Source organism: Crinia signifera, chromosome 9 (genome assembly GCF_055691185.1).
Source record: "Crinia signifera chromosome 9, ASM5569118v1, whole genome shotgun sequence".
Classification (NCBI taxonomy): domain Eukaryota; kingdom Metazoa; phylum Chordata; class Amphibia; order Anura; family Myobatrachidae; genus Crinia; species Crinia signifera.
This window is the reverse complement of record NC_139225.1, coordinates 111,531,284-111,603,372: the sequence shown is the minus strand read 5'-3', so window position 1 is coordinate 111,603,372 and position 72,089 is coordinate 111,531,284. Positions and strand designations below refer to the sequence as shown.

At 45.6% G+C, this 72,089-nt stretch overlaps 2 protein-coding genes across 4 annotated transcripts; one reads left to right on the top strand and one right to left on the bottom strand.

Annotated features, from left to right (window-relative positions):
- Nucleotides 1-16,202: 16,202 nt before the first annotated feature.
- Nucleotides 16,203-35,520, bottom strand: CCDC160 (coiled-coil domain containing 160). 3 transcript variants are annotated; one of them, XM_083159529.1, is made up of 2 exons: nucleotides 35,254-35,520; nucleotides 16,203-18,779 (listed from the first exon to the last, which is right to left on the bottom strand). In XM_083159529.1, the coding sequence occupies exon 2, from the start codon at nucleotides 18,764-18,766 to the stop codon at nucleotides 17,942-17,944; it is 825 nt and encodes a 274-aa protein (XP_083015655.1). In that variant the 5' UTR covers nucleotides 18,767-18,779; nucleotides 35,254-35,520; the 3' UTR covers nucleotides 16,203-17,941. The 3 variants fall into 3 exon arrangements, with proteins under 3 accessions (XP_083015655.1, XP_083015654.1, XP_083015653.1); XM_083159528.1 differs by lacking the exon at nucleotides 35,254-35,520 and adding an exon at nucleotides 29,060-29,267; XM_083159527.1 differs by lacking the exon at nucleotides 35,254-35,520 and adding an exon at nucleotides 23,597-23,885.
- Nucleotides 29,247-46,157, top strand: PHF6 (PHD finger protein 6). Its single transcript, XM_083159526.1, has 10 exons — nucleotides 29,247-29,399; nucleotides 32,623-32,796; nucleotides 34,277-34,378; nucleotides 35,305-35,438; nucleotides 37,711-37,754; nucleotides 38,946-39,115; nucleotides 39,237-39,380; nucleotides 39,496-39,600; nucleotides 40,792-40,925; nucleotides 42,960-46,157. Exons 2-10 carry the CDS (start codon nucleotides 32,659-32,661, stop codon nucleotides 43,087-43,089), a joined length of 1,101 nt encoding a protein of 366 aa, XP_083015652.1. The 5' UTR covers nucleotides 29,247-29,399; nucleotides 32,623-32,658; the 3' UTR covers nucleotides 43,090-46,157.
- The last annotated feature ends 25,932 nt before the right edge of the window (nucleotides 46,158-72,089 follow it).

Genomic DNA, 72,089 nt, shown 5'->3' with positions numbered 1-72,089 from the left:
TTTTGGGGGAAGTTTTCATAATTTTTGTCATGTTACAATATGCATACATTCCATCCCAATACACTTGAAAATTACAGACAACTTTTACATGTAATTTCACTATTACTGTTTTTATTATTCTGGTTATGGGGCACAGTCCCCTAATTATGTTTTTACATAGTTTTACAAAGTTTATAGTGGCTGCTGTTGGGACATTGAATATATATACCAGTTTAAAAAATAAAGGATTTTTTTCTCTCTAGAACTTTCGGTCTGTGTAAAGGTCCATACACACTGGGCCATCCAGACATTTCAGGGACGGGGTTGTGTGGCTGGGCTGGCTGTTACTGTGCCTCCCCTACATTACCTGACAGTGACGGTGGTGGGGGTGGGGTACAGTCCGGAGGTGATTTAGAAGGCAGCTCGCAGGAAAGCATCACCTGTGACAGAGTGGGGAGGGGTCTGTGGGTTTGTACATAAGGCATGCTGTGCTGCTGGGGATAGAGGGAGAAGAGGCTGGATGTGCTGCTTATTCCAACCCTACACCCCCCTTCAGCCTAAACCTAACCATCCTCCCCTCCCACAGCCTAACCATCTCCTCTCACAGCCTAAATCTTAATCCTATTCTCCCGTTGCCGAAACTCCGACCTTCCTTCCCACAGCTTAAACCCTGACCTTCCCCAGGGCCGTAACTAGGGGCGGGGATAGGGGGTCACCCGCACCGGGTGCTGGGTGGGGGGGCGCTGACTGAGGCTTGTTATGGTAGATGAATGATCCTCCTACTTTACATGACACCACCGCAGGCCGTTGGGTCCCTCCTTCGTGATGTGTGACGATGTGGGTGTGACATCATCATGCAGTCACCACCTGTATCACATCGCAAGGTGGAGGAGCGACTGTGCACTGCAGCAGCAGGACTCAGAGCGGAGGGACAGCCGACGTGTAAAGAGCCCGGGCGGGATCGTCCAGCATCCCACTACAACTGCTACAGTACCAGTTCAGCATGGCACCACCAGGCTGCAAGCCTCCGCACCATCGACAGGACACAGAGGGCATGGCGGCGGCGGGACACAGCAGCGGGCCGGGAGACACTGTCTGCAATGAAGTTACACTGTGCACGGTGACAGCACAGTTACATGGGCGGCGGTGCTGCACATCACCTCCAGAACAGGCTGCACATCCGAGCACACAGGTGAGGGCAGCGGGATTCGGGACACAAAACAGAGAAGCAGGCTGGCGGCAGACACAGTTACATGGTGACACTGCACCACACCACCATATATATATATTTTTTTGGGGGGGCACCAAATAAATGCCTTGCCCTGGGCGCCAGAAAACCTAGTTTCGGCCCTGCCTTCCCTCCCGCAGCCTAAACCCTGACCTTCCTCCCTCAGTTTAAACCCTGACCTTCCCTCCTGCAGTCTAAACCCGACCTTCCCTCCCGCAGCCTAAACCTAGACTCCCTCCCGCAGTATAACCTTAAACCCTCCCTTCCCGAAGCCTAGCCTTATCCCGACCTTCCCTCCCTCAGCCTATACCCTGACCTTCCTCCCTCAGTTTAAACCCTGACATTCCCTCCTGCAGTCTAAACTCGACCTTCCCTCCTGCAGTCTAAACTCGACCTTCCCTCCCGCAGCCTAAACCTAGACTCCCTCCCCCAGTCTAACCTTAAACCTTAAACCCTCCCTTCCTGCAGCCTAGCCCAATCCCGACCTTCCCTCCTGCAGCCTAAACCCTGACCTTTCTCCCTCCGGTTTAACCCTGACCTTCTCCCCCGCAGTCTAAACCCTGACTTTCCCTCCTGCAGTCTAAACCCCAACCTTCCTCCCACAGCCTAAACCCTGACCTTCCATCCCGAAGCCTAAACACTGACCTTCCCTCCCACAACCTAAACCCCCAACCATCCGTCCCACAGCCAACTCTAATGTGCTGCAGCCTAACCCTAATCACTCATGTAGTGCCTAACCCTCCTCTCATTACCTAACCCTAATCTTCATCCAAAACCTAACCTGCTCTTAAACCTAATCTCCCCTCCTGCAGCCTCAACTCTACCAACTGTATGAGGACACTACATACTCACAGCAGATGTATGATACCGCTTCCCCTGTCCCCCAGCTGACCACACCCCCACAACCATCATGCTTCCCCTTATCACAGCGCCCCCCCCTCATTTTTTGCTTGATTCGCCTCTGGCTACAGCTGTTCAAATACATGAACAGTTTTAAATCTAATGATAAATAGCAAAAGCAAGCTTACTGTGCAGTGTCTTACATGCAGTTTCTTAATAATCACGTAACATAATTTCTCCAGTATAGAAATGATCAGATCCATTTACATAGCTAATATGATAAATAATACATACAGTATTCCTTCCCATAAGTAATGTCTGCCACTGGAGCTGTTCTCTTCTTACATTATAAATCACAGCTATTGAAGTAACCATTCAATTAACCTGCCCCCATCATGTTTCGAGCTTCGGCAGGCTGCTAAGTGACCGCAAATGATAATACAGAATCTAAATGAAAGCCCACAGCAGTGTTTCAAAACCTTGAAACAGAAGATATTCACCATTGTGCAAATATATATATGAAATTACAGGTGGTACTGAGTCGCAGGCTTACGGTATTTTGAAGATCTACTGAATAATATCTCAGCTGCTGGATTCATGGGGCAGATGTATTAAGCCTTAACAAGAGATAAATGCAAGGGTGATAAGGAGAGATAAACGTCCAGCCAATCAGCTCCTTACTGACTTTTTTCAAACACAGCCTGTAACATGGCAATTAGCAGGTGATTGGCTGGGCGTTTATCTCTCCTTATCACCCTTGCATTTATCTCTTGTTAAAGCTTAATACATCTGCCCCATAGAGTTCAACTGTCTTTGCTGCTGCCATCATCGAGGTGGCCACTTTAACAGCAGCTGAACTTTTAAGAACTCGGGGACCAAGGGGGTGATTCTAATTGACTTGTAAGCTGCAAAGCATCCAGCTTACCGAGTCCATGTGACGCCGCCACGACGAATACCCCAAAAAAGTGAACCAGAATCGGCCCCCCCAGTGTATTCAGTTGTTAGCAGCAAGCCTGATGACAATGAAAAAGGCAAATCCAAGGAGCCAATTCTGGATCACATGCAGTTATCCGGGTTCGGCCCCTGCCCCGATGGTCGCGGTTTGTGCCTACGCATGCACATTTCTGCGCATGTGCAAACCCCGACAGTGAACGGCCGTGGTGAGTTGCACACTTGCCAGGCCGTTTGCAGCAGGGAGGGAGGGATGGGGGAGGGTGGGGATTGCCAATGCGAACGCCCAGAATTTTATGGGCGTCCCCATGAAAAAGATGCATGGGTGCACGGGAGGGCCAATGCCTGCTGCGGCGGGCAGCTGATGTCACAGAATGGGGCAGATGTATTAAGCCTGGAGAAGAGATAAACTGGAGATAAAGTGGAGAAAAAGTGGAAGGAGATAACGCACCAGCCAATCAACTCCCAACTGTCATATTTCAAACACTGCTGATTGGCTGGTGCATTATCTTGTTCCACTTTTTCTCCACTTTATCTCCAGTTTATCTCTTCACCAGGCTTAATACATCTGCCCCAATGTCAGCTGCCCACTCTGTCTTCTTCCAGGCGCACGCAAATAAAAGTCAGTTTTCACTGACTCGCATGACCATCGAATGATTTCTCCTGCAGCAGAGGCATGCGAGGGGTAGTGTTTTCATTACACATCCCCTCACATGGTACAGAGCAGTGGTGGTTTTTACCTATGGGCTGCAGGGTTGTAGCCCCCCCCCCCCCCCCAGGTAAAATCCGCCACTGTATTGAAGCGAGATGCAGTCTGTGAGACTGCACTGGCTTCACTGTGACTGGCAGTGACTTCCTATTGGAAGTCCGACTTGCCAATCACAAAGGCAGTCCTATTGGGAGGTGTTCCCTCCCTCCGGGACGCCTTTCTGCGACCTGCCGTGCAATATTGGCGATTGTATTCAAAAGAAAGGATGAAATCGTCCCAAGGCGCAAAGCCGGAATCCTGCAGCCGTACACTGGAAAAAGAGGTTCACCAGAAGCCTCTTGTAGACGAGATTGCAGAAAGAAAGGAACCAATGTGTGATGGGCGCTGGTTTCTTGTTTGCTTCAGTGGTAGCTCATATATGGGAAATATATAAAAAATAAGCATACATAAATTAGGGATGTATGTGTATAGGGTCTATACAAGAATAGTTAACCCAAAGAGCGAAAAATTTCCCAAATGGATATCGTACCCTCACTCACACAGAGTAATGGGTGTACAGGCACATCAGGGTATCTTTGAACTTCATAAACCACCTCCGTGTGTGATAGAGTGAAAAAAATGAAGTCGTACCGTACTCACATGTACGATCACTGTTAAAACGAAAAAGAACATTATAGAATCAATTACTGATGGAAGTGTCGGTTTTAGTAAGACTTCCCACAATCTTTTGTCTGCAGTGTTTCTGAGTAGCCCAGTCTTGCTTCTCACAGACTGCATCACCAATTGCACACCTCTTGCAGATGCAGTCTGTTGCCAAAGCAGCCCATAGAAGCTGGCCGCATGCGCAGTACAGATGTTTGTACTGCGCATGTGCCAGTTCCAGCACCTGTCATCAAAGCACAGGTGCCAGGGACCCGGGAGAAGAGGCAGCGGCTGGAGCTGCGGCAGCAATAGGGGGAGGGGGTGCCTGAATCGCGGTACCCCCCTGCGACCAGAGACAGCCCCCCACTCCCAAGACGGTACGAGCTGCCACTGGTACAGAGTGAAAACCGCGGTGAAGGGGGGTCAATTTGGCTGGGCAGAGTCTCAGGTGTGAACATCGCAGTTTACTAAGCAAACCTGACTCAGGCCCTGTGTTATAATGGAATTTAAATAAAAAAATGGTACTTTAATCCCACTGTCAAAATTGACATTCATGCCTGCAATAGGGATTTTGTTGTTTACTAGTGACCTTTGTTTAGATGATTGTCTCACTGCTATAGAATCTAATATTTTACTAATATGCACATGTCCTTGAAAGGCACTTGTCCTTATATTACACTTGGTCTTTGTATAAATGTTCAAGAGTCTATTTATGAAGCAGTGACAAACCCTATCTTGCATAAAAAAGAGATCATTATTGCTTTTTCCTAATTAACAAGAGGGAGGTGTTAGTGTTAGGCTTTGGGATTGGGGGGAGGCAGTGGCGTAACTAAGTTTTGGGCGCCCCCCCTGCCGTTAGGGGGGGGGCGCCCCCCGCCGCTGCCCCGCCAAGCACCCCCAATCCCCCGCCGCCCATGCAAACCCCCCCAATCCCCTGCAGCCTTACCTATCGCGCTGGTCCCAGCGGCTCCGTTCTTCTTCTGCTGAGGACCACCACAAAATGGCCGCCCCCATACAGCAGACAGTTTCAGAGAACTGTGTGCTATATGGGGGCGGCCATTTTGTGGTGGTCCTCAGCAGAAGAACGGAGCCGCCGGGACCAGCGAGATAGGTAAGTCTGCGGGGAATTGGGGGGGGGGGTGTAACTATAGCACCGCAGCCCCCGGCACCCCCACATGCACAGCGCCCCCCCCCCCCACGGTGGCGGGGGCTGCGGTGCTATAGTTACGCCGCTGGGGGGAGGTTAGGGTTAGGCTGTAAAAGGGGAAGGTTGAGATTGGGTTGTGAGATTAGTAGAGGTTTGTCACTAACCTTTCACAATTTCATAGGCTTTCCCTAGCCGCCTCCCCTCACAGCCTAACCCTAACCTCCCCCCCAATCCCACAGCCTAACCCTAACCTCCCCCCAATCCCACAGCCTAACCCTAACCTCCCCCCCAATCCCACAGCCTAACCCTAACCTCTCCCCAATCCCACAGTCTAACCCTAACCTCCCCCCCAATCCCACAGTTTAACCCTAACCTCCCTCACACACAGCCTAACTCTAATCGTGCTAGGCTGTGAGAGGGGGAGGTTAGGCTGTGGGATCGGGGGAAGGTTAGGCTGTGAGAGGGGGAGGTTAGGGTTAGGTGTTGGGATTGGGAGAGGTTAGGGTTAGGCTGCGAGAGGGGGAGGTTAGGGTTAGGCTGTGGGATGGGATGTCACCCCCCCCCTGGGAGCCCCCCCTGAAATAGTTTACTGGGAGACCCCCCAGTGAATTAACTTGCCAGGAGCCTCCCCTATGTGTGCTGCTACTGCTGCCGACTACCTTGTCTTCCTGCAGCAGTCTAGCATAGCTTCAGTTCCCCGCCCTCTGGCCATGTATGCTGCAGTAGTTGGAGGGCTGCTCATTGCTAGGGTGAGTGAGCAGTGCTGAACGGCTGAGTTCCCCGCAGGGCACCTCGGGATCTGTAGTCTTGGCCAGCCACTTCCCCTCACGGCTCACGCTGCTGGAAGAGCAGCCAGCGGTGTAGGTAACTACAACATCCGAAAAGGAAACTACAAGGGTATTCTCCCGGACCCCACCGCCCGGATCCCCACCGTCTTTCCCATTGGATTGGGCCCCTAGGTCCAAGGGCCCTTGGGCAAGTGCCCATCATGCCCAATGGGAAAGACGGTCTTGGTTAGGGTTAGGGTTAGGCTGAGAGGGGAATGTTAGGGTTAGGCTGTGGGGTGGGAGGGTTAGGCTGTGGAGTGGGAGGATTAGGGTGTGAGAGGGCTGGGTTAGGGGGAGGGTAAGGGTTAGCATACTTACTCATGTTATTTAGAACAATCTTGCAACAAGACACACCCATGTAGCTAGACAAGACCTTGAATCAGAGTGTGACACCCATCAACAGCATGCCATGCAAAGCACAGCACATCCTACTAGAATATCCCTGATTCTAGTTTTCAAAAGTAGGCAAGTATGTTCTAAAGCATACTTGCTTACTCTCCCAAAATGCTGGTAGACAGGAGTATTTAAAGGTCTTCTGGGACATCCTTGTCTGAAATGCGTTAAGCAGGTGACATTTGATCCAATGTGAACTTACTTGCGAATGTGTAACCAGGACTGTGACCAGGGGCACTGATAGGGCCCAGTAAAATAAGGCGTGGACCTGCATGCAGGAAGGAGAAGACAGGTTGCTGCTGCAACTGGTTTTCTCTCCCACTCCAGCACAAACCAACGTGTGCAGGCAGGGGCATAACTAGAACTTTGTGGGCCCCATAGGAAAATTTTGAATGGGGCCCCCTACATATAAAATTGTCACTAGAGAAATATAGAGACTGAGGGTGTAAGGGAGAGACAGGGAGTGAGGGTGTGAGGGAAAGGCAGGGAGAGAGAGAGGGTGCGAGGGAAAAACGGAGTGAGATGGTGCGAGGGAAAGGCAGGGAGAGAGATGTTGTGAGGGAAGGGCAGGGAGTTAGAGAGGGTGCAAGCAAAAGGCAGGGTGTGAGAGGGTGCGATTGAGAGACACAGAGTGATAGAGGGTGCAAGAGAAAGGCAGGCAGTGAGAGGGTGTGAGGGAAAGGCAGGGATTGAGAGAGGGTGCCAAGGAGAGACAGGCCATGAGGGAGGGTGAGGGGAGATACAGGGAGTGAGAGAGGGTGCGAAGGACAGAAAGAGAGACCAGATAAGGGATCAGGAGAGAAAAAGTCGGGGCAAGAGAAAAATATGAAAGAGAAGAGGAGAGAAAAAGATGAAAGTGAAGGGGAGAGAAAGAGAAGAAAGAGACAGAGCAAGAGAAAAAGATGAAAGAGACAGAGAGAAAAAAATGAAAAAGACAGAGCAAGAGAAAAAGATGAAAAAGATGGGTGAGAAAAAGAGATGGAGAGTTAAAAAGATGAAAGAGAAGGGGGGGGGGAAGAGAAAAAGATGAAAGAGATGAGTTGTTACAATCCGCCTCCGGCAGGTCGGTGTAACTCTGCCATTAACATTTTCTGTATGGGTTTTGTATTTGTTCCCTGGATTAGCACTCCATGTTTTCCTGATCCACCTTGCCTGGGTTTGATGCACACCTTGGTCTTTGGGTGTGGATGCCTACTAGGCCTCTGGTTATTTAGGCATTCTCCCAACATTGAGACCCTGCCGGTAATAGCTTTGTTTAAGCCTTGTCTGAGTCTGGTTAAAGATTTGTCAGACTCCTGTTACAGTCCTGAGTATTCCAGCAGGCACTCTATCGGGTGTCCTGTGAAATCTTGCCTGTGTCAGGGAACCATTGTTGCAGTCTGAGAGACCCCGTATGTACACAGACCCTGTCTGACAGAGATAAGTGCTGGTTTTTCCACCTTCAGTATTTCAGCTGATCCCTGTTGGAGTTTACCTCTGTGGAGAATATGTCCTCTCTTATTAGGGGTTTTGCCATCCACAAAGGTTATATATTGTTTATTATTAACATCTTCATGCATTGTTGCATTTATTTTTATTGATTTATTTACAGTTTCTTATATAGCGCAGTAAATTCCGTTGCGCTTTACAATAGTAGACAGTGATAAAACAAACTGGGTAACAACAGACAGACTTGGAGGTAGGAGAGCCCTGCTGCAAGCTTATGCCATTAGCCAGGACATACTGTGTTTACATCCTGCTGTGTCTCTATAGTTACAAGTGTGGGTGTGAAGAATTACTTATTTGCATAACATCTTCTTGCATTGTTGCATTCCTGGGAGTTCAGTGGAGGATTGCTCCCATATTCATCTACTCAACTCCCTGGTGTTTCTGACCACCTATTATAATATGTACTGCTGTCTGTTTGTTTGTTTCCACAGGTTTTAGTCAGTTAGCCTTTTGTCCGTTTCTCAATCTCGGTTGATGCATTGTCCTACATAAGACCTGGGGACATCGGGACGGGCCTAACTTGCTCCTTCGGACGTGGCTGCTATAGGTGAAGTCTAGCACTGCATGCATCAATCGACCACTGGGAGAGACAACAGAGTCAGGTGTGGTGCGTGGTCAGTCTCCTTCCGTATTTGCACACAGGGATTCCCCAGAGTCCTTACACGTGGCACTGTGAAGCAAGCCATTCCGGAGCAATTCACCCATTGGTGTTTGATATGCTTTAATACATTTTTAAAATATGATTGTGCTGTGTGATAAATGTAATCATTTATAAAAAGGTTTTGCAGTTCCGTGTTTTTTTTTATTACATTTTAAGCATACCATATGGAGAAAGAATTAGTGTGGAGTTATTTGTATCTGGAAATAGTGACCATCCTATTAATAATTGCCATAAGCTATAAAGAAGCCTGTGATTGGCTTATTGTGGACTGCATTCTGTATTAAATACTGTTACTGCACTACACTGAGAAAGAGACTGGTTGACACGCAGTGCTTTGTTCTCAGTGCTGCATGTCATTTTTCCCCGCCGTTCGCTGCCCACCATTTAGCTTAAACATCCATTCGCAGCCTATGGGGAAACACGCTTATCTACGTGACTCTCTGACACTGTCTTTATATTTTTGACTCAAAGGGCGAACTGTAATAGGGTGCGTTTTATCGCACTTTATAATATTGTACCATATCGCACATTTGAAAATCAAATTTTTTTCGCATATGTAATGAGATGCGAATTTGCGGCAATGGTATGGTGCGATTTTCAGACTTGAAAATGTGCGCATTTTCAGTCATGAAAATGTGCGCATTTTCAGACATGCGATTTTGTGCATTTTTTTGTATTTAACCCTTTTTTTGGACAGAACCATGCACAGATCACTATGATCTGTGCATGGATATGTCAAATTAGCCAGTCAGAACCGGGTCTAATTTTTTGGTGATTTTTGGTAATGTTTACCAAAAATCGCACCCTATTACATGTGCGAGTTGGATACTTTATAATGGGAAAACATCTGGATGCAAATTGAAGTGTGACTAAAAATCGCCGCTTCAAAATGTGCGATTTCACAGCAAAAAGTGCGATTTTTTTTACCGTGAATCGCACCCTATTACATGTGTGATTTTTGGAAAAAGTGCGATTTCAGCCATTTTTTAATCGCACATGTCTAAAAAATATTGACCCCTATTACATTTCACCCTATGTCTCTCTCTCTCTCTCTGACACTGCATTTCACTCTCCCTGACTCTGTCTCTATACGATACGGTATCTCTTTTCTCTCTCTCTCCCTGACACTATCTCTGTCTCCTTCACTCTCTTCCTAACAATGTATCTCTTTCTGGCGCTCTCTCTAGTTCCCTGACATTGCGTTTCTCTCCATTTTTCAATTCTGATACTGTGCCTCTCCCCCTCTCTCTCTGACACTGACTCTCTACCTCTATCTCTTTGACACTGTCTTTCTCTCTTGTTCCCCTCTTTTTTCTCTGAATTCCTCCTTTACACTCTCTGACTCCTATTCATTCCACTCACGCTCTTTTGCTCCCCTCTTCTCTCTCTTTCACTCATTTCCTCTTTTCCCATTACATTTTCTCCCTTTTTCTCATGGGTGCTTATACAATGAAAAATCGCAAGCACCGCAAATGGCATGCGATGCAATCCGCGGGCAGAAGTGCACTAAAAATGAACTAAGGAAAATCGCATCGCATAGCACCACAAAATTGCATGCAATGCGATTTTCCTACAGTGCCGTACGTGCAAATACACAAGTACCATAAATAATAATAGAAGCAGCGACACAGGGTTTTATTTACTAATATAGGAGTTCTACTGAAGATGGGATGTTGCTATGGGCAACCAATCAGATTCTATCTATTATCTTCTGGAAGGTGCTAAATAAGTAGCTTCTGATTGGTTGCCCATAGCAACATCCTATCTACAATAGAACTCCCATCTTAGTAAATAAACCCTACAATGGGGAATATTCAATGCCACCTGGCTAGCTGTGATGACGAGCAGTGCTGATTGCTCGCCATCACAGCTCACGGGTCAGTATTCAACTGAATATTGTCAGTGTTGTGGCTGCTGGCAACATTTCAGTATATATATTGCAGTCTGCCAGGTGACCTGTAGATGGAGACATTTAGCTTGATATTTGCTCACTCCTCGGTAATCCGTGCTTTAACTTGTTTCTGACTTATTGCCCTGTTCTACAACTTGTGAGTTGGCTCTTTAATTCCTTGCTCCCTGCAGGATTCATTATTTTATGTTTCTCTTATTCTTTATTCATAGTTGAACATGTTAATACTAATTAAAAATAACCCAAGATTAATTGATCAGTCATTTGCCTGTGAATATAATGACATTCTGCGATTACAGTCTAGGTCTTAAGGGTATCCATGAGCACAGATGTACTATAGTTACTCATAAAGATCTTCACTGGGGACTGCATACCAGTCTATGGGGCCGATTCAGACCCATTCACTTGGGTCCGAATTCGGCCCCATCCCCAATGTTCGGGGTTTGCGCATGTGCTTGCGTGACTATGCGCATGTGCTTGCGTGACTATGCGCATGTGCTTGCGTGACTATGCGCATGTGCAAACCCAGTGAGCAAACAGCTTTGGCAAGTTCACACTCACCGGCCCGTTTGCTCCGGGAAGGGAGGTCTGGGGGCAGCAGGGGACCCCCAGCGTTTTATGGGCATCCCCATAAAAAAAAAACACTGGGCGTACCCCTACGAACGCAGACGTGGTGATGGCTGCTCAGGGTGGGCGGCTGATGTCACATGATGTCACCGCCCGCCCCAAATTCCTTGAATAGCAGACAGAATAAAAGTCAGTCTAGATGGTGTGTGCCCATTGAATGATTTCTCTCCCGTTCAGCCGCATGCATGGGGATGTACACAGTGGGGGGGCTTTCAGCTAGGCGTCCCTCCCAATGGCCGATGATCGGCAGGGCTGAGAATTCACGTGTTAAAAGAAATTCATAAATTTATTGCATATAACATGTAACAAAATAGAGTCACAAATGCACCAACTAAATGCACCAGATATAATGAGCCAGATGGTCAAGTTCTCACCGTAAAAAGGGTGTTGAGGTGGGCTGAGCAAGTAAGTGGGTTCTGTGCTGTGACGCCCGGTACCACCGCAGAAAGCATAAATCCAAACAGGCCAGTGCTCAGGGCCAGAGTTACCATTAGGCAGCATTAATTATGCAGCTTTTGCCGCGGTCTTCCTTCCGGTTCAAGTTCCAGCAGCCTAGGGGTCATAGTGCAGGCAGCTGCCATTCCACTGCCACGGCCCCTTAGTCCCCAGGGACCACCAGTGCCCGGTTGTCACCCGCAGGTCTATTCCTACAGTGGCTGCTGCTGTATGTGTCTGTACTTGGTTGTAGGAGCCAGTGGGAGGCCCCCTGTTCTGTCTGGGCCTGGAGTACCAACAGTACCCCCCTGATGGCAGCTATGTGTGACAGGATAGCCGGGTCACATATGTGCATGTGCACTAGATGTAATAATATATGAGAAGCAAAGTGTATGTGTGCTGGGAAGAGGGTATTGGGAGAGCAGGGGCAGCAGGGTGATGCACTATACTACTGGACCTGTAGTGTTTGTAAGGGAAGCACAGCGCACACAGCGTTACCCGGGAACACTGGCAAGCACGGAACTCTGGTAATGAACGTAAAACCCCTGGCAACAAGCGTGAAACCCCTGGCAACAAGTGTGAAATCCCTGGAAACGAGCATGAAACCCTTAACAAGCATGTAGGAAAGAATTATAATTAATGTATGAGGAGGGAGTGCCATAAACTGCTGGTTATGAACTGCTAACTTGGTGAACTGGAATATTAATAAAATAGTTGTAGCGTAATAATGCAGCTCTTAACATCTTAAGGTGCCCATACACGGTGCAATGAGCGGGTGCCGGACAGGGTCCCGACAGTCATTTACCCGACATCAGGATCCTGACAGTCAAAACCCTGACACACACGAGGGGCCCAACGGCCACCGGCTATTCTCCCTCATGGGAGGTCGTGTTCACTCCTGTCTTCATCTGGAGTGAAAATGCTGCACAGTTCCTCTTGGAAGAAGAGCTTGGAGATTGGGACAGTATTCTTCTTGATATATACATCTGGAAAGACAAAGGTATTTGTGTGTACCCAGCGCTGGACTGAAGTAGCTGCTGGTCTATTGTAACGGGTTAACGCCCAAACCCAAATATATACAATGCACAAAAGAATTTGACAATAGACTAGCGCTGTGTAGAACACCAAATAGAGTTGTATCTGGAATATGAAGTATAGTGGTCCCTGCAACAGAAATCTTCCTGGTGCCGTAAGAAATACAACTTACAATTTAATTCTATCAGGTGTTCACGTAATGGTTTCTTTGTGACAACTTCAAAGTAGCAGGGAAGTAGCAGGGAAATATCAACATGAAATCAACTTACATGTTAATTCTGTCTCGCGTGCATATCAAAGGTTTCTTTACCAATGGAACACCGTAGACTCCAGGAGGCAGGTAAAACGAAATTTATTCACACAAAGTAATCCACATGGATCCACATGGTTAAAAAGCAGTAAAAAGAGTCCAAGAGGGCAGAAGATAGCGAGGGTGGACGTCCGGCGGCTTTCCCCTTGATGATGGGCGTGCTGCAGAAAACGCCGGCAGAGGAGATTCGTGTAAAGCCGCTGTAAGCCGTCCGACTCGCTGATGCTGCTAGATGCGGCCTGATCAACGCGTTTCGGATATTTAGATATATCCTTTTTCAAGATCTTGAAAAAGGATATATCTAAATATCCGAAACGCGTTGATCAGGCCGCATCTAGCAGCATCAGCGAGTCGGACGGCTTACAGCGGCTTTACACGAATCTCCTCTGCCGGCGTTTTCTGCAGCACGCCCATCATCAAGGGGAAAGCCGCCGGACGTCCAAGTTGATTTCATGTTGATATTTCCCTGCTACTTCCCTGCTACTTTGAAGTTGTCACAAAGAAACCATTACGTGAACACCTGATAAAATTAAATTGTAAGTTCGGTACTTGTTTCCTAGCACGGCCACACCGATTTACATCGGGGTGGTCGTGTCGGAAAAATCGGGTCGATCGCATCGCATGCGATTTGGTCGCATGCGATGCGATCGATGCGACCGACCGATTTTGGACCCGATTTTTTTTTTAATGAAATGTAAATCGGGTCCCTGGGACCCGATTTTACATTGTATTCAATGTAAAAATATTCCCAACCCCCCCAAATTTAACGGCGTACACCGCACCCCACGATAGACGCCAACCCGAAGCGTGGCGAGCGCAGCGAGCCCGCGAGGGGCGGCGGTGCGCGTCCTCCAACCTTTTCATTCCCCTACTATCCACGTCGGCGTGGAGTTGAGAATAGAATAGTGTGGCGAGCGCAGCGAGCCACCGAGCCCGAAGCGTGGCGAGCGCAGCGAGCCCCGCGAGGGGACGCGTATACCTGTGAAGTTATACGCGTCCCCTCGCGGGGCTCGCTGCGCTCGCCACACTATTCTATTCTCAACTCCACGCCGACGTGGATAGTAGGGGAATGAAAAGGTCAGAGGACGCGCACCGCCGCCCCTCGCGGGCTCGCTGCGCTCGCCACGCTTCGGGTTGGCGTCTATCGTGGGGTGACGACGGGGACATCTATAATGTGAAATGGGTCATATTGGCCCATTTCACATTTTTCAAATTTTTTCACTATTTCAATGTCAAAAAATATTTTAACATTGAACCCGATGGAAAAATCGGGGGCATCGCGTCGTGACCATTGTTAACGGTCCCGACCGACGCGATGCCCCCGATATTTTGTCCTAGCCGGCCAAATGGACCTGATTTCAAAGGAAATCGGGTCCATCGTGTGGATCGTGTACCTTAACTTAAAGGTACACGATCCATAAGATTGTGGCCGTGCTAGGAAACAAGTACCGTAAGTTCTATTTCTTACGGCACCAGGAAGATTTCTGTTGCAGGGACCACTATACTTCATATTCCAGATACACCTCTATTTGGTGTTCTACACAGCGCTAGTCTATTGTCAAATTCTTTTGTGCATTGATATATACATCTATTTGCATAATTAACTTTACTGCCTAGTCCTCAGTCCATCATATCCAAGTCTTCAGCAGCACCCCAGACTCCAGCCACAGTCCAGCACCCTGGAGACTTCAGCCATAGTCGTCAAGCAAACCTTTGCCATATACAATGTGATTACCCACATTAATAATCACTTTCCAGCTAGCTTTCCAGGGTTTTGTTTATCATGAATCTGCTGTATATGAAGTACTAGGTGATTCATCGCACCATACGGGCGCTCTTCACACCATCGTAAGGGGCTACGCCCCCTTAACCCGTGAAAACATTTGGTACTTATATGTTAGTTGGGCGCCCACTATAGTTAGTACACTCATACCCCCACTATCCATGTCGGCATGGAGTTGATTTTATATAGTGTAGCAAACCATCGAGCCCGAAGCGTGGCGAGCGTAGCGAGTTCCGCGAGGGGATGCAGAAAACTAAGCAAATAGCTTAGTGGGCGCCCAACTAACATATAAGTACCAAACATTTATTGCGTGAAATATGATTTGTATTATATGGAGGATTACCTGCTGTGGGTGAGGTGGTGTGGGTGGGGGAAGGATGGGTGCATGAGTACTGTGGGTGGGGGATGGGCGGGTGCGGTGTTGGGGCGGCTGGGTGCGGGGGTACTGCAGGTTTAGGCAATGTGGGGGTGCATTAGTACCACAGGTGGGGTAGTGGCAGATGCGGGGCGGCTGCAGGTGGGGAAGGGTATCCGGTGGTGCTGTGGGAGGGGCAGGTGTGGTTGTGCTGAAGGTAGTGCTTACTTATTCCCCTTTTACACCGCCACAAAAACCCAGGTTTTTCCCTCATGGACCCGGGTCAGCAGTGATTTACACGGGACTTCTACCCGGGTCCTGACCCGGGTAGAATACAGGCAGGACCTGGGTAGAGGGCAGTGTAAATGAGTACGCCAAGGGTGCCGCAGTTGGGGAATGTCAGAAAGTGAAAGAGCCTGTACAGGAAAGAAGCAAGTCTGCATACAGAGCCTACCCTATTATGTAGCTGCTGTGGCTCTGCTGCATGTCTCTGTGGTACTGGGCTGGTGAAGTTTCCTAGTAGAGAGATTGGGGAGGAGAAATCTTGGAAAGTGCTGTCACTCTATGACTCCGCCCAGTTATATACACAGGCCCTTATTCTTGTTCACTCACAAAGGCAAATTCCTTCTCAAATGGACAAAACCCATGTGCACTGCAGGGGGGGCAGATGTAACCTGTGCAGAGAGTTACATTTGGTGAAGTTATTTTGTTTCTGTTCAGCGAAAATACTGACTGCTTTATTTTTACACTGCAATATAGATCTCAATTTGAAGTAAAACCCCACCCAAATCGAACTCTCTCTGCACAAGTTACATCTGCCCCACCTGCAGTGCACATGGTTTTGTCCATTTGAGAAGGAATTTGCCTTTGCGAGTGAACCAGAACAAGAGGCATAGTCACAGAGTGACAGATCTGGGCTATTATATAGGAGATTGCTTGAACCAAACAAATATTTTGACTATTACAATTCTAGAAAGGTTTATTAGTTTAGATTAGGGCATTAAGGATGGTGTAATGGTTAGCAATGCTGTCTCACAGCACTGAGGTCATGGATTCAATTTCCACCATGGCCCTAATGTATATTCTCCCTGTACTTGCCTGGGTTTCCTCGGGTACTCCAGTTTCCTCCCACATTCCAAAAATATACTGGTAGGTTATTTGGCTCCTAACAAAATTAACCCTAGAATGTCTGTGTGCGTGTACATGTGGTAGGGAATATAGATTGTAAGCTCCACTGGGGCAGGGACAGATGTGAATGTTCAACCATACTCTGTAAAGTGCTGCGGAATATGTGTGCGCTATATAAGAAACTGTTAATAAATAAATAAAAATAATAGATCAGAATACTAATTTAGGGTACACACCAGGACGACCATGATTGTGTGATGATCATGAAACTATTTCCTTTGCAATCATATGACGATGGCACGATGGATTGGAGTGCATGATCGGTACCCAACCCAATGTTGTAAAGCTCAACAGAAAATGCTGCGCTATATAAGAAACTGTTAATAAATAAATGTAGCTGACGAATCTTTAGTCCAGCAGGTAAAATCTACAATCCCACAAACGACAGCTGGGGGTGTGCATACATGTACAATTCTGTACTTTTTACATCCAATCGGTCGTACGATGCATCGATATCGGGGGAATTGAGCCGAAATCATTCTGGTGTGTACCCAGCATAAGACAGCATTACAGCATAGATATCTTGCAGTTTGCCAATTGACCTATAGATGGAGACAGACAATATAAAAAATAAGTACTGACTTATATGGTCAGGACAGTATTTATAGGTGCACAATTCTGGATGGTTATCATTATTATTATCATCCCCACAAGAATGGGCAAACGCAGGATTTTTCTTGGGGGTGGGCGGGGTCTGTACATTTACTGTGTGTACATCATAGATTACACATCATATATTACACCCATACAAACAGGACACATACTGTACAAACACACTGCAGACACAGAGACAGACATCAATAGCATACAAAACATAACGCATATGCATCCAAATACACACATATAGCATACAGTACATATACACAAACAGACACACACATAGCATATATACACACACATAGCATACATACAAAAAGCATGTACACACATGGCATGCATAGACACAGCACACACACACACACACACACACACACACATAGTATACACACACAGCATGTACACAGACACACACAGCATGTACACACACACCTTCCCTTCCCTGACATCACTGGTGCGCCCGCTCACTCGGGCAATGCACCCCTGGTGCTGGAGATGCCACTGAAGAGGATCCTGAAGGCCGTCGTGGATGCCAAGGAACACCGTGGACATCGGGGGACCAGGTAAGTATGAAAAAAATGTATTCCAAAATAAATAAAAAAATACCTTATCAAAAATGCTTGTGGTCCCGAGCATTTCAGATAAGGGATACTCAACCTGTACTAGTACCCTGATGGAGAAATCAATGAATTCCAAGGGAGGCTAAGTTTTCGAATAAAGGAAAGTGTCAAACTGCTTAAAGTCTGCTTGAGTGCAACAATGCGGACAGAACAGGACTTGTGTTGACTGTTAATATATATAAAACACAATTTCTACGCATCTCTATGCTCATTTCTATTATTGTCTCTTTTCTTTTATAGTCTCTATTTCTCGGAGCAACTTATGTATTTTTACTTCGTACTGCAGTTTCACTTTTTCTATGGCAAAGTCATTTCTAAGCTCCAGTTGCAGTTTCAAAGTCTTTAACTCCTGTTCCAAATCTTGTTTCTGGAGCTGTAAATACTGGATTTCCTCTTTGGATCTACTTAAACTCTTTGTAAATCTGCTTAACATCACACATTTTCCTTGAAGATCTTTCTTTAGAACCCGCAGGTCTGAATCCTTTTTCTCTCCTTCTTTCTGCATCTGCTTCAGCAAAACACTTTTGCATTCATTCGCTCTTTTTGATGCTGCCAGAGTTGCTCTCAGGGCCTCTAACTCCCGTTCTGTCTCTTTTTGTTTGGCTTTCAATTCAGCAATCTCAAGCTTGCAAACACTCAACTGAAGTTTCAAGTGGTTTCCTTCGGAAAGATTTCTATTCATTTCATGTCTCAATAGACTCAGTTCATCTTCATTCCAAATGCAATCATTATTGCCATCAACAGCCGTACCTGAATCAGTGGTTAATTTGGGACAGGACTTGCAAGGGGCATTCTGGGTTGTGTCTGGCTGCTCATAATCTCGTATGATCATCTTGGACAAGATCGCTTTTCTTTTCTGATTTTCCTCTTTCTGAACTGTACAAACTGCAGCCTGGTAAATCCCTTCCACCCGCTCTGCTTTCTCCCTGGCCACCTTTTCTGATGTCAGCAGATCTGGCTCAAAAGACTCATGGAGGAAATCATGTGCACTGAAGCGTGGCGAAAATAACTCTTCGACCCAGTGTTTTTTCCTCATTTCCATTATTAAACGATACCTAAGGATCAAAACAAGAACATTGAATGATATACATATAATTGGCACATTATTATTCTGATGCAGCCAAATTGGATACAAATTTGTAAGAAAACAAACTGTCTATCTGTGTCCATTGGTTGTCAGATGCAAAGTGGCCGCAGTAGCCTGATTTACCACCTTATATAAATGCGAGTTACCATAGATCTAATGTGACAATCTGCCCGGCTTCAGGTGGGAGCCACTCTGCCTACTGTACTCCTTATACAGTTGCAACCAGCATGTAAGGTGCAAGAGATTCATCTGAAAGCAGCTTCCCTATAAAAGATCACCATTCATGAAGGCAGGCCTACATATAGTGGAGATTCTGGCAATCACAATACTGATGCTGGCCACCCGACTACCTCCTGGAGACCGGTGCCAGAATTTTGACAACAAGGAGGATGCCTGAACCGGAATCCTGACTGCCAAGATGGAGGGTGAGTTAGAGTTAGGCTGGGGATGGCAGTTTTTTTTTAGGTTTAGGCACTAGGGGGGACTTAGGGCTAAGCTGTAGGGGGGAGGGGGTTTAGGGTTAGGCCTGCAGACAGGGAGGTTAGTTTTAGGGGAGGGGATACAGGGGTTAGGTTTAGGCACCTTTGGGGAGGGGGCATAGGGTTGGGGGTCAGCAGAGGGAAGGTAATTTTACTTACCTGACCGCTGTCTGGATTCCCACTATCAGCATGCCTAGGTCTGTATTGTGAACACGGTCATTCACACGGCTGCTCATCTATATGTATCCATAACATAGATACTTAGGTGTTTTACTCCAGTGGGGAGTAGCCACCTATGAAGTATATTAGATCAGGGGTAGCCAACTCCAGTCCTCGAGAGCTACCAACAGTTAACGTTTTCCAGGTCTCCTCACAGAATCACAAGTGAAATAATTGGATCCACCTGTGGATCTTTTAAAATGTGTCAGTCAGTATTGAGTGCACCTGTGTATTTGTGAGGTGAGCTAGAAACCGTGAACTGTTGGTAGCCTTCGAGGACTGGAGTTGGCTACCCCTGTATTAGCTAGTATATGTGTGAGAACATGTGACACTTTATTATATTTCATTAAAACACTTTTAAAATTAAATAGTACAGCGGGTTGGGTATGAAATCCGGCAGTTGGGATCCCAGTTAAAATGCTGACAGCAGTATCCTGACATCAGGATCCCAATGGATCACAGTAATTATTTTAATCCTATCCTTAATTCTCCCCCCCACCTTGATTACGATGTAGCCATGGCAAAACGAGAGAGCCCACCCCTTTATAGCCTGCATGCCTTCCAGGGACCGGACCACCCTCTAAAACTTTCTCCTCCCATTGTGATTCCATCTACAGTCCCTCCACGGGAATCCCACAGCTCACCAGAAAGGCTGTTCACACAAAACTGGGAATGCTATCTCACAGTGAACCCAAGCAAGCCATCGGGACCCCCACATTTGGAGGAATCAAATCCCCCACATTTGCCAGCTGAAGACCTACACTTAGTCTTTGGGGACCCCTTTCACACACGAGGCACTATAGGAACGGACCTGGACCTTAAGTGGACTTACCCATATACGGTACCATATGGAATGTTTCAAATTATTGGCTCTCCTCAGTTAGTAGTGAATTTATTTTAACTTTCATCTTCATTATGTTGTTTTATTAATTATATTTTTACATTGTACACTATGATTGGCACCTTCATTTTATGAATACCACCATTTTAAGTATTTCCAATTAGTGCAGTTTACACCCCCTTGTCCCCTCCAACAGCCTAATCCTAAACGTCCTCATCCACAGCCTAACCCTCCCCTCCCGCAGCCTAAGCGGTTGTGACTGTTAAAGGGGTGAGTGACGTCGGGCAGTGCAGCTTAGCATGACCTGTAAAGTTACGCATAGGCGCAAAGTCTGTCCGAGCCTGGGCAGTGCCTGGGACAAGTGGTCAGTGCTGCCAGGATGAAAACCAATCTGTGCTTCCACACTGTAATCCTGTAAATCATTAAAATCTCAGAATTGGGATGGGCCAGATATTCCAGGATCCAGATCCTGGGATTGGCCTTCCTAGGTGCAAATATCTTTGGAATACTCTACTACTTTGCATGCAAATATTGCCTAATGCTAAGGTTATCCCTGCCACTGTCATCTTTCCATCATTATAACTTTTGTGGGTTAGTGTCGCGCTCTGTTTTAGGAACAGTCTGATAAGTCTCAGTGAATATACATATATATGGGTGCATATGGCTGTATACAGTAGAAATTGGTAATAGACTCAGTATGTTTGCAATTGTAATTTACTTTAAACAAGGATTCAATTAAAATGTACACAATTGGCCACAAAAAAGTGTCAATTGGTCATAAGCATAAGTTGGATAGTCTGTATGCTCAGTCCTAACTGTGCGCATCAAAGGTTGGTGATTCCTCCCTAGGATTGCGTAAACTTTAGGAACAGTCTGATAAACCTCTGGTGAGAGCAGTTGGATAATAGTCTCTTAGGGTTATCTGAGTGAGGCGTCCAGCTGTGGATTCTTCGGGTACCCCTTTAACCCTTCTTCGGGTACCCCTTTAACAGCCTGATGTCACTCCTAGGTTTTCGGAGGAGTGTGCGGTAGGTGCAGTTTAGGGGGACCGGTGTCACTTCTGCTTGGTGCCGTGTTGCTGCGGCGTCGCACAGGTGTGGGGGGACACTGTATACGTCTGCCGCTGCCCTCTGCGGCTGAAGCAGGGACTTGTTTCAGTGGACCAGCGTCACGGCTGACCTTGTAGCCGTAGGTGCCGTCTCACTTAATTTTGCCGGGATCCCTCCTGCCTCACTGCTCGCTCGCAGCCTCCTACTTACCCTGTCCGGGCACTTGGTTCCGCTTCTGTGCGGCTGCCTGTGATCGTCTCAGATGCCGCCTTGCAGGTGTGGGTGGTATGCTCCTTCCGAATCATTGAGCGTGAACAATAGACAAGCTGACAGATACCCTGACTGACTAATGAAAACGGAGTAGAAAAACCACGTGGACATAGAGGGAGATTTAAACCCAGAGAACTCCAGCAATAGACACCTCCTTGAAGAAGGCTGTAAAGCTGAAACGCGTTGGTGACACTTTGTGCACACACAGGATTCGGAAGGAGCATACCACCCACACCTGCACGGCGGCAGCTGAGACGATCACAGGCAGCCGCAGGGAAGCGGAACCAAGCGCCCGGACAGGGTAAGTAGGAGGCTGTTAAAGGGGTACCCGAAGAATCCACTAGCTTATATGACAGCGGGACGCCGCACTCAGATAACCCTAAGAGACTATTATCCAAGTGCTCTCACCAGAGACTTATCAGACTGTTCCTAAAGTTTATGCAAAAATTATATACGTTCAAAAATATTGGATCCCAGTCAGATCCATAAGTGTTCGCAGCTAGTCTTAACATCAATCTCAGTGCGCAGATACACCAAGAAATTCTCTAATCTTTCCATCATTATCCAAGCATGCAGTAAAAGAGGGTGCTGGTGTAACACATACCTCCCACCTGTCCTGCTTTCCGCGGGAACGTCCATTTTTGGGGACGTTCCAGCAACCCGCCCGGGGCCAGCAGTATCCCGGGGCAGTTGGGTGTCCCCCGTCACCTGCTGAGCAGCGGTTACTAGACGCTGTACGCATGTGCACAGTATGTATTTCCACAGGCAGAGGGGCTGGGGGCATGGCCAGAAGTTAGAAGGTATTGTAACAGCAAGTGTAACCTTTATTCTTGCACCCAAACAAGAGGCATTTATTTAGAATGTAAGCTCTCATGAGCAGGCCCCTTTCTCATGTGCTTTTCTTAGAAAATATATATCTCTGCCACCCTGATAATTGCTTCAGTGTCCTGTCCCCTGATGCAAAAATTCTTATTTACCATGTACTTGTCCTAAAGTGTCTTGTATTGTACTTAGTTATTTCCTCGTTTATGTATTGTTAGGCGCTGCGGAGCCCTTTTGGCGCCATATAAATAAACAATAATAAGAAGAAGACGGTGCACTATGAAGAAAAACAAGCAGTATATCTAATAGGAGTTAATAATAAAATGCATTGTGCCTATCAGACTGCAAAAAAAGAAACTGGCACAGATTTGAGAATTTTACCCAAAAAAATGCAATTTACCAAAATCAATGAAAAAAAAAAGTGACGTTCAAAACAGATATAATGGTTACAAATCGGAACGGCTCCCTGCAGAGTACTCTGCCACTGTAGAGCTTGTAGTGCATATCCCAGTCTGTCCCCATTCCCCCTGACTGGGGTGTCTGATACAAATGTCACTGCGGTGAATGCGGAAGGAGAGATTACCTCACACTTGCCTACCTGACCCTCTCCATGAGGGAGAAAATGCTCTGTTCCTGGACTTCCCTGGTAATGTATGATTGCCATCACCTGTGGTGAAACACCTTTCTCATCCATTACCTAGCTCACCACAGGTGCTGGCAATCATAGATTACCAGGGAGGTCCAGGTACAGATAATTTTCTCCATGAAGGAGAGGTTCAGGTAGGCAAGTATGGATTACAGCCTCCCGATGTGGTACCTATGGGGATTGGGTAAAAGCCGGAGCAGTCCAGACTCCCTGCGGGTCTTGTAGAGCTAAGGAGCTCGCTCTGCGTATACGAGGACAGGCACAGAGAATGCCACAGCAACACAGGGTTCTGCAGCAAGCCGTTCCGCAATGTTCCAGATTTTACCCAATCCCCCAAAAAGATACCTACTCTATTTTTCCTATGTTGTTAGTAGAACACAAGCAGACTACACCCTGCGATAAACATACACATTTTAACCTGTTAAGTCCACACAGTCAGGAGCAGCAACACACTCTTACCTTGACTTCTCTCACTGTACTGTGCTTAGTAGTAATACCACAGCAAGGGGAAAGGAATCAGAGCTCAGGCAGCAATCATCAATGGTTTTCAAACAGTGATAGTTTTAGCATTTGATGCTGTTACAACGATGTTTGTCACCATCGATTAGGAATTATTCAATGATGAGCCGATGGTTGACTGTTTCTTTACTTCCTGAGAGCTGCACAGGCCCTGGTTCCTTCCTGGCTGTTGTGTCAGCATCAGGGGAACTTTTCATTCATTCTGTCTCTGTGAATCTATCTGCCTTAAACGTGACTGTGTTCACCCCTCCCCTCTGTAGGCTGCTGCTAGGCAACCAGGCACATAGCTAGCCCTGATTGGCTCACTGAGACAGTGATAACCAATGAGACCAAAGACCACTCCTTTCCCCTGCACAGCTGTGGGCAAGGATTGGACTCAAACAAGTCACTCAGTGGCTTCTAAACATATATACAACAATGAATGAGCACAGTCCCACACAATGAGGGAGGTTGCCAAGGACACCAAAGCACCTGTCCCTAACCTGCAGCAGCAACACTCACTGCTGCAATGCTGCCAGTACCACAGATGGTCCTACATAGGTCCTCTTTAACGACGGCATACTGTGGCTGGCTACAACATGGCTGTCGCTCCATTCCCCGCCGGCATTGGTAATGTGTATGCACTTTCCGATGCCGCATCCTGCTGCCGCCAATATCGGCGTTGGCAGGCATCAGCAAGTGAATGGGGCTTTAGTATCATTGTAAGCATATAAGATGGTGTTTAATTCAGACCATTAAATATTTTGCTGTTTGATTTGATATAGATTGGGAGTACTGGTCTCCTTTATCACTGATGGCTAGGGTTGCCACCTCATGCATCATCGATTCCTGGAGATCCCCCCTCCCCCCCATAACAAGCGAGTGGGCGAAACATAATTCAGTAAGAGGGCGGAGCTACGATTGGAGTGCGACCCACGATCAGACCAAAAAATGCCCATTACACATAATGCCACACACCATATTGCACATTAAACATAATGCCACCCATGGGGACCTTGCTGACATTATCTATACAGTGGAGGGTTTAGGGTTGATGCCACCATGTGAGAGCCCTGTGGGAGGGGACAGACATTGCCACATGGTGAGAATGGGGATGGAACAATGCCTCTGGGTGTGAAAGGGTGTTTCAGTGTGTGTGTTGAAGATGCAGATGGGTGGGGGTATAGGGGTCATTAGGTCGACATGGTTAAGGTCGACAGGGTCATTAGGTCAACATGGGTAAAGTCGACTTTGAAAAAGTCGACATGTGTTTTTTTTAATCGGAATGTCAACACAATCAACATAAACACTAAAACGTAGCACCGTGTCCCCTCGCTTGGTTTGCTGCGCTCGCTATGCTTGGCACACTATTTTATACTCCCACCATGCCATAGTGGATGGTAGGGCATGAAATACCGCCTGTCGGCACATGTGTTGACATGGAGATGGAACTTAGCACTGCATCCCCTCGCATGGCTTGCTACGCTCGCCATGCTTTGGGCACGGTGCCTTGCTACGCTCGGCACACTATTTTATTCTCACGCCACGCCCTAGTGGATGGTAGGGCATGAAATACCGCCTGTCGGCACATTTTTACTCAAAAAATCCCATGTCGACATAATGACCCTGTCGACCTTCCTGCATGTCTACCTTAAGTCATGTCGACCTAATTGCATGTCGATCATAAAGGTGTCAACCATCATGCTGGTGACACAATGACCGGATCCGATACGTAATCCCGGCGGTCGGGATCCCGGCGGTCGGAATCCCGACCGCCGAAATCCCGACATGGGGGGGACGTGGATCGCCCCCCCTTGCGGGCTCGCTGCGCTCGCCACGCAGCGGGCCCAGTGCCTCGCTACGCTCGGCACGCTATTTTATTCTCCCTCTATGGGTGTCGTGGACACCCACGGAGGGAGAAAGTTTCGGGATTTCGGCGGTCGGGATTCCAGTGTCGGGATTCTGAACGCCGGGATCCCGACCGCCGGCAAAATGACCGCATGCCCAATAACCGTATCCCCTGCAATCGCCCACGTACCTTCTGCTGAGTCACATCATTGTAGCCCCATCCCTTACTTTAGAAACAATTTTTTTACCCTAAGATAAAAGAGTGGGCGTCTACAGAGTGGGGTTCTGGGCCAGCTGCTCACACAAAGGGAAGGTCAGTTCCCAACCAAATGGTAAAATAGGGAAAAAAAATAAAGTGGTGCGCTACTACAATGATGATAGATTAATTGGGTATGACATTAGTGTAAAAGATTTATTATGAAAAATATAAATGATAAAAATAATGAACATTATTAATTTAGTAAAATTATATTGAGGCAACATATAAAATTCAATCGATATGACTCTATTGGTTGCTGAACAATTTAGGACGATGGGAAGAAAAAATTAAAATATAAAAATGAAAAAGGTAAAAATAAGTGTAAGGTATACTTATTCCAGTCCTTCGTGTTCCTATAATGCTCCCTTGATGGTTAGTATCCCAAAAAAAAGTTGTCAGCAGATGAGGAAACACGTCAAAACACACTCCTATTGGAGTATTGATGCAGAGCAGGGAAGAAGGTTGGGAGTAGTGATGCAGAGCAGGAAAGGAGGGTAGGAGGAAGTAGTAATGTGGAGCAGGGAGGGTGGATGCGAGTACTGATGCAGGGCAGGGAAGGATCGTGGTAGGAAGTAGTGATGCGGAGCAGGGACGAAGGGTGAGAGGAAGCAGTGATGTGGAGCAGGGTGGGAGGAAGTAGTGATGTGGAACAGGGAGGGAGAATGGGAGGAAGTAGTGATGCTGAGTAGGGAGGGAGTAGTGGAGCAGAGTAGAGTAGAGAGTAGTGGTGGGGGAGTGACAGACTGGCTATTCAGGCAGCAGCACTGATGCACAGCTACATTGCCAGGCCCTAGGGCTCCCACTATAACTACTGGACACAGACACCCCATGCCCACATCAGTGGGAACAAGTAACCGCTTACATAAGAAGCAGCCAGTGCCACTACTCTACTCTGTGGTCACAAAACAAAGGTTCACAGCACTCCCCTCTCCATGGACAGCGCCATGACACTTCCTGGTTCTGCTCCAGCAAGTCAGGTGATAGATTCCAGGCAGAGTTGCATTCCAGCCAATCAGCACTGAGCAGGAGGTATAAAGCCCAGCTAAGGGAACAGAACCCTGTAAGTGCTTTGTTGTCTGTCTGCATGTAAGGAGCGCCTGCCTTGCTTAGCTCCTTAAAGACACAGTGCAACTACCACTTCCTGACTATAACTAGCACTTCCTGACTCTGAACCATCTGGCTATTCTGCATTGCTGGAATCCCCAGCTTCAATCTACCTGGCTCTCCTGAATTGCTGGATCCCCAGCCTCAACCTACCTGGCTCTCCGGCATTGCTGGAATCCCCAGGCTCAACCTACCCGGCTCTCCTGCATTGCTGGAATCCCCAGGCTCAAGCTACCCGGCTCTCCTGCATTGCTGGAATCCCCAGGCTCAAGCTACCAGGCTCTCCTGCATTGCTGGAATCCCCAGGCTCAAGCTACCCGGCTCTCCCGCATTGCTGGAATCCCCAGCTCAGGCTATCCTGCCCTGCTGGTGCCCCCAGCCTGAAGCCACTCAGCTATCCTGTCCTGCTGATGTCCCCAGCCTGAAACCACTCAGCTATCCTGACCGGGTGCCGGACGGGATCCCGACAGGCATTCACCCGACGTCGGGATCCCGACTGTCAAAACACCGACAGCCGGGTTCCCGATGGCCGTCTGCTATTTTCCCTCCTGGGGATCCACGACCCCCGTAGAGGGAGAATAGAATAGGTGGCGAGCACAGCGAGCCTGCAAGGGGCTTTGTTGCACTCGCCATGCTGTCTGGATCCCGACGTCGGGATAATGACTGTCGGACCCCTATACCACACCCATCCTGACCTCACTAGCGTACTAGGTACTCACTAGCGAGAGCTCTGCCAGAAGTTCAACGCCATGAGCGCAGCACCAGGAAGCAGCAGCCAGAGCAGCAGAACCCTGAGGTAGTCCCCTTTCTGTGTTACACCAGAGGGAGAGTCCGGCTCTACACCAACAGCTGCTACCAAGTCGGCACAGGAAGAGAGCCGGCGTGCACCCTGCAAAGGCACTCCACCAGCTGCAGCTACTGAGCGGAGTGCAGGGCTTCCTTTAGGGCTGCCATAACGTCTTTGCATTGGCTGCCGCACTGAGCATAGGGTCAGTCAGGCCCTGGACCTGCTTTGGCATTGCCCCGTAAAAGGACTGTTTCTTTTTGAGGCTAAAGAGTGTGACAGGGTGCAGGGGATGAGGGCCACGCACCAACGGTAATTACGCCACTGGCTACAGTCCCCTTCCTGACGAGCAGCGGGCACAATCCATATCACTTAAATATGATAGTCATGCTTACTGCCCAGGAACTTGGGGCCCCCATAACATCAGAGGCACGGTACAGGTGTGCCCTTTGACCCCCATCATCGGGCCTGCCCTCAACTGTGCATCTGCGGGACACTGTGACCCACAGAAGGGACAGTGGAAGTCTCCAATTAGCGGGACTGACCCACTATAATCAGGACAGCATACCTCCCATCTTTCTTATTCCCCAAATCGGGACCTGCCGTGCCGAAGGTGTGACCAGCCACAAAAGTGAACGGAACTATTATGTGGGTGGGCGTGGCTTCCTAGCCTCCAGTGGCCTCCTAGCCCCCGGCTCCCTCCCTGCATTGAAGAGATTCCGTAGTGAATGCCATCTCTTAAGTGATGCAATGATCCCACCCAGGACATTGCCAGCCACAGGAGGGCTGTTGGGAGGTATGGTGAGTGGCACAGCAGCATGTTAGGGACAGGTGCTTTGCTATGTACTTTCTCATCTTTGCGGCGATAGCTTACGCCAGTTATGTTAGCCACTTTCAGAATAGCACCATTGTTCCCTCGTAGCCTTGCTTGGCTCGCCACGCTTCGGGCTCGGTGTCTCGCTTCACTCGCCACAACTTTACTAAAGGTAATAGTTGGTGGCATGGACACAGGAGAGCATGGTGCGGGTTATGCTATGTAAGTTCCATAGCATAAACCAGGGCTGGGCAACACCGGCGCTCCAGATGTTTATGAACTACACATCCCAGCATGCCTTGCATCAGTTTCAGCATGGCCACATAGCAAAACTAATGCAAAGCATCCTGGGATGTGTAGTTCACTAACATCTGGAAGGCCGGTGTTGCCCAGCCCTGGCATAAACTGTGGCCGCAAAGATGAAGAAGTACCCTTTGCTGTCCTCTGTCATCTCCCCTATTATTGTGTATGTGTTCTTTCAATGTTGTGCAAATGTTAGTTAGTGAGCACCCTGCGACTGTAATCGGGATGAGAATACACTGCCTGCCCACAGTGCCCAGCAAAGTTAAGCACACATCATCAGTGAGCGGCACCGATTGCCCGTCACTCACTCACCTTTACCAGCCACACACTGTGCGCGGCGGGTATGCGCATGCGCATTTAATGGGAATAGTTTTCCATCGATTTCTTTTGATGTGAAGGCTAGTTACCATCACATCGTAAGTTTCGATGGTGGAAGCTCTGCCATCATTTCATAGCGGCTTACGATGTTGATGCCTGTGTAACCCTGGAGCAGCAGCACAGCGTACGCGCTGGGGGTGGGCGGCTGTTCCCGCCGTTACGTGACGTCAGCACGTCGTGCGTCCTCGAATGAAAGGAAACAAACCCCGGAGATTACTGAGCTGTCTGTGGCGGACGGGTGACAGCAGTGCCGGGTGGGGAGTTGGGTCATCGGGTAAGTGATGGGAGACAGAGCGGGCGGAACGACGTCTGACGGCCTCCGGCCCCGCCTTACAGCAAGGTCGCGCAGCTCCCTGTCGGGGCCCATTGTAACATAGAGGTGCTGGGGGCCCGGTGCTAGGAGGCCGCCAGCCGGGTGACGCATGAGCCGGTGTATGAGCAGCAGAGCTGGGGATGGGCTTTGTGCTCGCGGTGCTGTCTGAATACTGGGTGCTCGGTGCAGAGTAATGCGGGTATGGCTGTGCACTCACTGCTATGGTGACTGTATGTGTGTCCCATGTGTAGTAAAGTACATGCTAGTTAGGGTGCAGGTCATTATACCTCTGGTGTATTATATCGCCTAGGGTCACATTTAACAATTATTTATTTACAGTTTCTTATATAGCGCAGCAGATTCCGTTGCGCTTTACAATAGTAGACAGTGATAAAACAAACTGGGTAACAACAGACAGACTTGGAGGTAGGAGGGCCCTGCTGCAAGCTTACAATCTATAGGGATATAGGGGGGAAACATAAGGACCGGCATCAGTAATAGCATAGCAGTTACAAGTCCAGAATGGAAGCTATATAATACAGAAGTGCCTCGGAGGGTTATGCATGTAGAACTTAAATATGATAGGCTTGCCTGAAGAGGTGAGTTTTCAGGGAACGCTTGAAAGTTTGGAGACTGGTGGAGAGTCTTAATGTGCGTGGAAGGGCATTCCATAGGATGGGAGCAGCCCGATAAAAGTCCTGTAATAATGAATGGGAGCTAATGATCCGTGCAGAAGAGAGACGCAGATCTTGTGTAGAGCGTAGTGGTCGAGATGGGAGATATTTTGTGATAAGTGCAGAGATATATGCTGGTGCAGTATGGTTAATAGCTTTATAAGCAAGTAGAAGTGTTTTATATTTAATACGGTAATATACAGGCAACCAATGGAGGGACTGGCAGAGCGGATCAGCAGACGATGAGCGTCTTGCAAGGAAGATCAGCCTAGCAGCAGCATTTAAAATTGATTGCAGTGGTGAGAGTCTGTTCTTGGGAAGACCAGTTAGGAGACTATTGCAATAATCAATGCGGTATATGAGTGCATGGATAAGAGACTTGGTAGTGTCTTGTGTGAGATAGGGTCGTATTTTGGATATGTTTTTTAGATGCATGTAACATGATTTGGAGACAGATTGAATGTGGGGAAGAAAGGACAGTTCAGAGTCGAGGATGACCCCTAAGCAACGAGCTTGTGGGGTAGGGTAGATTATCGAGTTGTCAACAGCGATGGAGATGTCAGGATGGTAACTGTTCTTAGTTGGCGGGAATATAAGTAATTCCGTTTTGGAAATATTGAGTTTGAGTTGGCGACAAGACATCCAAGATGAGATGGCAGAGAGACAATCAGAAACTCGACCCAAAACCACTGGTGACAACTCTGGGGTTGATAGATAGATTTGAGTATCATCAGCATACAAGTGATACTGATATTCTTGTCACCCCTTGTACCGGTATGTTAAATAGCCCTCTAGTCAATCAGCATTAACTCGTTAGTTTTAGAAATGCCGGAAGCTGATTGGTTGGAGCAATATTTAACATTTGAACATTCATTATGATAACCAGATTTATCACTTGTTAAATCTGTTCTGTGAAGTGATTCTTGGACCATCTCCTGTCCAATTAGTTTCTTGCATTTACATGTACTAATGCTGAGTACACGCCAGGATGGCAAGGGTCCGATCCCATCAATCTAGATCCAATTCCCACCGATTGGATGTAGATTGTGTGGTGATTGGGTCCTTTTCTGTCCTGATCGGATGCGCGGGTCGGTCGTTATTCAGATCCTACCTGCAGCAGGTAGGATCTGGAAACGACCATACACCCGGGTCGCCATTGGATCGGAACCCGTTCACGGTGCACATCGTGAGCGGGTCGTGTGCTCCGCATGATCATGAGCGGGTCTGACGAGACACTGATGACCCGCTCACGATGTGCATCGTGGGCGGGTCGTCCTGGTGTGTACCCCGCATAACAGATATGAATGACAGTCAGATGGGATGCTGGTCCGAATACAGATGCTGGCATACTGATTGAGGGGGGGGGGGGAACGTCTGACAGGGGTCTGGTAAGTATACTTGCATACCTGCTAGTACAAAACTCTTATCCTTCGAACCGTGCAGCCTAAACCTAACCCCAACTTTGAAGCGCCTTACCCCACCCCGAACCAATGCGTCTGAACAAGAATTGGGAACAAATGGCTGGTTATCATTTGCTCCCATACATTACCAGGTTTTTCTTTTTCCCACCTGGCTAATGGGACAGATGTATCTTTAGGTGTGTACCCAGCTTTGGGGGGTTTGGAAGAGAGGCGTAGGAGGGGAGGGTTACAATGCTTTCCACCCAGGTGGTGAATTTGTGCATAAGGATGCTGCTGTTGGCCTTCTGGCATCTCAAGCATTGCCTTGTCAATATCATCCTACTTCAAATACATTTCCATGTAAAAACTATAGTTTAGTTCACTATTATATTTTTTTAAAGCACTTTTTGGTTAATGTTGAATGGATAGCATATTTGTGTCTCTTTGGTTTACCAGTTTCTAATAGAGCCTACACATGTAGCGATGTGTGTACATGAGCAATGCTAGATCGCACAGCGATGTGCCGCTGATTGATCTGTTAGGACCAGTGTTCTTCGCTGACTCCCAGTGACTATAGATTTATCCAGTGTACTGGATATGAATCGCTGGGTGATGGCGACGGGCAGGGCCATAAATCGTTATGGGCCCTACACACACACACAGCGATGTAGTTAAATTAAGTAACATTGCTCAGAAAATGCCTGGGAATCGCTATGTTTGTAGGCCCCTTAACACTTTAATTTGTTTAGTGCCATGAGTCCTATGTGAGAGCACTATATAAATCAAACTGAGTGTATTTGCAGAATTTAGAGGCTGAAGTGTATGCGAGGTGTTTAACCCTTTAAGTGCCAAGTGAATTAGAATAGGTGTGACAATTGCCAAGCAAACCTTTTTAGTCTTTGTAATGTTTACCTTTTATATATGGAATATAATCTTTTACACATATTATTTGAAATTATGTAACAAATGTGAGCGATGCTGGCATTTTTAGCAGATATTTTTGCACATCTCTCATTGGTGTTGGCATGCAAAGGGTTACACTTGTAAAAAAAAAACATGTTTGTAAATATATGGTCGGACATATTGATTATTTGATATGATTTATTACAGCATTTATCAAACTTGTTTTCGAGTTGGCATACAAACATGTCGGGCTCTACCAGGCAGAAAAAAGGATCTTTGCAGCAACGAAAATGTGGTTTCTGTAGGTCAAACAGAGACAAGGAATGCGGGCCATTGCTGTTGTCCAGTAACGAGAAGGTGGCAGCGCATCGTAGATGTCTGGTAGGTACGAAACGCGCTTAAAAAGGTGGCAATTACTTGTTTTTGCCATTAGGTGCAGTAGCTGTTTTTTTTTTTTTTTTTGCTTTAAACATTTTATTTGATCAATAATTTTGATCTACACTGTTTCAGACTTTATGCAGATTTCAAACTATTTTACTTTTGATAGGATATCTATATCCTTGTGGTCATTTTCAATTTCGTAGTCCCCTTCTTATATCTGGGTTGACATTGCAGTAAATTATACTCGCCTATGACCCTTCCTCTATCATTTAACTGTGTATTATATGGTCTTGACCGGGCTAGTCTAGCATTAGCCATTGTCTTTGATGTTGCAGTCATGTTTATCTGTTCTTTGAAACTTTATAAATATCAGACCAAAATTGTGCATATGCAAATACTAATTGGTAATGGTTATTGTGGTAATGACTGCTGGATCAATATGGCCAGAATAGACACATCCCTACAGTAAGTATAGGGGTTAGGCTGTGAGAGGGGACTGGTAGGGTAAACATACTAGGATGTGTCAGGATAGTAGCTGCAGCGATACTTCTGTCAGTCAATGTAACGTGTGCAGAGAGTGTTACATTTAAGTTATTTTTGTTTCTGTGAAGGGTAAATACTGGCTGCATTATTTTTACATTGTAAATTTAGATTTCACTTTCAACACACCCCACCCAAATCTCTCTCTGCACCTGTTACATCTGCCCCACCTGCAGTGCACATAGTTTTTCCAATTTTGAGAACAAATTTGTACTGCGATCAGATCTGAATAAGGGCCATAGTGTGAAAGTGGTTTTATTTGCTTTAAAGGCCCATACACACTGGCTGACTTTGAGCTGAAAGTCGCTCAAAACAGCAGGTTTGAACAGCTTTCAGCTCAAAGCCGCCCAGTGTGTATGCCCCAGGAAATCAGCGGTGAGCGCTGCTGCGCACTCCCGCAACATAGCTGGGAAAGCCGTTCTGTTATACCAGCAGATGACCGGCTTTCAGGACGGCTTTGCATAGCGCTCCGCAACGTCGCCCAGTGTGTATGGACCTATAAAATTAAGCTGTTCATCTGCGGTCAGTGATAAAGTTTCTACATTACACTTGGCTGATATAGCGTCAGTTACAAGCAAAGGGGCGATCTGTTATGTGAGCCCGTTGGCGGGTTTCTCTGTGAATGACATTGCATTGGCTGTCTATTGGCATAGACTGTTTGACAACCTGTACACTTGTTGTGAGGGGCGAGCAAATTAAAATTTTAAATTTTTTGCCTTACTGGAGTATCCAATCGCAACAGCTCCTTTAATATTTTACTATTGTAACTATGGATGAAAAAACAATCATGGTCTTAGAAAGCCCGAATATTACATTAAATAAAAATCTGACTCAACAAATATACTAAAAATGTTTCCAAATGATATCACTTGACATATTCTCTGAAGTTTAGTGGTGTCATACAGTTGGACTATAATTACTGTTTGTTTTATTTCCTTAGCTGTTTTCTTCAGCATTGGTATCCTCACAAACAGACAGTGAAAATATTGGTGGGTTTTCAATAGAAGATATACAGAAGGAGCTGCGAAGGGGGAAAAAACTGGTATGTTTTGGTATTCATTGTTCATTCCAACGGAATATGCTGCGCTATACAAATTCCGATGTCTATTTGACAGACAAAATTCAATCTTTTGACTGACAGAAATGTTCCAACAGTCAGAATACATGGATTGTCTAATAACGGTGCGTTTTGTTGAAAAGCGCTGCTGATTTCAGAAACCAGCATCCGATTTCAATGATGGAGATTCGACTTCTACGGTTGGAAACTGCTTTAAACAGATGTGTACCTTTATTTCTGTCTGACGGAAATATCTGCACATGTTGAAAATCCCCTTAAACCAGGCATGTCCAAACTATGGCCCTCCAGCTGTTGTGAAACTAAGTCCCATCATGCTTTGCCACAGTTTTGCTATTAGGGAATGCTAAAACTATGGCAAGGCATGCTGGGATATGTAGTTTCATAACAGCTGGAGGGCCACCATTTGGACATTCCTGCCCTAAACGTTGGCTGTTTATCATCTAACTTTGGGGGTCATTCCGATCTGGTCGGCCAGGTCCGAATTCGCTCCCCCGGCTGATGGTGCGAGTCTGCGCATGGGAAATATGCACATATGCAGACCCCCTGTCTGAACATACGCATCCTTATGAACCGGTCTGAATCAGGCATTTTATTCTTATGACAGTTTAGCCTTTCCTGTTACTGTACAATTAAAATATGACCTTTTTGTTTGGAGTTTTGCATTAATACTGTTTTTTTTTTTTATAACCATTTAAATTGTAAACTTTATGAGCCCAAACAGTACTTTCCACAATGAAGAGTTTGTGGCATTGGTACTAATGCTGGGTCTCTGACTTTTACAGTCTGTAAATGTCTTATTGTCAGTTGTTTGCCCCATTTTGATGGGGAACAGATCTTACCTGGCTTAGCATGTGAAAGTAGTGCTGTGACTGTATTTGTGTTCTGTGTAGATGTGCACACTCTGCCACTGTCCTGGAGCTACAATTGGCTGTGATGTAAAGACTTGCCACAGGACCTATCATTATCACTGCGCTCTACACGATAAAGCCAAGATTCAGGAAAACCCATCACAAGGAATATACCTGTAAGAAAAGAAATAATTTCTGCTGTTACCATTTCCAGTGATCCGAAGTGCTGTTGTCTGATACAGAAACTTGTTTCACACCATTGCTCAAACATCATACTGTCAGAACTGCATGCAACACTTAAAAGATATTCGATTGTGCACACTCAAAGTAAAGCAAATATCTTATGTTGTCTTAGGCCACATGCTGTGGCTGATGGCGGTTCGTGGCTCAGGGTTTCCATTACCAGAAATGGAGAGTCAGTTTGTGTATAAAGTCTACAATATCTCTTCAATAACTTAACATGCATCACCTGTAATTGATTCATCAATTATACATAATATGGTCTATGCCACTGGGGCAGCACGGACGATGTAATGGTTAGCATTACTGCCTCGCAGCAGTGAGGTCATGGGTTAAATTCCCACCACTGTGCACAGTTATTCTCCTCGTGCTTGTGTGGGTTTCCTCTGGTTATTCTGGTAGGTTAATTGGCTCCCAACAAATTAATCCTAGCGTAAGTGCTGCAAATATGTGTGCGCTATATAAATAACTGGTAATAAAAGAGCAGTAAGCACAGAGCATAAACTGGAATTTTTATTAATATTACATTCAGCATAAAATATCTTTGGAGTAATTCAAAGGGTCTGATCTTACTAATGAGTATTTGCATCTGTCGATATTCCATGGCTTTGCAGCGGTGATGTAAAAGTCCCATGAGCTTAATATGTTGCCATGTTTGGGCTGGCATCCAGTTCATATACGGGCAGATGTATTTTTATATGCATAAAAATAGTTTATCTAAACTTTACAGTTCTTAACCTGTAAGGTTTTTCTAACTTAAAAAAAAAAATTGAAGGTAAAGTATGCCATTTTGTAGGTGACATAAAATATATGCAACACGGTAGACACACCAGGAGGGGTAAAACAAATGGTTGATGTAGGTAGACTGGTCAGGAGCATGGCAGTTAGTTTAATGCAAAATCAGTCACTCAAAGTTCCAAAGGCTAAATATAGTATTAATATCACTATATTGGAAACTACTGAGGAGGAAAGGGATCTAGCAGTCACTATTTCAGGTGACTTAAAAGCAGGTAGGCAATGTAACAAAGCAATGAAGAAGAAAAGCCAAATGCTTGGTTGCCTAGGGGGAGGAATCGGCAGCAGAAAGAAAGAGGTAATAATGCCACTGTATAGGTCATTGGTGTGACCTCCTCTAGAATGCTCTGTCCAGTTCTGGAGGCCTTGGGGGAAATTTACCAAAGGAAATTAGTAAAAAATAGGTGTATTTGTATCCAGAAATACACTTCTTTTTGACATTTACTATCCCGAAAATACGGCAATTCGTAGTCGTATTTTCGGGATAGTAAATGTCAAAAAGAAGTGTATTTCTGGATACAAATACACCTATTTTTTACTAATTTCCTTTAGTAAATTTCTCCCCCTTACCTCCAGAAGAATATAAATACATTAGAGGTGGTACAAAGAAGGGCAAATTAAATGGTACAGGGCCTACATCACAATGTTATTTAGACTAAAAAATGTCAATTGGTATAGTTTGGAGCAGGGAAAGGGCGGCACAGCGGCTGTAGTGACATGTGGTATAGGGTTCTGACAGTCATTAGCCCGACGTCGGGATCCCGACCGGCCGGACTCAGACAGCATGGCCAGCGCAACAAAGCCCCTTGCGGGCTCAGTGCGCTTGCCACGCTGCGGGCACGGTGGCTTGCTACTCTCGCCACCTATTCTATTCTCCCTCTATGGGGGTCGTGGACCCCGAAGAGTTAGAATAGCCGGTGGCTGTCGGGAACCCGTCTGACGGTGTTTTAAACAGTCAGGATCACGACTTCTGGAAAATGATTGTTGGGACCCCACCCGGCGCTGCTGTGTGTGTGTCTGTCCAATGGCGGCTTTGTGTGTGTGCCTGGCGTACACTTGCAGCCTGTTGCGCAAGGGCTACACCTGGCGCCTGCTAAACACAGGCTGTGTTGGCTATACAGTACTACACTGCGCGCGCACACACAGCCGCCATCAGACAATCGTACTGCAGGGGTGGGCCAGTCAGGAGCTGTTCACGGGCCGCCTGTTGCCCACACCTGGTGGGCAACAAACCATAGAACAATGTAAACATGCATGGGATATATAGACCTAAGCCTCTAATAGGGTATGAAGTAACAATATGGTTAAAGTGGTGCAGATTAGATGGGCTGAATGCTTCTTATCCACTGTCAAATGCTATGTTTTCTAAACACGTCATTGTTTATAACTGAGTACACTTTTCTGCTATTGCAGGATATATTGCAGAAAACACAAGGAACAGATGCATAACTCTGAAGGTAATAAGCCAGAAACCTCTCTTCAATCTCAGGTTTTTAGAATAGTTTTGAAGGGAAAGTTTGTAAGGTTTTTTTATACATCCCATGTTACCTTGGGGGGTAGTGGTATGTATGTGGATATACACACACACACACACACACACACACACACACACACACACACACACCACGTGGTGGGGGGACGGACGAGACTATAGGGGGGATTCTTATTCTTTTGCAAAAGCAAACTTAATGGACAAAACCATGTGCACTGCAGGTGGTGCTGATGTAGCATGTGCAATTATATTTGGGTGAGTTATTTTGTTTCTGTGCAGAGTAAATACTGGCTGCTTTATTCTTAAGGTGGCCATACATCTACAGATGGATTGTCAGATTGGGCTGGTTGGAACAAAAACCTGGTAGTATCTAAATGACAGTTTTTGGCAGTTTTTCTAGCATTTCAAATCAAATGGTAAACTGTCATTTGCTCTCATCCATTACCAGAATTTTGTTCCAGCCAGATATGACCATCGATCTGTAGATGTGTGGCCAGCTTTACACTGCAATTTAGATTTCAGTTTGAACACACCCCACCCAAATGTAACTCTGCACATGTTACATCTGCCCCACCTGCAGTGCACACTGTTTTGTCCATTAAAGGAGTTTGCTTTTGCAAACAAAGTAGAATTGGGCCCTATATTTTTTTTGTCTGAATGGTTTCACCAAGAGTATGTTGTAGTTGAAAACAAACCCAGCATTTTTTAAGTTTCTGCTTCTGTGGCTGTGCGGTGTAGTTGGACCATGTTTTACTTGTTTAAATAAAGGTTATCTTTGCAGCAACTGTATATAACATTGTTGCCTACCTGACCCTGTCCATGAGGGAGAAAATGCTCTGTTCCTGGACTTCCCTGGTAATCTATGATGCCATCATAGCTAGGAGCTAGGTAATTGATAAGAAAGGTGTTTCACCACAGGTGATGGCAATCATACATTACCAGGGAAGTCCAGGAACAGAGCCTTGTCTCCCTGAAGGAGAGGGTCAGGTAGGCAACCCTGGTATAAAACCACCCTAAATTACTGTGGATCAGGTGGTGTGTAAATAATGGGCTGCCATGTAGAGTTTAGAGTTAATAACTGGTCCTTTTTACTAAGGGATACTTGTTCTTATGTGTGTATTATGCACTGTGCAGCTAACAGTCATATCTCCATTAGATGAGTTAGAAGGAGGATTTGGTCACAGAGACTTGAGTCCATCGCCCCGTAAACGAGGCCGAGGTAGAGGCTCTCGTGGAAAGTCAAGGACCACAAATTCCAGAGGGAAGTCTGAGGAGAGCAGACTCTCCTCTTCACACTGTACAGAAGAGACAGAAAGCAGCTCCAGTGTAAGTTTTATAATGCTGTGATGGAATAGAATATTTTATGTGGCTTCAAATATATAGTTCTGGCGCTATAGGCTGCATATATTGAACCTCTTTGTTTTTTGTTTTTTTTGCCACCTATTAGCGAGACCGGTCCCCTCACAGAAGCAGTCCAAGTGACACTAGGCCGAAGTGTGGGTTCTGTCATGCGGGCGATGAAGAGAATGAGACACGAGGCAAGCTCCATGTATTTAATGCAAAAAAGGCAGCGGCTCACTACAAATGCATGGTGTGTATCTATCTTTCAAACTAGTGCCATGATCCAAGATGTTCGGGTGGACATAGTACATGTACATTATAGGAAGACATTACTGCTGCTCACTAATGCCAATTTCTTTCTTTAGCTTTTCTCCTCCGGTACAGTTCAACTCACAACAACTTCAAGGGCTGAAGTTGGAGACTTTGATATTAAAACTGTTATACAAGAAATGAAACGAGGCAAGCGAATGGTAACTATCCATATCCTTTATGATAGCCAAATGCTGCTCCTCACCTGTATGGTGTCCAGCAGCCATTATATCGCACCCAACAGAGTTCCATTTAGGGCTGGGCATGTGTGAACACAACCCACACAAATTCCATCCCAAATACAGGTAGTTACATGTTCTGACTGGTTCTGGACTATACACCATTATAACATGATTAAGTGTTCATTAGAATAATGGTCAAATCTGGACACTTACAATTGGATCAATGCAGAGCAATGCCTGGCTGCCCATCTATTGGCAACATTCTGTATTGCGACCATTGCAAGTTTTACCTCACACTTTTGTTAGATGTGTGAGCTCTTGTTTTGCCGGTAAGGACAATGTGTTCCAGGCCAGGGCCCATTGCATTGAATTCCTCCCTGGGGTTTGCTCTCTGAAAGCTTTTAATTCAGTTAGTGTATTTGTCCCTTTTTGAGAGGTTTTCGTATAGTTACATAGTAGATAAGGATGAAGAAAAGACTTGCGTCCATCGAGTTCAACCTGTGTTTTAATAGCTTATCCCTTGTAAAAGACAGTGTGAGTCATTAAACAGAATATGATTTATATTAGTACCCTTGGATGTTTTTATCCAATAAATGTTTGTCCAACCTTAAACGTATTTATTGTGTCCGCCGACACCACCTCTCCAGGAAGAGAGTTCCACAGTTTGACTGCTCTGACCGTAAAGAATTTTTTTTCTTTTGAGGGAACTAAATCTTCTTTCTAATCTAAACTCGTGCCCTCGCATTATATTGTTTAAAATAAGTATCCTATTAGTAAAATGGGCCAACATCATTACACTAGACCTTATTTTTCACTTGGTGCCAAGACTTATATATTGTAAGACTGACCATTGTTTTCTGATTAGCAGACAGTGGTGTTTTGTTCCATAGACAGATGGCGAAGTTGGTGGTCCGCACACATCTAATTTGTATTTAACACTAATGAAGGAAGACCTACCCCTTGAGGCATGCGATTTTCCCAAATGCCTTCACTCCTGGAATGTATGTTACCACCCTTCTTACATATTGTAAAATCTAGCATTTGTTATTTATATAATGAAATGTGCGACTGCTCCCCTGACAGACCTAGCTGTATGACTGGATCATATTTATGTTTGTTAATAATGCATGAGAACTGATATTAATTGGTGACCTATTTTAATTTCTGCAGAAGTGTACATTATGTGGTCTACTTGGTGCGACAATTGGTTGTGAAATCAAGGCCTGTGTGAAAACGTATCATTATCACTGCGGTGTACAAGACAAGGCCAAATATATTGAGAACATGTCACGGGGGATTTACAAGTAAGAGCTGAGTATTACATTTCATAGTAACATGTGTACAGATCCTTCATATAGTTTCTACAAACTGCAGTACCTGGCTCCATAAGTTAGCTATCCAGTCATTGACTCCTAAAATATAGATAGCTATAGCTCTGAGGCGAATAACCGCCACTGATCGCTAGGGGCCACTAGATGGACCAAAGAACTCCTTTTTGGGAGTCTGGTGGGGTGGAGAGGTTGTGGGCTAAAAAACGATCACTGCTCAAAGTGAAAGTTCATTGCAGAAGCCGTCATTTTGATTTATATTTTTTTTTACTAGAATTAAATAAAAAAAAAAAACTGTAACTGGCAAGAGTCCATTATCCTTTAATAAGGCTTTTGTTAATCAAGGTTAGATGCAAATAGCCAATGTCTGTATTGTGCAAACAGCAGCTTTTCAAATCTGTATGGTTCTTATTCCTTCTCATATATGAAGACCGTGTTCAACCACCCAAGGCATTCGTGTTTCATAGCACAACCAAGAGGGCTATACCTGTCTTATAAAATTCTCCCTGTCATGAAATAATCCTGTACAAACAGATGCAGAACAGGAGGGGGATCATCATTGCCCCAGTCATGGCCAGGATTGATGTTTGGTCCTGTAAGTTATGTAATAACTGACTTGGGAGTAGTTAATGTGTGCAATTGTTGAGGGGTGACCAATTTTGAGCCTGCCTGGAAAAAATTTACTCTGATAATGATATCGCATTGCAGTTGGTTCATTGGTTACGGAGTCTATCTCAATCAGACACGTGGACACCATTTTGTTCATAAGGTGTATAGATAAATGTAAATGTACTGTCACTTATAGAATTAAGGAGGTTGCAGGGACCACAGGCGCTTACTTAGTTCACAAATAAGAATTTATTAGGAAAATGACACTAGGTCCAATATGGCTTGAGGAAGAGCTTTGGCAGCTTGAAACGCGTTGGAAGACACTGCAGTACTTATCCAGGACACCTTCCCAGCCTCACTCCTTTGGAGCCTTGCAGGGTGCATCCGGAGGCACTCTGCACTATAACACCTGTGGCTCCACCACCAGGCTTGGGTAAGGGACAATCCCTGGAATCATTTTTACTTATGTCTTTTGCTTATTAGTCTGTATTGGACCTAGTGTAATTTTCCTAATAAATTCTTATTTGTGAACTAAGTAAGCGCCTGTGGTCCCTGCAACCTCCTTAATTCTATTTCTAACCTTGGGTGTTGCACACCTAGCAGGATACCGGGGCAGCTAATACTAAGTGGAGCGCTCAGAGGAAGGTGACCACAAACTATTCATCGAATTGTACTGTCATTTATGGCTAGATTAAGAGTTATCTACCATAGCATCTTTGCGGCTCTTCTGTAACTGTCCTTTCTTAAGATTGAAAACAATGAAGTACTAGTTACAATAGTCACCAGGCGCACTAGTACTTATTTTTTTCTGTCTGATTTAAAGGTGCACACCCTTATTTAGGGGCAGCAGCAGTGTACAATTGAAATAAAAGACGTGTCATACTTTCCAGCACCTGCGCTCTTGTGACCTCAAGGTCACTACTGTTTGTTACTTTCTTAAGATCCTCTTGTAATTATTATATTTTTATTGTTAGGAATTGGAACTTCATGATACAGTTTCTATTGTAGTTTTTCATTGATCTTGCTCAGCAAGGCTTTATGTAATGACAAAGATGATGGAAGCTTGTGAAGTGGACAGGTTGTATCTCTCACCGCTGCACACCTATATGCTCTTACAGTTTTGCTAGAAGTTATGGCATTCCTGGGGATAATCCTTATGGGGAGTGGGGGGTCGGTAAAACACCTCTGGAGCCCTGTTGAACATTGCCTCTGTCCATTTAACAGACCTTCTCTAACTGTGTTCACTACTGACCTCTAGTGTAAAACTGTGTATGGATTAAAAATAATCCCAGCACCCTGATTGTCTGAAGAATCTTTAACTGTAGAAAAAGCAATAGATTCTACCACCAATTCCCCTTCAAACCTATAATTTGTGTCTCATGTAATTTGTCTCCTCCTCAGACTTTATTGTAAAAATCACAGTGGAAATGACGAAAGAGATGAGGAAGATGAAGAACGTGAGAGCAGGAGCAAAGGGAATGCAACAGCCGGACAGGACAGTAACACTCCACAGCAGGTCAATGGAAACTGAGGCCTGAGTATCATGAGTGAGATGCCTGGAGCCCAGGGACACACAATCCGTTTTGTGATTGGGGAATGCTGGACATTTTTCAAATTCCAAGTTGCATTTTATTGACACTTCTGAAAAGGATGTTGGGTTTTTTGTTTTTCTTCCTTGCCTTCTTTCTTCACATCCACCTCCCATCATTTTTTATATATGTATTTTATTGGTTTCTTTTAAAATATGTTTTTTTGAAAGAATTCATGAACAGAAGTTGGAGTGAACTTGCCAATCTGTTACAAAGTGTCCAGAACTACATTGTGAGGCATTTTGTGGCTGTAGAATAAATGAGTTTTTCCTTCTTTTATAAGAAGACAGACTTTGTATCCTCTCCTGTCACCCGTGAGATCAAACTGAAATGTACACAATACACTGAGGCACAGCCATTGAGCATGGCACTATTTTTTATTGTCTGATAAAGGAATAATGTGCTTGTCTATACTACATAACATATGTACATTGTGTATTGTGTCAGAACCTAGGGTTGTTGTTGTTGTTCAAATCCTGAAATGTAGGAAATGGACTATATGAGTTTTGTCTGAAGACCTGCCAGTTAGCATCTCTCAATTTTAAACACATTGAAGGGTATTTTTTTTTTTTTATCTCTACCAGTCATCTGCACCTTGTGGGAGCTATTTCAGTATATTTAGGCAGAACTTGTCCCTTAACTAGAAATTAGTGGCTTATTCCTATGGGTTACATTCCCAATTTTGGATTAGGTCATGTAATGTATGCAGTCACTGTGAGGAGGGTATAGGTACACCTTAAATAACTCACTATCTGCATGCCATATAACTTATTATTCTTAAGCACACATTGACAGTTTATAATTTAATATTTGAAAGAATAATATTGATATATAAAGCCCTAGAGAAAAGAGCTGATTGGTTAGTACTAACTGTAATGTGTAATAGGTCGTTTTTGGAATAAGAAATGATAGGAGACTTTTTTTGTAAGTTACATCTCCCCAAGGCTTAGTACATCTGCCCATGTCTAAAACTACCTGAACAATTCAATATTTCCTTTTTATTGAAGGTTATTTGCTTGACCATGAAACGTCAGGACATATTGCATATTTCTAAAAAGTGATACGAACCTGTTAATTTTTGTCTATTAAAATAAACGAAATCCTATGTGTTAGCCAACCTCCTATATGCAATACATACAAAATAAACTCCATAATAAAAAAAAATTGTGCTGTGAGCTAGTAGCACTATTAGTTACTTAACCTTTCGCAGTCCAATTTTAGTTTTTTTTGCAGATCAAACAGTCTGGCTTAAATTGAATTATTATTATTATTTTTTTTTTAAATGGTTTATGTTGAACGGTGTTACCATTAGATCTGCTCCTACATTAGGTCTGTTAGGACTTGAAAGGGTTAATGTATTTATGGGCGCTACCTTTTATGTCTGATTATTTAACAGTAAGGCTGGGTACATAAAGATTTATCTGTCTGGTAGGAACAGAATTTTGGTAATATATTGGTGAAAATGACAATTGACTATTTGATCCTAAATGCTGAAAGAGTGGTGGTTTAAACAAATTGGTTAAATCCATTTTTCCAAGTGTTTGGAAGCAATGGTTGATTGTCATATGCATTTATACATTACCAGATTTTGTTCCCACCAGACAGATTTGACTGATAAATCTGTATTTTAACGTAATCTTAATGTGCAGTTGGTACAAATTTGCTTGGTTAAAAAAAATGCTTTGCTCCAAACCCATCGAAGTCCTTTTGCACATAATCTGACAGAAATGCAGCATGTACAGTTTTTTTGGTAAGTATTGAAATTTATAAAAGACTGGGATTAAACAATAACGTTCTCACGGCACCTTCATCTTCTCTTTTTTTTTTTTTTTTTTTTTTCTCCAAGTTTACTATTAAATGATAAATTGCTTTCTGGAAGTCTTCAAACACTTGTTTTCTTAAAAAAAAAAAAAAATTACAACCCTTAGCAACACTACTTAATACAATAAATGCTAGTCAAGTGAACAGTATAAACCTGCTTTAAATTTTTTATCCCAAACAGGAAAAACCAACCCCATTGAGACAGGTGCATGCTTTCCACTATACTGGAAAACCATTGGTAGCCTCTTGTGCAATATAGAGTGATGAGCTGCGGTCTTGATGTGCACACTGCACCATTTACATAATGTCCTTAAGTGTAGTAACACAAGTGAGCACAGAGGCATCGTGCTGTAATGGTGGCCCATGCGGGGCTTCCAAGCGATCACTGGTAGTCTGTTGCACGCTGTTTTTAAGTTACCACTAAAAATGACTGATGACAACTATGGCTTTTGCTATAAGCCTTAACTGTGTAATGGTCTTTTTAGTTGTTTCCTTCACAGCCAGCCATGGGACAGGATTTCAGACACATGCATGTTTGTATAGTGATTCAGGAGCTATCTAATTGCATCTTCATTACTGACATCCGAAAACTGTGAAAGGATTATAATTTGGGTAACCTTGTATTATAATATATTGTACACTTCTTGGTTATGTAATGTTTGAAAAGTGCCTTACCATGTAAATAATTGTATTTGTATATTCTTGACGAGCATCTTCTGGATAGTGACCTGTTAATGTTTAGTAAATTGTAGCTCTGTATTTAACTGTATCCGTCAAGTGTAGTCTGACTAGTTAGGCATGAAGAATTTATTTATAGTAGGTATGTAACATTTACATGCATTTTATTTCTATTCTGCCATTGTTTTATAACAAAGTATATAAGCTTTATTAGCAATTTACTCAGTTCGGGCACATTTACTGTTATACAGAAATGTTGGGAAACTGTAACAAACTTGTTTTATGGCTAAATATAGATATAATGGTGATGTTCTCATTCATGGCAGGTTTTCTGTTGTCACCCTTTTTTTCTCTTAACTGCTGTGCAGCAGGGATGGGAACCCAGGAAATGCGGTGATGTGGCGTTGTACACAGCTAGCCAGTGCAATGTTATAGGTTTACACATTCCTGCTATATGGTGGTTTGGGGTTTCTTTTTATTTTGTTTTTAATATTAAAATGGCTACACCATCTGTTACCTGAATTGTGTGTTTATTGGGAAAAGAGGATTTTGGTACTTACCGGTAAATCCATTTCTCTGAGATCAGCAGGGACTACTGGAATCACATCGGGGTATTAAAGCTGGGAATGCTGGGAGCTAGGCACTTAATATTAATTAGGGGATACTGGCTCCTCCCCTCTAAGACCCACAATCCCCTAGTGAGGAAATTGGCCCACTAGAGGAAAGGGTTACAGGAAAACAACATAATTTCAAACATACATACAACTCGCTGTACCCAGAAAGGCACCGGGCTGCGCCGCAACAGTAACCACAACAGACAGGATCCAACAGCCGGGCGGGTGTCCAGTGGTCCCTGCTGATCTCAGAGAAATGGATTTACCGGTAAGTACCAAAATCCTCTTTTCTCTGACATGCAGCAGGAACCACTGGAATCACATCGGGGAGGTTCCAAAGACCATGCCCCGGGTGGGAGAGCTCTGGGGATCCTGTAAAATCAACCGACCAAAGGTCGAGGCCGAAGAGGCAAATGTATCAAACTGATAAAACTTCACGAACGTGTTCCGTGACGACCAAGTGGCCGCCCTGCAAAGCTGAGACACCGAAGCCCCTCTCTCAGCGGCCCAAGACGTACTCACCGACCTGGTGGAGTGCGCCGTCAAAAGAGACAGGAGGGACCTGTCCCGCATGTAGGTACGCACTACGGATCGTCCACTTGATCCATCGTGCAATCGTCTGCTTTGACGCAGGCCAACCCCTGCGGAAAGCGTCATATAGAACAAATAAACAATCCGTCTTGCGTATGGACTTAGTTCTATCCACATAAATCCGCAGTGCCCGGACGAAGTCCAACAAGGACTGTTCCGGAGAACTTCCTCGAAACGCCGGAACTACGATAGGCTGGTTAATGTGGTATGAGGATACCACCTTTGGAAGAAACCCGGAATGGGTGCGCAACTCTGCTCTGTCCTCGTGGAAAATTAGATACGGAGGTTTACATGATAGAGCACTAAGCTCCGACACTCGGCGAGCAGAGGCCAGGGCTAGTAAAAGCACTGTCTTCCAGCACAAGAACTTCAGTTCCACCCTGTCCAATGGCTCAAAGGTCTCTGACCTAAGAAAGGCTAGCACTAAATCCAAATCCCACGGAGCTGTAGGGGGTACAAAGGGCGGCTGGACCCGAAGAACCCCTTGGAAGAATGTCTGCACCTCTGGAATAAGTGCCAATCTCTTCTGAAAAAGGACGGACAAGGCCGAGACCTGAACCTTAAGAGGTCCCCCGTCCAACCCTCTCTGAAGAAACAATAGAAGGCGGGACAATCTGAAAACTCGGAATGGCCAGCCCTTGGATTCGCACCAGACAGCATACGAGCGCCAAATCCTGTGATAATGCGCCGCTGAAGAGGGCTTTCGGGCCCTTAACATAGTAGGAATGACTATTCCTGGAATTCCCTTCTCCCGTAGGACCGCGGTCTCAACAGCCACGCCGTCAAATGCAGCTGTGGCAGACCCTGATGGAGGAAGGGTCCTTGCAGAAGAAGATCTGGTCTGAGGGGCAACCGAATTGGCTCGTCTGCCAGTAACATCTGGATGTCTGAAAACCACGTCCTGCGAGGCCACCAGGGTGCTATCAGAATTGCTTGCACTGGCTCCCTCTTGAGCCTCTTGAGCACCTGGCCTAGAAGTGGCAGAGGAGGGAACAGATACACAAAGTTGAACTCCCACGGTGTTGACAGAGCGTCCACCGCTATGGCATGAGGGTCTCTTGTGCGTGACACATACGCCGCTAACTGATGGTTCCTCCGAGACGCCATCAAGTCCACCTCGGGAACTCCCCACCTGTCGGTGAGCACCTGAAACACCTCGGGGTTGAGAGACCACTCGCCTGGATGCAGGTCCTCCCTGCTGAGGAAATCAGCCTCCAGATTTTCCCGACCTGGGAGGAATACCGCCAGTAGAATTACCTTTGACCGTTCCGCCCACTGAAGGATCTTTCTTACCTCCTTCATGGCCATGCCGCTTCTCGTGCCGCCCTGCCTGTTTACGTAGGCGACTGCCGTGGCATTGTCTGACCTTATCTTGACTTGCTGTCCTTGAAGGTATTCCTGAGCCTCCAGCAGGGCATTGTAGATCGCCCTGATCTCCAACACGTTGATGGATAAGTGTTGCTCGTGAGGGCCCCACCTGCCCTGGAGGCGGAGGTGAAGAACCACGGCTCCCCAGCCGCGGAGGCTTGCGTCCGTCGTCAATACAATCCAGTCCTGAATTGCAAATCGACGGCCTTCTAGCAAATTCTTCTTGTGACGCCACCACAGTAAGGAGTGTCTTGTCTCGGCCGACAAGCGGATCCTTCTGTGAAGATTCAGATGCGAGCCCGCACCCTTCCTTAGAAGATCCCACTGAAACTGCCTTGAGTGGAACCATCCCCACATCAGAGCCGGGAAGGCTGCCACCATCTTTCCTAATAGCTGCGTACACAGGTGAAGGCTGATCTTCTGTGGAAGTAACACCCTCTGAACTAGGAGAAAGATCGCCTGGATCTTGTCCTCCGGCAGGAAAATTCTCTGAGTCTCCGTGTCTAGCCAAAGACCCAGGAATAAGATCCTTCTGGATGGAACTAGAGAGGACTTCTTGAAGTTCATTATCCAACCCAGGCTGGTGAGTGTCTGGGTAGTCAACCTCGCATGACTCTCCAGTAACTCCTCCATTGGAGCCTTGATCAGGAGGTCGTCCAAATAGGGGATTATGGTCACCCCCTGACATCTGAGTGACGCAATGACCACCGACAGAGTCTTGGTAAATATTCTGGGAGCTGATGATAACCCGAAGGGCAGAGCCCTGAATTGAAAATGATCCCGACCGATGGCAAAGCGGAGAAAAGCTTGGTGAGGAATCCATATCGGGATGTGCAGGTAAGCATCCTTGATATCCAAGGATATCATGTATTTCCCTGGCTCCAAGGAAGCAATTACTGAGTGGATTGATTCCATCTTGAATGGTTGATAGGAGACAAGCAGATTCAAAGGCTTTAGGTTGAGAATGGGCCGGACTGACCCATCCGGCTTGGGGACCACAAAGAGGTTTGAGTAGTACCCTGAATTCCTCTGAGCTGTTGGGACCGGCATGATGACCTGAGCATCCAACAAGACCCGAATAGCCTCGAGTAGGCTCACTCTCTTGTCTCGAGTTATCGGTAGGGCCGTTGTGAAATACCGTACCGGAGGTGTGGAATCGAATTGAATTCGATACCCCTCTGTGATGACCCTGCGAACCCACGGGTCCTCCGATAGGGAGAACCATTGGGTTCTGAAGGCCAGCAGACTGGCACCTACCGGTAAGCTGCTGACGGAAGCTGGTAAACCGTCATGCCACCGGCTTCTGCTGGGGCTTAGGGTCCTGAACTCTTGGGGCGGCCTGAGGACGAGCTCTGGCCCAGGTACCTCTGGACGACTGAAAACCTCTTCCTCTGCCCCGAAAGGGGCGCTGAGTCCGAAAGGACTGAAACGACGGTCCTGCAAACTGTCGTCTGGGAGGAGGAGGAGCTGCCGACGGCAGGAAGGCCGACTTTCCCCCCGTGGCCTGCGAAATCCATTTATCTAATTCTGGACCGAAGAGGATGTCCCCAGAAAAAGGAAGACCCTCTACGGCCCTCTTAGATTCCGCGTCCGCCTGCCAGGAGCGTAGCCAAAGGGCTTGCCGCGCTGAAATGGCGCTCGCAGAAATCCTTGCTGAAATCAGGGACACATCCTTTGCTGCCTCCCCTAGGAACATAGCCGACTCCTTAATGTGCTCGGCTAGGCGGCGCAGTTCATCAAGAGGCATGCCGGACTCCAAGCCCTCGATGATTAAATCTGCCCATTTGACGTTAGCCTTATTCACCCAGGCCGACACAATGGCCGGTCTAAGCTGAGTACCTGCCGCCACATAAATGGCCTTGAGAGGAGCCTCCATCTTTCTATCTGAAGGATCCTTTAAGGCCGAAGCGCCCGGGACTGGCAGCGTAGTCTTCTTGGACAGCCGGGAAACGGAGGTGTCCACAGGAGGTGGGGTCTTCCACCTACTTAGGGCGGCCGGTTCAAAAGGATACAGCGATGGAAAACGCCTGGGAATCTGGAACCTTTTGTCCGGGTTTTTCCACGCCGCCAAAAGCTGATCCTGATTTGGACAAGGGAAGACCACTGACGCCTTCTGAACCCCGCCAAACAGATCAAACTCCTGCAGCTCAGGAGGCGGATCCTCCGGTAAACGGAGGACCTCCTTTACCGCCATAATAAGAGCCTCTATTCCTATTGGAGTAGGCTCCCCCTCAGGAATGACATCCTGAACCTCCTCCCATTCACCGTCCTCCATTACATGAAATGGATCCTGCTCCTCATCCAAGTCATCCTCTACAATAAGAGCCTGATAAGGACGCTTGTTACCCAACATGGTGGGTCTCTGTGGTCTGTTCATGGAGTTAGCTAACCCCTCCACAGATTTTGCCAGGGCAGTCGCCCACGCGGGCTCTGCTCTGCGAGAAACCGCCAATTCAGATGACAGCTTGGACATAGTTCCCACCAGGGCCGTGGCCCACTGGGGGGCCTGAGAGCCTGCTAGAGAAGCAGATTCGGCACCGGAACACGACTGACAAACAGTGGTGTTCCCTTCTGCTGTGTACTTTGAAAACTTCGCTGTACAAACCGTACAGGCAAAAACCTTCTGTGAGGCCTTGGACCTGCCCGTCATGATCACTGCCCGACCCGGCGTGACCAATGAGTATGACAGCGAAGCTGTATTACTTACACACCACACACACAGAGTACAGATACACCTCCCACAGGCCAAATCCTCTGGAGTCTGTGGGACCTGGAGGAGAATAAGCCCTGCGCACACAAAGACTATATATAAATGCAGAGTACAAATATATGTCAGTCAAATTTTAACAGAGCCTCCCAAGCTGCAGTCACCTGTGGACAGGAAAGAGTCAGCCTTACTCAGTGTATCCGTACAATGGCTGCGCCATGCCCGCCTCATGTACGTGCCCCCTCTCCCTCAGTACCTAGCCAGCCTGTGCAGTCAATGTCAGGAGCCGCCCGCTGCTACCGCTCCTCTGCGCTAGCCCCCATCCGGCAAACAGCCGCCGAGCGGGACTCGCAGCACGAGGACGCGCGTCTGCAAAATGGCGGCGCCTCACACTGAGGTGAGCGCACAGCGCGGCTGTGCCGGAGAGCAGGGGACGGAATGTGGGAAGCGCGCTTAGCGCAGTACTCACCCACCGGAGGCACCCACTTCGTGACTGGCGTCCCCTTTGATGGAGGGGCGGCAGGAGCACGGGAATGAACGGGCAGGCACCTTTAGTGAGGTCCTGACCGACGACCTGGAAATCCAGGGGCGCTGAATACCCGGACCCACACCTTTCTCCTAGGTGGGGAAGGGTCTCACAGATTTAGAAGAAGAAAAAAAACTATGAATAACCAAAAAGTAAAAAACGTGCAGGAGCAGAAAAACTGTGACCTAACTCCCTGGCACAATTTTCTCACTGGGGGATTGTGGGTCTTAGAGGGGAGGAGCCAGTATCCCCTAATTAATATTAAGTGCCTAGCTCCCAGCATTCCCAGCTCTAATACCCCGATGTGATTCCAGTGGTCCCTGCTGCATGTCAGAGAAAAATAGAACTACATTCATGCATCCCTCCGCTTCAACTAGGTGCAGACCAATCACCTGCTACCTATCATTTCTTCAAAAACGCCCTGTAAAAATAAGTTTGAAGCTTAAATTGATCCTAAATCCTGAAAAACAGATAGTGGTCATTAAAACAAATTGGTTAAATCCATTTTTAAAAGTGTTTGGAAGCAAATGTTTTAGAAATTAAGCGCAATGGCATCTCTTCCCTGTCCCGATAGGTTATTATTAACGTATTGGTGCCTATGTTGGCTTGGGAAAACTGGTCAAGGGGAAAAAAAAGTTTGTCCAAGACACCTGCTGAAAAAAGAACTTTGTACACTTTACTATACACTATATCCTTGTTACCATGATCTTTTAACAATCAGGCAGGTTCTGTATAATTTGGTATGATGTGTGCGAGACACCTAGATAGGTCCAATATTCATTTTTTATTTTTAGGGGGGTTTTTGGGAAGGCAGAGCCTGATCAACCTTAAGCTGCCCATACACGGCCCGTTGTGGGCTTAAATAGCACAGATCACATTGCATTGCATGTGTTGTGCATGCAATGTGATGAGAACTAAGTACAAAAAGTATGTGCAAGCACATACTTTTTGTACTGTGCGATGAGGTGCCGCGGGAGCACGCACCTCAAAGCAAGAAACGCACAGCCCGGCATCTGGCCGTGTATGGGCAGCTTTATGGTAAAGTCTGAAAGATGTGTTGTCTGTTATGGGTGCTGAATGTGTTTTGGCTGGAAGTAAATAAAACGAAGCTGCAAAATTTTTAAATATCTGTTTAACGATTTTTATTTTTTGTAACAGTACTTTTTACAATAAAGTACCTCTTTAGTAAAAGTTTGCCCAACATTCCACACGACCTCATTACATTTGAGGGAAGATAAGAACCACATGGCCTGTATAGTTTGCCCTTTAGTGATATTTTTTTTGTTGGGAGCAAATTAACCTACAAGTATATTTTCTTGTTGCGTGAGGAATCTAGAGTACCCAGTGGAAACCCACCTATTCACATGAGAGAATATGCCAACTCCACACAGGGAATCAAACCCATGACCACCTCTATGAGGCAGTAATGCTAAATGTTACACCACGCATGCTGACGGCTCTTCTATAGATTTTGTAGGCTGACCTTTGTTAGACTGCATAGTACGTTAATAGCTGCTACCTATTTATGGCATTTTCCATTTCCCTGAAGCTGCATGTATAGTACTATATAATAACAGAAAAAGTATTAATCATTGACTGGTTTCAAAGTCCATTCTACTATAACGCCTAAATTATTTATTAACCCATTGATGACCAAAGCTGATACTTAAAAGATGTGCGAGCCTCACTGGATATACATTCATATAATACCAGCTAGGTTTTACTTTGTTTTTTTTATAACTGGTGGTATTATTTTGGTAGCATAGTGGAATAATGTATGTTATAATGCTCTTCCTCTATACAGAATAAAATTGGACAAGACACATATGTACCATAATTCTTCCCACGACCGTATAAGAATATCATGTATATGTAATTTACGCAGGACCGGAGGCTGCACTGCCAGGAACCAAGATTCGTCATTTTGATCATGTGCAGGGTTTAGTTTGACATCACACATACAGCTGGTCTTATTGGTGCCTTGTGCTAATTGTAGTTGTCTCCTAAAGGCCCCCCATACACTACGCGATTTGGCCCCGATTTCACCCGATTCTGGAGGATTGGGCCGAGAAATAGGGTGAAATTGGCCAAATTGCATACAGTATGACATCTGATCCAATGTGCGGTCCCGTGCGCATCGGATCAGATCCGGATGTTGCACGGTCTGCACATAGGAAAAGTCACGTGCAGCCGTCTGGGGGAGTGACAGGAGTAGGCTAGGAGTGGGGACCGGTCCGGGGGAGCGGCGCGAGATGTAGCGGCAGGCAGGGAGCGGGGACCGCGGTGCAGAGCAGATAGACCGGGGGCGTGGCGGGAGAATAGAAAGAAATCCTGTTCAAAAGACTGGGCGGCTGCTGATTGGCTGAGTTCCCAGCCAATCAGCGGCCACCCAGTCTTTTGAATAGGATTTCTTTCTATTCCCCCGGTCGCTCTGCACTGCGCTGCGGTCCCTGCCTGCCGCTACATCTCGTGCCGGTCCCCACTCCCAGCCTGCTCCTAACGCTCTCGACCCCCCTCGGACTGGTCCCCGCTCCCACGGACCGCTAGCTCCCCGGATTTTTACATGTGATAAATCGCATCCGATTTATCACATGTAAAAAATGGCACATCAAGGGCCAAATCTTAGCGGGGAAGCTCAGAGGAAATCGGGGCTGACTTCTCCTTAGGACAAGTCGCCCTAGTGTATGGGGGCCTTAAGGCTTCCTTATGGGAGAGATCTCTCATACATGGTGATCTGTCCTCATGGCTAATTCTATTTACTGTGCTGCCTGGACCTGTGCCCTCCTCGCTGCACTGAAAAACATCTTCCGAATGCAGGGAGGAGGAGATACCGGCCGCAGCAGCATAATAGCCGGGTAAGGGAGGGAGGGGGAGCCGCTTGGACCCGCTGCGCATCACCGGCTCACTGCAAAAGACAGCTCTTAACGCAAGAGCTGTCTTTTGCCATAATTATCGCATATGTTACAGCATATTTGATAATTATGGCAGCGGCGGACGGGGGCGCGGATGTTAGAGCATTGTTAGCATGTTAGACCAGTATTAGCATGCCCACCACTCGTCATGGTGACCTCATCGATAAGAATCTTTGAGACCATCCCGCTGTCCATTGGGCAGAAGTGTCTTGCGGGGGGGCAATGAAGGAAACCAAGGGTCGTGGTTTGCAGCCATGGCATTCCTGTGTGGCCACTCCCCTTTCCCTAGAGGATTTGTTACTGTGATTTATGAGCATTCTTGCCTACTCCCAGGGACTGGTGGAAGACTTCCAAAAGTTGGGCAAGTCCCCTGCATGGTATATACCGCCCTTTAACACGGGAAGTAGAAGTGTGCAGTTTCTCATTCCTTTGTAGTGGGACTTGAGCCTGCAAAATAACACACACTCCATGGAAAATAAACAGCAATATCACTTATACCCCTTTCAGACCGCAAATGCAAGGTCACTGCTGGGATAGGGATACTGATCCATCCCAGGAGCAACCTGGCATTGTGGATTGAAAGCTCCGGCGCCGACCTGGCTTGTTGCCGGGTTGGTGATGATACACGGGGTCGGGGCTCAGCAGTGGCGCGTCATTGGGGGACAAAAAAGGAGGCAGCACTTGGAGCTGACATGCTGCCTCCTCCATACTCTCAACGGGACCCAGGTCACTCGACCCGAGTTACCCGTTCACACTGCACCTTGACCCAGGTCAGACCAGTAGTCATGGCCAGGGTTGAACTTCCCAGTTGTTTGACCCGGGGTGGCCCTTTCACACCGCACCTCGACCCGGGTTGGTGACGTAACGACCCGGCAATAAGCCGGGTTGAGAGTGCGGTGTGCATGGGGTATTAAGCTCCAACCAACAACCTTTAAGTCATTAAGTTAAGTCATAAACTTCTTGGATATGCTGATGCTTGTAGAACTACAAGTGTCAGCATACTACATGTATTTTATACCCTGCATTCATGGAGCCACATAATAAAAATAAAATTCTGTAAATTAACAAAATTATTAAAATTAACACTGGACCGATACAGACCCTTAAGTAGGGCTGTGAATATGTAGCCCGGCCAATTATCGAAAGATTGCGCTTTCACAGCCGTGCACAGGGTCGGGTTCCCACTCTAAAAGGGAGGCGGCTAATTAATCGCTGGGCTCTGAAGAGTCGCAGCCCAGCAATCTGGCCTGAATTAGCACCACTGTCTCCACCAATCACACCACTGTATGACTCTGTCAGCACTGTTACTCATTCTCAACATACACTCGTCTAATGGTGATAATGCTAACACTTACCTTTAACCCTAATGTCAACATTTTAACTATGTTGCTATGTCCTATGTTGTCATTTGCAATGTCAATATAAATGTTGATATTCTGGTATTGATATGAATGTCAACATAGTGAATGTTGACTTGCTTACTGCTGCGGTTCACTTTAAACTGTGTCCATGTCAACTGTGTCGACATTTCGGCCAAAAAAACAGTGAAAAAAACCATGTCGACCTTTTGACTGTCGACCTAGACACTGTCGACCTAATGACATGTCGACCTAATGGTATGTCGACCTATTAAGTTGTCGAACTAATGGTGTCGACCTAATGGCTGTCTATCTACTTGTTGTCTACAAATAGTCCGCATACCCTCTCTGAAATGTGATCCTGCAGCCATACAATCTTACAAACACCCACACTGAGCTCTCTCCAAGTAGTAAATCAGTAGTAAACGCTGGATGTAACTGACCATCCATACATGACCTTTCAAAACAGCTCTGTGTAAATGTATAGAGATTTTAAAAAAGATAATACTTATGCTAGTTGTCATAAATGATGTTACCGGCTGCTGGTCTCGCTCTCCCCAGTCTGTGCATCCTTCTGTAGTACACGCTGCTCCTGCTCTTTGGTCTCCCAGGCTATGGAGGTTAGCAGAGACGCAAACAGGAAGTCTCACTGTCTCTCTCTCTCACTGACTGATGCCGGGGACAGTGGGCGAGCAGGGCAGGGGAGCCGGCGGCAGAGCTCCGGCGCCAGGTGACATGTCTGCGCCCAGAGCTGGTGCTCCGCCGGCTCCACCCTAGCTACGCCTCTGCCAATCAGATCCTGTCTACTATCTTCTAGAGCTGCGGTTTTCAAACTGTGGGTCCTGACCCCAAAGTGGGTCCCGACCTTCTCATCATGGAGTCGCAACTCCATGTTGCTGACCATCAGGTTGATGACTTCTAATCTCAGTCAGTGATTCAATGAGTCTGAAAAGTCTGTTGAATTGTCTGTTATTTCAGTCTCCTCCCATCATGTTGTGCCTCCATAATGCTGCCATGTATGTGCTGTCTGCTGACTACACAACTGATGTGATGACCTACTGCAGTAACTTGATGGGGTCCCAGAGCAAAATAGTTTGAGAACCCCTGTTCTAGAGGTGTGCCCACACACTAGAACGATTTTTTTTGCAGGTTGGCCGATTTCCGATCAGTCGTCCGATATCAATCAGATTCGCACTTCCGCGGATCTTTTGCTAAATCTTCTGATCTTACATACTGCATGAAAGATCAGAAGATTTAACAAAAGATCCATAGGAACGCACATGGTATCTTAAGAGAAATCGTTGAAATGTGTGCTTGCCTGAAATCTTTTGTCCAGGACAAAAAAAAAAGATTTCAAGACTAATTTATGCGCACATCTTAAGATCGCAGATTTTTCCAGTGTGTGGTTTTTGGTGAGTTATTTTGTTTCTGTGCAGAGTAAATACTGGCTGCTTTATTTTTACACTGCAGTGGATATCAGTTTGAAGTAAATACCCACCCAAAACTAACTCTGCACCTGTTACATCTGCCCCATCTGCAGTGCCCATGGTTTTGTCCATTAGCAAAACAAATGTGCTTTGTGAGTGAACCAGAATAACCCCAAGAGAGCTGACTCTTGGCACTGGATCACCATAGGACAACCAAGGAAAAGAGGCAAACTCCAACACACAAGATTGTCACACCATGGTGTGTCCTCACCAGACTCCCTGGTGGTAGTGTCTCTCAGTCACCTCTGCTGTCTGAGAACCCAGATTTATTTCAGTGATAGCATCAGGACACATAGAGCATTGACTTCACAATCAACATAATCTATCAGATATCGCGCACACAGGCGTGTGTATGGTATATCACTTATTTTCTAAATAAACATATAATGCCCCCAGTAGCTGCCTGCAAAAAACGCCTCCAGTACTACTGCTTATACACATAATGCCCCAAGTAGTGCTCACTGCCTTGGTGGAAAAGCGTGGAGGGGGAGACACAGGGCAAGCCACAACTGCCATATAGGAGGGGGAGTGATTCCGTGGACCACCCAATAACTGCTGGCTACAGTGATTGGAACTCAAGGCAGGGAAGAAAAGAAAAAAAACGTTCTTGAAGTGAAGGTAGGCAGGGGCATCGACAGGATTGGCTGGGCCCTGGTAAAATAAAGGGACATGGCCACCAGTGGCCTCACCAATGTGGGGAATGAAAACTTGATTTTTATGAGCGGGAGGGCACCGGTGGGTGTGCTGGTGTGATCGCACCCCAGCGCAGGGGAGAGAGGACAGGCTGCCACTGTAGCTGCCTCTCTCTCCCTAGCTCAGCACACAGCACTGAGCAGCATATGCTAGGCTGGGGATAGAGGCTGTGTGCTGCATGGGCAGCCTGTCCTCTCTTTTCCACTGCCTGAAGGAGCGGGGAGCGGATCCATCCATCAGCCCTGTGCCAAAAGTACCCTCTTCAGCACCATTGCACACTTCAAGCTGCATGTAATATAAAAATGTAAGAATAAAATATGGAAAATGATTGCCCAAAGAAAGCCATAGAAAAGTATTTACACTGGTTTTCCCCTTTTCAGAGCAGTGCTGTGACTCATTTCTACCAGTGGAGAAGTTGCTTCCTCTCCTACAATTCACCAGTTTAGTACTCAGAAAGGCAGGGGGGACATTACTAGGCTGGGGCTTTAATTGGTTCATATATTACAGTGATAATAATTGTTCCTCCAAGCATACAAACATACGCTGGGTACACACCTTCTTTCTGGTGGTGCTGCTCATGATGATACAAGGGGGTTATTCTAGTTCATTCTTTCTGACAAAATCCTTCTTAGATGGACAAAACCATGGGCACTGCAGGTGGGGCAGATGTAACTTGTGCAGAGAGAATTAGATTTGGGTGGGGTTTTTCTTCAAAGTGAGATCTATATTGCAGTGTAAAATCATGCAGTCAGTATTTTCCCTGCACAGAAACAAAATAACTCACCCAAATCTAATTCTCTCTGCACATGTTACATCTGCCCCCCTGCAGTGCACATGGTTTTGTCCATCTAAGAAGGATTTTGTCAGAAAGAATGAACTAGAATAAACCCCAATATGTTGTACTGCCGTACAAAGGAATCATTTTACCGGGGCCCAGCTGTTCTGTAGGCCTCCCTATCTAGGGAGCTGTTATTATGTCGGATTTATTTGAGCATGGCCCTGATAGCTGACACTATGGGGTTATTTAGATCTGATCAGATGGCTATAAACCCGCACGTAGTCTGATTATCGATCGACTGGGTATGTGCACGGATCATAGCGCCCATGCGCAGGGCCTTTCAGCAATCGTATCCTACGTTTTTTCCCTGCTGGCCGTACGCATGTTGACAGGAGGCTGCCGTTTGTGGGTAATAACCGGCCGTTTATGGGAGTTTCCGGAAAAACACAGGCCACCGCCACCACCACCTGGCATTAGCCCATGAGCTACCTCTTTGCAAATTGTACTGGTGATAATGCATGCACCAATCAATGGGCACCCAAGCGCGCTGCTTTTAGCTCTTCACCAGGATGGCCTCCTGGCAAGAGACAAATAGGAAATCTTATATATATATATATATATATATATATATATAATTTTTTTTATTTTTTTTTATTAATGTTTCTAATTTAGATGAAAAATATTTATCCCATCCACATTGCGATGTGATTCCCTTGATTGTTTAAATATTATAGGTTATATATAGATTATAAATTGCAGACAATTCTGCAGCAGGATTTAAGCTAACCTGGTTTTTCCTATTTAAAAAAAATCACTTAGAAAACGTTACTTTTTTCTACAGCATCATTTTTTACCAGACCCCGACTATACACACTTGGCTACTCCCACTCCCTCTCCTTTAGTGATATATTAAAACCACACTCCTGGAAAAAAAAAATCACACCCCTTCCCACATTATCCTGAAAAATACCAATGCTCCTTTCGTTTTTTGGTTTGTTTTTTTAAACGTACCTCTAACATTCAGAGATTATGAATATGAAGTGTCTGTGGGACAAGAATTAGTCACATAGTAAAATTCCATTATGAGATACAGCTCTTTTAAATTCCCAAAATTTCCTACTTACTCTTCTAAGAATAAAAAAAAAAGTTGCTCTTGGTCAACTCTATGCAGGGGTGGGGGGTGTCTAAAGGCAAGCAGTATGGCCAGGAATATATACATTTGATCAGCTGACTAGTGATGTCAGCTTTGGCACTCAAATTTAAACTCTCCTGCCTAGCTCACTTTGATCACTAGATTGAGTATTAAACCCATTTAACACTGCAGCTCTTAAACGGTAAATTGCCATTTTTTTGCCTTTTTAAATGGGTAGAGCTGCAGTGTGAAAGCTCCAGGGTGCTTTAACCGTTTAACAAATACCGGTATTTGTTAAATGGTTAAAAAGCAGTGTCCTGCCCGTTTCAGAGCAGTTTTTTTTGGCAGTGTGAATGGCTCTATTTCTATGGCTTGAAACCTGTCCCTTGGGGTGAAACGGTTTGAATGTGTGAATGGTATTAAATGCTTTTTAAAACAGTTTTCACCTGCAATGTGAAAGGTGTTAAGGCTCAGATCAGTTTTAAAGTCCCGTTTAAGAATACCGGGTCTTTACCCGTTTCTGCAGTGTGAAAGCAGCATAAGGTATCTTTGTGTATTTTTTTGCTCCGTGTGCTACAACATTTATGTAACTTCTGTGGTACTATCTTCTGCATATAACCGACCTTGGCTTGTTTTTCATAGTGAACCTCTTGTTACTGTGTTACACTGAGTACAATAAAGATATTCTATCTTTTCTAATGTTTGATCTGTGACCCCAAGGGATGGGGTATATCTGTATGAGCCCTAAATCTAATACCCTGCTTTCTGTAAGATTTGGAATTTTTTTTTACTATTGTGCTTATTCAGTTATTTGCCTATTTTGGAATTACATTTCCAGAATACACCAAGCACAAGAACACAGACACACAATGAAGCACGCACCAATCACAATTATTATTCATTATTTTTTTACAGGACTTAGGACCAGGTTTATTTTAGTGATTTTTTTTGCATATTTATTATAAGCACAGTCATGACGGGCTGATCACAGCCTTTCCAATAGTCATGGTAGCAAAGCTGGTGACTTATCTGATGATTGTGGTGGGAACAGATTGGCTATCAATGGTGGTCATGGTGGGGGTACAGGTGACCTCATGTCATTTATGATAAAGGCACTGCAAGCCCTCATAAACAGTGATTATGGTGAGAGCACTGGCAGTTTTAACAATTATGGAAGTGGTGGAATCTCCATTAGAGGGAGCACTTTTAGGCTATACACTGTTGGTCATGGGGGGGGGGGGTGTGCTGGTTGTCTAAATGTGATCATGGTGGTGGTACTGGGGGCATCTCCAATTGCATGGGGGTGAGGGTCGCTGGACACCACTTCAATGGTAGTCATGTTAAGAATTTGGCAGCCTTAATGATGATCTGGTGGCCTCTGCTAAGATGGTCATGATGGGGACACTAGTAGCCTCTCCAACTTGGTGCTAGTGGTCTCGCGAAAAGATGGTTGGTTGGTGCACTGACAACCTCTCCAAATAGAGTGGCGGTTACCTCTCTGAAAGTGGTCACAGCAGAGGTGCTAGTGGCCTCTCTTCGAAGAACATAGTGGTGGAGGAAATGGCAACCTCTCCAGGGAAAGTCATAATGTTGTGCTGGGAGCCTCTCCGATTCATGATCTTTATCAGAAGGGCCTAATTCAGCATAAATGGCTAGTCAAAGAATTTGCGTATTGAGCGATTATCCAACGACTGTGCATGTGTACTGTATGCATTATGCATGCGCAAGTCGAATAAGTGACTGAAAATGTGTGTGGATCATCAATGCAATTAAGCCGCAGTTTGACTGACAGGAAGCTGGCATTTGTGGGCGGAAACCTGTTGTTTCCTGGGTGTGTTTGAAAAAATGCAGGCATACCCAGGTGTTTTTGAGGAAGGTCTCTTATGTCAGCGCTGACCACTTCCAGCCTGTCTCAGTTGAAGATTAGTGGAAGCCTCAGACCTACTCACAGACCTACTCACAATGGCAAAGTCTCCAATGTTTCAGGAATTGCTTATAGATTTGCGAGTGTATAGTGATCCATTCACAATTCATTCACAATTTTGCATGGGGTGTTTTTTTCTGTCTAGGCAGTGGCTTTTTCCTCGTCAAGTCCTCCTAAAATTCTCTGCTGAATCAGTCTATCGACTATTCACAGCTGTGAGATCAGGTCTTAATAACCCCCTTAGTAATTTTCGGAAATAAAAGGAATTTGAAGAGAAAAAAAAACAGTAAAAAAGAAAAATCATGGAGAATAATGGGGAAAGACTCCACATTTGAAAGAGGGGAGTTGCCTCTACCCCCTGTACCCCCTATTGTAGCTTTGGGCTAAATACCGATTATGGGTTGTACCCCCTGGAAGTTTTTCCCAGTAACATTTGTCCAATCTCATTTTAAGTGTATTTAATGTGTCTGCCCATACTACCTCCTCCGGAGTTCCGGAGTTTACAGTAAACCGTAACCGTAAAGAATCCTTTCCTCCTAATGGTACGGAATCTATTTTCAACCAGCCTAAGCGCATGCTCACATGTCCTAGTATCTGCCCTCAAAGCAAAGAGGGTACCTGATAGTTCATCATATTGCCCCCTGATATATATGTACACGTTAAGCATGTCTACTATTAAATGCCTCTTTTTTAGTGTAAACATTCCTAGTTTGGTTAATCTTTCCTCATAAGTTAGCGACTCCATCCCTTTTATCAGTTTGGCTGCCCTACTTTTTCCAGCTCTATAATGTCCTTTCTGTAGTGTGGGTCCCAGAATAGCACACAGAATTCCAGACGAGGTCTAACCAGTGCCTTATAGAGTGGTATAATTACATTATCTTCTCTAGTTTCCATGCCCTTTATACAAGATAGTATCCTGTTGGCCTTAGTAACTACACTATGCCACTGAGCACTGCGTTCATGTTTTTTTGTCGATTTGGACTCCTAATTCTGATTTACCCAAATCTATCCATTTTTGTTTATAAGTCGCACCCTGGTTATGTTTCCCAAGATGCATAAATTTATCAACATTGAACCTCATTTTCAATTCATCTGCCCACTCATTTATTTTGTTTAAATCTCTCTCTGAAGCGTGGAGACATACTTGAACGTTCTAATCACCCTACACAGTTTTGTGTCATCAGCAAAGTTGGATACACTGCTTTATATTCTGTCCTCTATATAATTTATGAATATGTTAAATAGAAGAGGCCCCAGTACCAAACCCTGAGGTACCCCACTCAGTAATGGAATCCAGCTTAAGTAAGCTCCGCTTACATCCACCCTCTGTTCTCTATGCCGCAGCCAATTCCTTACCCAGCTACAAATTTTACTGCCGAGTCCATCCTTCCTCATAAAAACTTATTAGGTTAGTTTTGTCATGATCGATTTTTTTTTTTTATAAACCCATGCTGATTAACACTAATTATATTATTCTTCACTAAGTATTCATGGATACCATCTCTTAGAATTCCCTCAAATAATTTACCTACGATAAATGTAAAACTAACAGGTCTATAATTTGCGGGCTCATCTCGTTTTCCTTTTTTAAATATTGGTGCAACCTCTGCTAATCTTCAGTCTCTGGAACAATACTAGATGAAGAGGATTTAAAAAAAATGTAATGCAGGGGAATTACTAACTCCCTTAGTTCCAAAAGAACCCTTGGGTGAATCCCATCTTGACCTGGTGATTTATTTGTTTTAAATTTGCAAAGCCTCTTGTAGATCTCTTATTTGGTGAATTCAATTTTTAGTGCTATAGAGCTCCTCCCTTTTGAAGTGCCAGACAATGGGATTGATATAAAATCCCGTTGGTCGGAATCCCAGCGTTCAAAATCCCGATGCCGGTATCCCAACCGCCGAAATCCCGACAAGGGGGGGACGTGGATCACCCCCCCCCCCCCCTTGCAGGCTCACTGCGCTCGCCACGCAGCGGGCCCGGTGCCTCGCTGCGCTCGGCACACTAATTTATTCTCCCTCTATGGGTGTTGTGGACACCCACGGAGGGAGAAAGTGTTGGGATTTTGGCGTCAGGATTTTGAACACCAGGATTCCGACCTGCATCCCATTTCAATGACTGCTTCTCCCTAGAACAACACAGTGAGAAAAATGTATTTATGTTTTTACTCAGCCAATCAGCCAAAAGTCCACATAACATCAATCTAAACTTCTGTATGTAGATATTCAGATCAAGTCGACATTCTGGCGTATAAAAAATGCTGAATGTCGACATTTTGTACCACAACCATTGAGACTGGTAGGAGATGTAACAGTGGTAATTCTAAAAGTAACTTAACTATACTAATCCAATGAGTACACCGCACATTGGAATACCCTACCCTTGCACCTGTTCTACTCAATCGTTGTACACATACCCTACTCTCACTTAAACTGCTCTCACTGTTACAACCTCACACTTACGCTACTCCCACTGTTACTACTCACGTAGGTACAGTCTCACAGTTACCCATTCCCACTGATACTACATAAACTGTTATACTCTCACACCTGTCACACTCCACCCCACAAAACTGCTCAAAGTATTACTCCCTCACATCTACCCTATGTGCACCTGTACTACTTGTTACTACTGTACTACTTTACTTTATTGTTACTATGTAAATATAAATCAGGGGATAAAATACTGTTTAGTTCCATACAATTTGTACATTTATAGAATAAAAAAATGTACAGTTGTAAACACAAAAATTGTGCACACTCGCCTACTCTTCCAGAACAGCTGGGAGACTCCTGAATTTTGGGTAGCGCTCCTGGCCCTCCAGGAAGAGCACTCATGGAACCCATCTGTGTCTACCCACTTTCATACCTGAAAGAAACAGCAAAAATATGAAAAAGGGCAAATTGGAACTGGAATGATATGTTTGTAATATTTTTAAATGTTCATATACCGTATATCAATCTCACAAACAATTAAACATAAAAATAAAAATCTTCGGCCGGTAGATCAGCATATATATAAAAAAAGAAAATACATAAAATATGTGCATATTATATAAACTTCAACACAATGGGAAAATTTACTAAGATGGGAGATCTATTTCACATGGGATGTTGCTATGCATAACCAATCAGAATCTACTTATTTAACCACCTTCTAGAAGATAATAGATAGTATCTGATTGATAGTCCATAGCAACATCCCATCTGAAATAGAACTCCCATCTTAGTGAATTTCCCCCAAAGTTTCTAAATGGTATTAAATGGTTTGCAAGCAGCATTTCATTTTATAAAGCTTAATCAATGGTATGTCTGTTCATTAACAGTAGGTTTTAACTTTCCTCTTCCTCCTGATTAATAATCGATTAGTAGTGTTATAGTCAATTTGGTCAATTTGTGTCTAGATCAGTCCTCTCACAACTGGTCCTCAGTATATCTGTATAGTTTGGTCGGTAATTGGTTAGTAATGGTCTGTGTTCAGTAATGAGCGTGTTAAATATAGACCAGTTCCCTCACCACTGGTCTGATAACAATGGGGTTTATTCTAGTTCATTCTTTCTGACAAAATCCTTCTTAGATGGACAAAACCATGTGCACTGCAGGGGGGCAGATGTAACATGTGCAGAGAGAATTAGATTTGGGTGAGTTATTTTGTTTCTGTGCAGGGAAAATACTGACTGCATGATTTTACACTTCAATATAGATCTCACTTTGAAGAAAAACCCCACCCAAATCTAATTCTCTCTGCACAAGTTACATCTGCCCCACCCGCAGTGCACATGGTTTTGTCCATCTAAGAAGGATTTTGTCAGAAAGAATGGACTAGAATAACCCCCAATGTGTCACAGTTCCTTCAAAACGTACAGATTAATGGAGCACGCTTTGTATCAAAGGAAACGGCATAAACTGCTCTCCTCCATCTCCAACAAGGGTTCTCCCGGCTGATGGTGCTTACCCTGATATTTGCAGCCTTATCTGGAGTAATAGCCCAAAGCGGGGGATCCGCAGCCAGTGAATTAGGGGTCCACATGATTTATGCATTTCTTAGCCTTGTATGCAGGTGTGCAATCGGCAGATTCCTAAGAATCACTTTCATACCTCCCAACTTGTAGCTGTCAATAAAGGACCTGGTGCGCCAAAGTCTTGCCCAGACGTGGACAGGGCCTCTAGTGGAGAGGCGGTGTTGCTGCATGAAACCCTATTATCCTAATTTTGGAGTCATGCCCTGCGTTCCCTGAGCATCGGAGCAGCCCCCTGGCTCACATCAACACACTGCATCTATTCAGTGATCACCAACTGCTTTGAAGAGCAGAGCAGTGGTGAGCACAGGCTACTCCAACCATCCCATGCAAAGGACACTGTGGCCTGCGGGTGGGACAGTGGGACTGTCCAGCTGTAATTTGGACAGTTGGTGGAAAGCCTAGGCAGCCATTGAGACAATTTGTGCTGAATCGCGACATCATATCCATGGCCGTGCTTTACAATGCCAGTAATGTCAGCATTGTATAGTTGTTGGCAGAGCCACAATGTTGCCACACCTCTTAAGGCGAATCTAGGGGGTGGTCCGGGGGTGCACCAGACCCGTGTCTCTAGCCCCCTGGAAACCAGAGATACTGCCAGGCAAAGCTGGAAAGTTTTCCCTATAGGATAACATGGGACCCGCTAATTCCGACCCCCACCCAGTTTAACGGCTGCCAGTTCCCCCTTCGGCATCACTGAAGCTCGAGGTTGATCTCAGTCGAAGTCAAATCGCTGGGCCTTCAATCTGATACTAGGCTGGATCCATATGGGTTAATTGGTTCCAGGGATATTGAGGTAAAACCGCTTTTTTTTTCCATTTCTTAAATGTAATTTCATGACTGTTTATGTTCTTTGAGGGCAGATTTCTCTGGAACCAAACAGCCCAGTTTCACGGGATCAAAATCATTCGAAGCCAACTCAAAAGTTCTTCAATATGATACTGGTCTCATGTAAATGGGTCAGTTGGTTCCGAAGATATAGCTGGTTGGTTAAAGGGAGGTAGGGAGAGGGGAGTGGTTGTCTCTCCCCCTCACACCAGAAAATGCAGGGACTAGGCTGGTGTATAAGGGGTCAGCCTAGGAATGTCCCTGCATGATCCTGGGACCATATTTCCGGGTAAATCCCTGCATTTTCTGTTGTGAAAGGGGTATTATTTCAAATAGCAGTGCTCTGAATACAGCCGGGCAGCCCCCTGCTCTCTGCCCAGCTGTCAATGACTGTCATCCCTGCAGCTTCCGCTCCAATTCTTCTCCCCGCTTTCACCTCAGCCCGCCCCCCCTTTAATCATGTGGTGCCGGCGCCCGGCATGCTCCCCCGACGTCACGCACAACAACAGCGCGCACAATATTTCAAATGTCCACTCGGCTAGAGGGAACACCAGGAGGGGAGTGGGAGCGTGCTATGCGCTGCGCTCTGATCCTCTCCCCATAGAAGCAGCTGCACCGCTCTCCATCTCTCCCTGCAGCAGCAGCGAAGGCTCATATAAAAATTTACAGTAAGTGCCACTTTTGGGGGCATTGCTTAAGGGACGCTACAAGTGGCGGTATGTGGGGGCATTACGCATAATGTGTGGCTTAATGTGTAAGGGGCATTACGGTGTGCAGCATCATGTGTAAGGGGCATTATGTGTGCAGCATCATGTGTAATGGGTACTATGGTGTGCGGCATCATGTGTAATGGGTACTATGGTGTGCGGCATCATGTGTAATGGGTACTATGGTGTGCGGCATCATGTGTAATGGGTACTATGGTGTGCGGCATCATGTGTAATGGGTACTATGGTGCCATCAAGCAAGAACCCCCTAGCAATGAGCACGTAAGTAAGCAGCACTTATGTGGCAAATATGTAATGGGCATTACGGTTTGTTATATAGTATGTAATGGGCATCATGATGTGTAATTGGCATTACGGCGTGTGGCTTTATGTGTAATGGGTATTACTGTGTATGGTCTAAAGTGTAATACCACACCCCTTTTTGTGATGCCACCACTCCTTCCAATGAGACCACACACCCTTTTTGGCACGCGGCTACGCCGTGCAAAGGTCCCCCTACTGTTATGTCTAGATCTGGGACCACCCATTACCATAATTCTAGATTCGCATTAGCATAATTCTAGATTCGCCTATGCTCTTAACCACCCACTTATGCTGCATCATGCCTCCATTGTGCCGACCTGGAGGGAGCAGCCAGAATGCTGGCAAGTATGAATTTGTGCAGTTCTTGGAACATCTTGCTTACAACTACAGTAAGACAATATTCGGAGGTTCTTCAGACATTATAAACTTTTTAAATCACAAGATGTTCCTAATGAACATATGGGGTGAAATTTATTAGGACGAGAGATTCAGAAAGTGAGAGATTTGGTGAGAAATCTGCATTTTTTTTTTAAAGCGGCAATCATTTACACTGCAAAATCACACTGGTTTTGCAGTGTAAACGATTGCCCCTTTAAAGAAACTGGTAATTTCTTACCAAATCTCTCACTTTCTGAATATCTCATCCTATTAAATTTCACCCAGGGTGTTATTTTTATAAATCCAAAGCAAAAGCACAACAACAAAAATTATTCACTAGGAATCCGCCTACTCTTCTGGGGCTGTGGGGGGGGCTATCACAAAAATCAGGAGACTCCCGCAACTTCTGGGATGGCAAGCAACAGGCAATGGCTGTTTATACCACTTGGTAAATTTCACATTTTAGCAGCCCTCAGAGAAACCTATGGCATATACCTCCCAACATCTGTGCAATTGAAATAGGCACATTTGCCAGGCACCTTTTATCTGCGGCCACAGGTAGGACATTGCCCAATAGACTAGACTGACCCGCCACAATCAGGACCGTTGGGAGTTATGCTATGGGGGCTGCTTTTTGCAGATAAAAATAGAGGGAAAATGGCAGTATCAGCGTGAGCAGTTGTTTTGGGTGGTAGTGCATAATTGGGGTGGTAGTGCGTTCACAAGTCACATGACAGCCGCTAGCTGCAAATATACTCAATGGTTGAGGGGCGGGGTTGTGTCATTGCTATGGGCTGGCTGCTACAATGTGTAGCTTAGCGACCTGATGCTTACAGTATATACCGAGCACTGTCTTGTTTATCAATAAATAGAAGCTATTTACCCAAGTTTTATACAAAAAAAGGGGGTATAGGATAATCTGCGCTCACAGACTGCAACACTGTACACGCCAGGGATTACCAATCCCAAATCCACAATACAACAAATACACAAGAGGGCGAGTACACTTGCGCTGTCTGAATATGATAATCTACTAATTATATGTAGATGTCCACCTGATGGAATAATCAGAGGGCTTGGGCGAAGGGTCAGAGAAATGCCAACAATGGGGGTATAGCCCCCTGTAACTGACCTCTCTGCCGTGCCCTATGGGCATATAAAGGTATCTTTAATCCAAAGGGTATTCAGCCTCAATGTTTTCAATTGGATCAGAGCTCACCTTGGGTCAATGCCCTATATGCATGGAAAGGTTTCTTTTCCCTGTCGTCTTGCTTCAGAAGGGTCCAATTATCACCAATCACGAGTCAGTGAAAAAAGGTGCTTTTATTCCAATCACGACAGGTAATGACAATAAAAAATATATATATAAAAAAGAGATAAAAAGGCACTTAGATGGGATCCACCGGAACTGCGTCCGACCACCCTCACCTCACCCGGGTAACGAGGAAAAGGTAGGTGTCTTCAAGATGAAAAAAAGTGACACTGGAATCCCAAACAGGTGCCTAGGCTCAGTTCCTCCAGCAAACGCGTTTCGGGCCTCACCTAGGGCCCTTTTTCAAGGTATGGAGGAAGGAGAGTGGGACCAGGTATATATACCTGTCCTCATTGGCATAAAACAGAAACATAGTAAAAACCAGTCATGGATTTCATTAAAAATTCCCTGTATAATACAATAAGACAATGCTATTCACTAATATTCAAGATAAGACAATGATAAAAAACAGATGAACATGCGTATAAGCAGAGCAACTGAGTCCTTTTTGATATATAATGATCACAGAATACGTATCCAGAGCCGGTTTTTCCGGTTATCCTTAATGGTAGTGGTACACGGTTACCGGATATGACGTTATCGCCATTATCCTACGTCCTGTTTGGTAGCCGGATGTGACGTTCCGCTCTGTATGGAACGCAAAGCGGAAGACGGGAGATGTGTAGCGCTGTTCTTCTATGAGGCGCCCCTTTCCTTTGGAACGCAAACGGAAGCGAAACACACCTTCCCCTTGAGATGCAGACGGAAGTGATGTATTACTACTCTTCCGTTGTTGTGAAGCGCACCTTTCATCTTGGAACGCAAACGGAAGTGATGTATCGCTGTTATAAGACTCAATCTGCTCGTATTCTGTTGGATGCATTTCAATCACCATGGTAACGCTTCCGCGTTGATTTTTAGTGAATTTGATCACAGACAAACATAGAAGAAAGAGGCAATGATTAGTATTAAATCAAAACACGCAAGAGTAAATTCATATGTATATATAAGTATATTGGCAGCAAAACAGAGAACAGATAATCACAAAAAACACTTCAGTTCAAAATCTACGTTGATCCCCCTGGGTTCAAGGGTTTTCAACTCATAGATAGATCTCATTTCAAGCTGTGACAATCTTTGATCCCTATTATTGACACGCCAATGTGTCTTTACTGTGCGTATCCCACAGAATGATCTTAATTGTGAAATATCACATCCATGAAGTTGCTTGAAATGGGCCGATACATTGTGGGATTCAAGACCCTTTTTAATGTTACGGACGTGTTCGGCCATCCTCACTTTTAATACCCGTTTGGTCTTGCCCACATACTGTTTTGAACAGTTACATTCCAATAAGTAAATGCAGTAGTTACTGTTGCAGGAAATAAATTCATCTATATTATAAATCCTGCCCGTTGCTTTAGATTGATATTCATGAATCACAGATGCTGGACTTTTACATAGGCGACAAAGGCTGCAAGTGCCGCACCGATAAAATCCCTTTGATTTGATAGGATTATAGGGTGCTGGAGTGTTTATGGCACTGCTGACTATTTTATCCTTAATATTTTTCGCCCTTCTGTAAACAAATTTGGGATTGCTGTTTACATATTTTTTCAAGAGGGGATCATTTGTAAGGATTTGCCAATGTTTTTTAATTATATTTTCTAATTGTTTATATTGGCTAGTATACTGGGTGATGAAGGCTACATCCATATTTTTTTCTTTAGGTCTTACAGAAATCGGATGTCCATCTCTCCCAGGCCCTTATTCTGATTGATGCGGACTTTACCGCGTTCTTACGGATAGCGTCTTTACGGCGTCTGCGCATGCGTGGAGAACGCTACGCGCATGTGCCACGCCTTGACTCGGTACCAGTTCGGACAAAGGCCGTCCAAAACTGGTCCCCGCAATCAGTCGGGAAATAGGGGCGTATTATGGGCGTCATGCGGAATGACACATGGGCGTAGTTTCAAAGTGGGCAAAACGGGGCGGAAACATGGGCGGACACGGGGGAGTACACTTATGTTGGGGGGCGTACATTCGGAAACCACTCCGAATGCACGCGAGCAAAAAGGGCTGAAATGTGCGGTGTCCACAAGTGTACTATTGCTTTGCGGACACCACTCGTTCATGCGGTAGGCGAACGTACGCCTAATGACTACAACCATTAACACCTGAACCCAATACAATCTACTCCTTTACTCATTACTCACTAATAGGACGCTTGTCAGTGCTTTAATTGAAACCATTGCTGCTTCAAGGAAACCTTAGTAATCCCCCACATATGCTGTACTTGTCCCACACTTAAAAACTGCTAACAATTGACATGACAGAATATTAATACTAGCAATACACATGTGTATTCGACATGTTCCAAATAAGCAGTTTTTTATGAGGATAGGTAATTGAATAAGTGGGTCATGTGATGTCTTGCAGAAGATACATAATAGTGGGTTGTTTGGCGTAAATACTCCGCTTACGTGCGGTAGCACCGCTTGGCTCCCGGTCGGATGCGGTATTCCCGAGCATACTCTGGCATACTCTGTAATACCGTGCCGAATCGGAGTGTTTCTCCCGCACACGCATGGTTTGTATGTCGTCCGTAAACACGCCCTGTTCTTAAAGAGTGAGTCCGTCCGAATGCGGAGGACACGTGGGCGTTTCTACGGACGATGGCCGCACGCGGCAAAACACCGTGGCGTGCGGACCGCTCCGTAAGAATGCGGGAATTTCCGCACAGATCAGAATAAGGGCCCCAGAGAGGAGGGTCCTTCCTCTATTTTTAGCTTTAGCAACCATAGATCCATCATAACCTTTACTCAAAAATTGATTTTCCAGGCCCT

Excerpts from the sequence above, each read along its gene's own strand:
- PHF6 (XM_083159526.1), top strand. The coding sequence starts at position 32,659 with ATGTCGGGCTCTACCAGGCAGAAAAAAGGATCTTTGCAGCAACGAAAA. Across the intron at positions 35,439-37,710 it reads CCATCACAAGGAATATACCT|GATATATTGCAGAAAACACA; the intron begins GTAAGAAAAGAA and ends CTGCTATTGCAG. Across the intron at positions 40,926-42,959 it reads ATGTCACGGGGGATTTACAA|ACTTTATTGTAAAAATCACA; the intron begins GTAAGAGCTGAG and ends TCTCCTCCTCAG.
- CCDC160 (XM_083159529.1), bottom strand. The coding sequence starts at position 18,766 with ATGGAAATGAGGAAAAAACACTGGGTCGAAGAGTTATTTTCGCCACGC.